This window comes from Mobula hypostoma, chromosome 2 (assembly GCF_963921235.1).
Source record: "Mobula hypostoma chromosome 2, sMobHyp1.1, whole genome shotgun sequence".
Classification (NCBI taxonomy): domain Eukaryota; kingdom Metazoa; phylum Chordata; class Chondrichthyes; order Myliobatiformes; family Myliobatidae; genus Mobula; species Mobula hypostoma.
Genome location: NC_086098.1, coordinates 219,608,438 through 219,680,526, shown reverse-complemented (window position 1 = coordinate 219,680,526; position 72,089 = coordinate 219,608,438). Strand labels below are relative to the sequence as shown.

Genomic DNA, 72,089 nt, shown 5'->3' with positions numbered 1-72,089 from the left:
ATGTGGAAACTTTAGAGAAGGTGCAGAGATTGAACAGGATGCTGCCTGGATTAAGAGCACGTCTTATGAGGGAAGTCTGAGTGAGCTAGGACTTTTCCCTTTGGAGTGAAGGAGGATGAGAGGTGACTTGATAGAGGTGCAAGATGATAATGGGTATAGATAGAGTGGACAGCCAGTGCCTTTTTCCCAGTGTGGCAGTGGCTAATATGAGAGGGCATAAGTTTAAGGTGATTGAAAAACAGTACAGTGGGGGATGACAGAGGTAGATTTTATACTCAGAGTGTGATGGATGCCAGGAGAATGGTAGTTGAGACTGATACAACAGGCAATTTAAGATACTCTTAGATAGGCACATGGATGAAATAAAAATGGAGGGTTATGGGCTGTGTAGGAGAGAAGGATTAGAGAAGTCATGGATAAAGTTTATATAGGTCAGCACCACATAGTCATAGTCATAGTCATACTTTATTGATCCCGAGGGAAATTGGTTTTCGTTACAGTTGCACCATAAATAATTAAGTAATAATAAAACCATAAATAATTAAATAGTAATATGTAAATTATGCCAGGAAATAAGTCCAGGACCAGCCTATTGGCTCAGGGTGTCTGACCCTCCAAGGGAGGAGTTGTAAAGTTTGATGGCCACAGACAGGAATGACTTCCTATGACGCTCTGTGTTGCATCTCGGTGGAATGAGTCTCTGGCTGAATGTACTCCTGTGCCCAACCAGTACATTATGTAGTGGATGGGAGACATTGTCCAAGTTGGCATGCAACTTGGACAGCATCCTCTTTCAGACACCACTGTCAGAGAGTCCATTGACATCATGCATCAAAGAGTCCATTCTGTATGTTCTAAACCTTAATCTTATAACCAATCAAGAACCTGTCAACCTCTGCCTTAAATCCACCCAAAGACCCTCAGTACATCCGCAGCCCTCCATGTAATGAATTCCAAAGATTCACCATCCCCTGGGGAGGGCTCAGAGGAGAGAAAGGTGAACATTCAAGGAATGGACAAGGATCTTGAGAAAAAGTTTGGCAGTAGGCTGTGGCAGCAGTGCCTTACCAAAATAGTCTCGGCCATCGTGACAAAGTAGCCTTTGAGTCCCTTACAGTCAATTGGAAATGAGGTTAGATAGCAGAGTTAATATGGTCTGTGCAGCAACAAAGTGTCTAGCTGGGATTATCCCTGGAAAAGAAATATAGTGAATGGTTGGGACCTTGGAAGTAGGATTAGCAGTGAACCAGGTGCCAGGTGTGAGTGTCCTGAGAAGGGAAGTGGGGCTGAAAGAGGGGAAGTGGACAAGGTGAGAGTAGTGCATGATCATGCTCTGTGAAGACGATAATTTGTGATTTCCAGCATCTTTATATATATTATACACTTCTTTAACCCTCACCATCCAGTCGTGTCCTCTTCTCATTACTGCCGTAGGAGGAAGTACAGAATGCTGGACCCAACACTCAGCATTTTAAAACAGCTTCTTCTCCTCCACCATCAGATTTCGGAACATACCATGTGGTGGCTTTCAGAACAGGGATAATTTACTTTCTTGTGATTCTTAAATGTATTTTATGAGAAGTGACCACACACTTAAGACAGGATGTTTCTCAAATATTCTCGAGGTGCAGGCACTTTACTGGTGATAAGTTATAATTAACAAGAACAAGAATCTACCCCAAATAGCTTACCCTTTCTTTGATTCAGCTTAACTTATTTATCGTAAATGGGGGGTGGGGAGGGAGTGCTAGCAGGCAGGTGATAGGTGTTCATTCCCCCCCTTCCCTCAACCACCCACCCACCTTCCCCCTCACCTGACCTCACCTGTCATCTGCCAGCTTGTAACTCCCTCTCCTCCCTCTCCTCCCTCTCCTCCCCCTCCTCCCTCTCCTCCCTCTCCTCCCTCTCCTCCCTCTCCTCCCCCTCCTCCCCCTCCTCCCTCCACCTTCTAATTCCAGCTCCTTCACCCTTCATTTCCAGTCCTGATGAAGGGTCTCGCCCAGAAATGTCGAGTCTTATTCCTCTCCATTCATCCAGTGGCATTTAAAAGGCATTTAGACAGGTACACGAACCTGCAGGGATTGAATGGATCTGGATCATGTGCACGCAGGTGGGTTTAGTTTTAATCTGGCATCATGTTTAGTATGGACATCGTGAGGCGAAGGGTCTATTCCTGAGCTGAACTGTTCTGTGCGTCACGTTCTTCATCAGACTTACCTCCAAATCTCATTGCATCTCCCTCATGTGCTTGCAAATCTGTCATTAGGTAAATCTACAAACAGCTGGATAACTCAAAAGGACAGGCAGCATCTGTGGAGGGAAATAGACAGTCCTCATTTTGGAACAGGATCCTTCCTCTGGAGTCTGACTATCCATTTCCTTCCACAGATGCTCACTGATGTAATAAGTTCGTCTGGCTGTTTGCTCAATGAGCCTGTGCCACCCAATTAAACCCACGTGACCAATTAATCTACCAACCACTATGTCTTTGGAATGTGGGAGGAAATTGGAGTACCCAAAGGAATTCCGAGAGGTCACAGGAAGGATGTAGAAACTCCTTACAGACGTTGTCAAGAATTGAACCGGGGTCACTGATACTGTAAAAGCTTTACGTGTATCACTACACTACCGTACCTCCCCACTTATGCTTCCAGCAACTGCAGACTCATGTGTCTCCAAGTTATTCTCCCCAACTCCTCCTGTGGTAATATGCTTCACATTCTACCCACTGCCTGGGTAATAGCTCATCCTAAATTGTCTTTTGGCCATATTGGAGGCAAGGTCCCACATGGGAGGTTAGTCAAAAAGGCTCAGTCGTTGGCATTCAGGATGAGGTAGTAAATTGGATTAGACATTGGCTTTGTGGGAGAAGCCAGAGGGTGATAGTAAATGGTTGCCTCTCTGACTGGAGGCCTGTGACTAGTGGAGTGCCACAGGGATCGGTGCTGGGTCTGTTGTTGTTTGTCATCTGTATCAATGATTAGGATGATAATGTGGTCGACTGGATCGGCAAATCTGTGGATGTCACCGAGATTGGTGGTGTAGTGGACAGTGGGGAAGGCTATCAGAGCTTGCAGCACGATCTGGACCGGCTGGAAAAATGATTGATGGAATTTAATGCAGACAAGTGCAAGGTGTTGCACTTCAGTAGGACCAATCAGGGTAAGTCTTCCACAGTGAATGGTAGGGCACTGAGGAATACAGGTCCTTCATTCATTGAAAGAGGACCATTAAAAAAAACTTTTGGCATATTGGCCTTCATAAATCAAAGTACTGAGTACAGGAGATGGGTTGTACTTTGAAGTTGTATAAATTGTATAAGTTGGCGAGACCTTATTTTGGAGTACCTGCAGGAAAGTTGTAAATAAGTTTGAAGGAGTGCAGAGAAAATTTACAAGAAAATTTACAAGATATTCCTAGGACTGGAGAACCTGAGTTATCAGGAAAGATTGAAAGGGTTAGGACTTTATACATTATTGTCGCCAAATAATTGGTACTAGAACGTACAATCATCACAACGATATTTGGTTCTGTGCTTCCCACTCCCTGGACTACAAATATTAAATATTAAAAATATTAAAAATAGTTAAAATTAGTAAATATTAAAAATTTAAATTATAAATCATAAATAGGAAATAGGAAAATGGGAAGTAAGGTAGTGCAAAAAAACCGAGAGGCAGGTCCGGATATTTGGAGGGTACAGCCCAGATACGGGTCAGAATCCGTTCAGCAGTCTTATCACAGTTGGAAAGAAGCTGTTCCCAAATCTGGCCGCACGAGTCTTCAAGCTCCTGAGCCTTCTCCCGGAGGGAAGAGAGACGAAGAGTGTGTTGGCTGGGTGGGTCGTGTCCTTGATTATCCTGGCAGCACTGCTCCAACAGCGTGCGGTGTAAAGTGAGTCCACGGACGGAAGATTGGTTTGTGTGATGTGCTGTGCCGTGTTCACGATCTTCTGCAGCTTCTTTCAGTCTTGGTCAGGACAGCTTCCATACTAGGTTGTGATGCACCCTAGAAGAATGGTTTCTACAGTGCGCCTATAAAAATTAGTGAGGGTTTTAGGGGACAGGCCAAATTTCTTTAGTTTTCTCAGGAATTAAAGGCGCTGGGTGGGCCTTCTTGGCAGTGAACTCTGCTTGGCTGGACCATGTCAGGTCATTTGTGATATTGACCACGAAGAACTTAAAGCTTTTGACCTGTTCCACTTGCGCACCACCGATGTAAATTGGGTCGTGCGGTCCGCTACTCGTTCTGAAGTCACAACCAATTCCTTTGTTTTGCTGACATTGAGGGGTAGGTTATTGTCTTCGCACCATGCCACCAGGTTCTTAATTTCCTCACTGTGCTCAAACTCATCATTACCCGAGATACGGCCTACAATTGTTGTGTCATCAGCAAACTTATATATTGAGTTCGATGGAAACTTGGCTACACAATCATGGGTGTACAGTGAGTACAGCAGGGGGCTGAGTACACAGCCTAGTGGGGCACCAGTGCTCAGAGTGATTGTAGAGGAGAGATTGTCCCCTATTTTTACAGCCTGGATCCTGTCTGTGAGGAAGTTGAAGATCCAGCTGCAGATCTGAGTGCTAAGGCCCAGGTTCCAGAGCCCGGAACTTAGGAATCAGTTTATTTGGAATGATGGTGTTAAAGGCAGAGCTGTAGTGAATGAAAAGGAGCCTTACGTATGCGTCTTTATTCTCCAGGTGTTCTAAGGAGGAATGTAGGGCCAGAGAGATGGCATCTGCTGTTGACCTGTTGCTCCACTAGGCGAATTGCAAAGCGTCGAGGTTGACCGGTAGGCTGTGGTTGATGTGTGCCATAACCAATCTCTTGAAGCACTTCGCAGCAATTGATGTCAGAGCCACAGGTCGATAGTCATTCAGGCATGCCACCTTGCTCTTCTTCGGCACTGGGATTATCGTTGCCTTCTTAAAACATGAGAGGATCTTAGACTGAGGCAAGGAGCAGTTGAAGATGTCAGCAAACACTCCAGCTAGCTCACTTGCACAGGCCCAGAGAACCCGTCCTGGGATGCCATCTGGGCCCGTCGCCTTCCTTGGATTTATCTTCAGGAAGGCCCTTCTAACGTCCTCCTCGGTGATGATGAATCTTGATGCCACCAGGTCCGGTTCATCCAGAGGGAGCGGGATGCTCCCCTTCTGTTTGAATCTTGCGTAGAATATGTTAAGTTCGTCAGGAAGAGAAGCGCCACAGTTATTGATATTTCCAGCCTTTTCTTTGCGCCCAGTAATCTCCTTTAGACCCTTCCATAGTCTACTGGCATCCCTCTGGTTAGCCTGGGCTTCCAACTTGGCTCGATATTGCCTCTTGGCGCCCTTAATGGCTTTCCGGAGTTCACGCCTGGATTCCGTGTAGCGACTGGTATCCCTGGACCTAAAAGCCGCAGCTCTAGCCTTCAAAAGGGACTTGACCTCATAATTCATCCAAGGTTTCTGTTTAGGGAATACCCGGATCGTCTTGCAAGACACACAGTCCTCCGTGCATTTCCAAATTAAGTCCATGACAGCTGAGACATACTCATCGAGGTTAGCTGCCAAGTCCTTGAATACTAACCAGTCCACCGATTCAAAGCAGTCACGGAGGACCTCATCCGTTTCCTCCATCCAACGCGACACTACTTTTGACACCGTGACCTCCCGCTTCAGTTTCTGTTTGTAAGCCGGGAGGAGGAATACGGCCTGATGGTCCAATTTTCCAAAGTGAGGTCGTGGGATGGAACGGTAGGCATCCTTGACTCCTGTGTATCAGTGGTCAAGTATATTTGGGCCTCTAGTGGGGCAGGAGACATGTTGGTATAACTTTGGCAGCGCCTTTCTGAGGTTTGCCTAGTTAAAGTCCCCGGCTGTAATGTTATTTCTTGGAACATAGAAGGTTGAGAGGAGATTTGATAGACGTATACAAAATTATGAGGGGTATAGATAAGGTAAATGCAAGCAGACTTTTTCCACTAAGGTTGGTTAGGACTACAAATGGAGGTCATGGGTTAAGGGTGAAAGATGAAAAGTTTAGGAGAACCATGAGGGGAACCCTCTCCACTCCTTCACTCATATGGTTGTGAGTGTGGAATGAGCTGCCAGCACAAGTGGTGCATGTGAGCTCGATTTCAATATTTAAGAGACATTTGGATAGGTACATGGATGGTAGGGGTATGGAGGGCTATGGTCCAGGTGCAGGTTGGTGCGACTCGCAGTTTAAATGGTTTCGGCTTTGTTACCAGATGGGCCAGAGGGCCTGCTTCTGTGCTGTACTTTTTTATGACGTGTTGATTCATGATTTACGACCCCTAATGCAGCCATGAGAACATGCTGAAGTCAATACATCCTGCAGAATGATTTAGAATTATTTTGTTCTTTGAAAGCCATCCTGTCTGCCACATGCTTTCGTCAATTAGCACATTGGTTGTTTGTGAATACCTGTTGTGTGTAGTTTTTCACTGATTATATTGTATTTCCTTTTTTTCTACTGTGGAGGCCTGCAAGAAAATGAATCTCAAAGTATTATTATGGTGACATATACATTTGTTTTGAACTTTAAACATTCACCCTTATCACCTGTCGCCCTGCAAATCCAACCTACTTTGCTCCTATATTTTTAAATACCAGATTTGTTTAAAACTTCATCTCAAGATATACCCGTGTTATTAGTTGCGGGTAATGTTACACCCTCCTCACGTTAGTCTGTGGGAACTTGAAAGAACCTAGTGCTTGATCTCTCGGCCCTTGGTACGGAGGATCATTCGTTAAATTTAAACGGATTCATTACCTTTCAGCAGAAAGGAACAATAAGCAGGTTTCATCACTACTAATTTCAGAGGATTAGTAATTTATTTGCAGCTATGCAAATCCTTTAATAGACTAATCAGGGAATTAAGACCCAGTACAAAGGAAGTCCCTGAATGATAAAAGAAACATTTTCTCTTCAGATGCCAATGTCTCCAGGACACAGATAATTCCTCTTCAAAGGTAGATTCTTCAGATAAACAAATAAAATTAAAAGCTTCACTCAAAAAGTCAGTGATGAAGGATGGGTTTTACATTAAGCTGTGTAGTACTTTATGAAGCTTTTTGTTCTCTTTTATTAGTTTATTTTCCAGATCCAAGTAAACCACTGTCTTTATCTCTCTGCTTTTATTTACTAGAAGCATATTAAGGTGCTTTATTAAATTCAGGTTACTGGAGAGCTCACAAAGCAAGTGCCTTAAGACCAAGCAACACTTCAGCAATCAAAAGAGGGACAGCAGCTCCCACACAACATAACATGACACAATCTAAACTAAACAACAATTATAACAGCACACTTACATTGTGCTTTACGCAGCAAATTGCCTTAAGGAGTTTTACACGAGTCATAATGTCATCGAGCTCTTCAGCACAGAAGCAAGCCCTTCAGCCCATCTAGTCCACTACAAATTGTTATTCTGCCCAATCCCTTTGACCTGTAGTTGGACCATAGTTCTCTGTGCCCTTCCCATCCATGTACTTATTGAAACTTCTCTTAAACTGTGAAGTTGAACCCTGATCCACTACTTCTACTGACAGCAGGCCTCACCATGAGATATGAGGTTAAATGATTTTTTTTAAAACTGGACAAAAGGTAGATCTTAAAGAACACCTTGAAGATACAGGTCGTCCCCAGTTTACGATGCCTGATTTATGTACATCTCATACATATATATGAGCTTTGGGGAGATATGGTGGGATGGACTTGCAGGGTGCGGGGGGGGGGGGGGAATGCAGGAATTTTGTACCGTGTGCGAACTAAGTTTGCGGCTGCATTTTTCAATTGGCAGACTGTGCGGGTTAGGAAAAGCTCACAGAACAGAACCATGCCATATCCCAGGAGAATCCCGCCACAACTTAGAACATAGGGAATGGGTGGGTAAATTCAATACCTTGCCCCAGCCACCCTCCCTATCTGAACATAGAATATAATAGCAGAGTACAGGCCATTCGGCCCACAATATTATGCTGACCTTTATTGATTTATTTTATTTGTTTAGAGATACAGCATGATAATAGGTTCATCTGGCCTAATGAGCCCTGATCTTCCCAGTTACACCTACTAACCCATCCACTTTTGGAACATGGCAGGAATCCTAAGCAGCCAGAGGAAATGTGGTTATGTGGATAAAGTACAAAACTCCTTACAGACAAAGGCAGGAATCGAACCTGGGTCACTGCCGCTGTAATAGTGTTATGCTAACAACTACGTTACTGTGCCATCCCGTACCCTGTGCCCCGTCTAGCCTTAAAAAGAATATCGAACTCCAAGCATACTGTATTTAATGATTTGGCTCTGCGGGATACAATTCCACAGATTCACCACTCTTCTCTTCTCAGTCTTATTCTTAATCTGTGATCCCCTGGTTTTAGGCACCTTGCCCATCAGAAACCAACTCCATCAAATTTGAGGGTGAGATAGAAAAGTTTAGGCAAAGGAAGAGGATGATACAGAGAAGAGAATTGATTAAAGAAAGGAACTTTGGAAACTTTAATCACAATATTTTTGGGGTATTCTCGCCGTGGAGTAGTTAATGGGAATGTATGGAGAATAAATGGAAGTACAGTTGGATTTGTGGAAATGGGTACTTCATGGTCAACATAGAGTCAATGGGATGAAAAGCCTATTGAAAGCTCACTAGCACCTCTACTTCCTCAGGAGACTAAAAAATAATTGACATGCCTCCGTTGACCATAGCCAATTTTTATCGATGCGCCATAGAAAACATTCTATCCGGATGCATCACAGCTTGGTATGGCAACTGCTCTGCCCGTGACAGCAAGGAACTGCAGAGAGTTGTCGACACAGATCAGCCCATCACAGAAGCCAGCCTTCCCTCCGTGGACTCTGCTTACTATTCTTGCTATCTTGGTAAAGTAATCAACATAATCAATGATCCTATTTATCCCAGGCATTCGCTCTTCACCTGGCTCCCATTGAGCAGGAGATATTAAAGCCTGCGTAACCAAGCTCAAGTACAGCTTCTATCCCACTGTTATCAGGCAATTGAATAGTTCTCTACTATGATAAGATGGAGTCTTGACCTCACACTCTACCTTGTTATGACCTTGCATCATATTGTCTGCTCGCTCTGCACTGTGCCTCTAACTGAAATACTTTATTCAACATCCCATGATTGTTTTTCCTTTGTACTACCTCAATGCACCATTGTAATGAAGTGATCTGTATGGATGGCATGCAGAGCTATTTTTGTCACACCACCTTGGTACATGTGACAACAACAAATCAGTTTACAATTTAGCCATTTGCCATCTCAGTGCCGTACCATTTTATCACTCCCTCCTTCAATTTAAGACCATAAGGCCATAGGACATAGGAGCAGAGACAGGCCATGTGGCCCATCGACTCTGCTTGGCCACTCAATCATATTTCCCCCCCACCCCCCTGCCCAGCCATAATCTCCAGCCTTCTTCCCATAACCTTTGACGCCGTAGCCAATTAGGAACTATCAAACTCTACCTTAAAAACACCCAATGACCTGCCCTCCACAGCTGCCCATGGTAACAAATTCCATAAATTCACCACCCTCTCTGATTTACAGCTCAATTTTTAATGGATGCCCCTCTATCCTGAGGCTGTGCCCTCTTGTCCTAGACTCTCCTACCATGGGAAACATCCTTTCTACATCTACTCCGTCTAAGCCTTTCAACATTTGAGAGGTTTCAATGAGATCCCCCCTCATCCTTCTAAATTACAGCGAGTAAAGGCCCAGACCCATCAATCGTTCCTTGTATGCTAACCCTTTCATTCCTGGGATCATTCTTGTGAACCTCTCCTGGACCCTCTCGAATGCCAGTACATCTTTTCTTAGATAAGGAGCACAAAACTGTTCACAATACTCAAGGTGAGGCCTCACCAGTGCCTTATAAAGTCTCAGCATCACATCCCTGCTCTTATATTCTGGACCACTTGAAATGAATGTTAAAATTGCATTTGCCTTCCTCACCACCAACTCTACCTGCAAGATAACATTTAGAGTGTTCTGCACAAGGACTCCCAAGTCCCTTTGCATCTCAGATTTTTGGATTTTCTCTCCATTTAGAAAGTAGTCTGCGCGTTTATTTCTTCTATCAAAGTTCATGACCTTGCATTCTCCAACACTGTATTTCATTTGTCACTTTCTTGCCAAATCTCCTAAATTCTTCTGCAGCCTTTCTGTTTCCTTAACATTACCTGCCCCTCCACTAGTCTTTGTATCATCTGCAAATTTGGCTACAAAGCCATCTATTTCATCAACTAAATCATTGATATACAGCATAAAAAGAAGCAGTTCCAACACCGACCCCTGCCGGACACCACTAGTCACTGGCAGCCAACCAGAAAAGAATCCTTTTATTCCCACTCACTGCCTGCTACCAATCAGTCAATGCTCTACCATGCTAGTAACTTTCCTGTAATACCATGAGCTCTTAACTTGGGAAGCAGCCTCATGTGTGGCACCTTGTCAAAGGTCTTCTGAAAATCCAAATATACAACAGCCACTACATCCCCTTTATCTATCCTTCTTGTAATCTCCTCAAAGAATTCCAACAGGTTTGTCAAGAAAGATTTTCCCTTGAGGAAACCATGCTGACTTTGTCCTATCTTGTTGTGTTATCAAATACTCCGTAACCTCATCCTAACAACTGACTCCAACATCTTCCCAACCAATGAGTTCAGGATAACTGCTTTATAATTTCCTTTCTGCTAACTCCCTATTTTCTTAAAGAGCGAAGTGACATTTGCAATTTTCCAGTCTTCTAGTACTATGCCAGAGTCCAATGATTCTTGAAAGATCATTACTAATGTCTCTACAATCTCTACCGCTACCTCTTTCAGAACCCTAGGGTGCAGTTCATCTGGTCTGGGTGACTTACGTACTTTTAGATCTTTCAACTTTTTGAGCACCTTCTCCCTTGTAATAGTAACTGCACTCACTTCTCTTCCCTCACACCCTTCAACACCTGGCACACTGCTCGTGTCTTCCCCAGTGAAGACTGATGCAAAATACTCATTTAGTTCATCTGCCATCTCTTTGTCCCTATTATTATTTCTCCACCCTCATTTTCTTGTGGTGCTATATCCACTCTCATCTCTCTTCTTTTTTTTATATACTTGAAAAAGCTTTTCTTATCCACCTTGATATTGTTTGTTAACTTGCTTTCATATTTCATCTTTTCCCTCCTAATGATTCTTCTCACAAACACGAGGAAATCTGCAGATGCTGGAATTTCAAGCAACACACATAAAAGTTGCCGGTGAACGCAGCAGGACAGGCAGCATCTCTAGGAAGAGGTACGGTCGACGTTTTGGGCCGAGACCCTTCGTCAGGACTAACTGAAAGAAGAGCTAGTAAGAGATTTGAAAGTGGGAGGGAGAGGGGGAGATCCGAAATGATAGGAGAAGACAGGAGGGGGAGGGATGGAGCCAAGAGCTGGACAGGTGATTGGCAAAAGGAATATGAGAGGATCAAGGGACAGGAGGCCTAGGGAGAAAGAAAAGTGGAGGGGGGGGTTCTGTCCACCAGAGAAAGCAGGATCTTCCAGTGGCCACACATTTTAATTCCACATCCTATTCCCATTCTGATATGTCTATCCACAGCCTCCTCTACTGTAAAGATGAAGCCACACTCAGGTTGGAGGAACAACACCTTATATTCCATCTGGGTAGCCTCCAACCTGATGGCATGAAGATTTCTCAAACTTCTGCTAATGCCCCACCTCCCCCTCGTACCCCATCCATTATTTATTTAGTATATACACACATTCTTTTTCTCTCTCTCCTTTTACTCCCTCTGTCCCCCTCACTATACCCCTTGTCCATCCTCTGGTTTTTCCCCCCTCCCTCTTTCTCCCTAGGCCTCCTGTCCCATGATCCTCTCATATCCCCTTTGCCAATCACCTGTCCAGCTCTTGTCTCCATCCCTCCTCCTCCTGTGTTCTCTATCATTTCGGATCTCACCCTCCCCCTCCCACTTTCAAATCTCTTACTAGCTCTTCTTTCAGTTAGTCCTGACGAAGAGTCTCGGCCTGAAACGTCGACCATACCTCTTCCTAGAGATGCTGCCTGGCCTGCTGCGTTCACCAGCAACTTTTATGTGTGTTGCTAATGATTCTTCTAGTTGCTTTCTATAGGTTTTTAAAAGCTTCCCAATACTCTATCTTCTCACTAATTTTTGCTTTGTTGTATGCCCTTTCTTCTGCTGTTACATTGGCTTTCACTTCCCTTGTCGACCACAGATGTTTGGAGACCCAGACAGATCCATTATGGGGACAACCCTTCCACCATCAAAGATATCTTCAAGTTCCTGTGCCTTAGGAAGGCAGCATCCTCACCATCCAGGTCATGCCCTCTGTTTGGGGAGGAGGCACAGAAGCCTGAAGAGCAACACTCAGTGATTCAGGAACAGCTTCTTCCCCTCTGCCATCAAGTTTCTGAATGGTCCAGGAACCCTGGAACACGGCCTCGTTATTCCTTCTTTTTGGACTTTTTTTTTGCAATGTTCTGTATAGCAAGCTGCTGTCTTTGCATTGTACTGCTGTTGCAAGATAACCACCTTCACGTCATGCAAGTCAGCAATATACAGTAAATCTAATTCTGATTGTGTATTACTCAGAAAACCAGGATTTAAAATGCTGTTTGTATGGTGTCGCTGCTCTATCAAAGTTTATTATTTTTAATGTCATATCTTTGCTGTGTTGATCCCAGTCCTTCAAAAACTGGCTGCAGTTTGTTTCTATCTAAACTTTTTGAAATTAATTCTCAACACCCTCTTGCATTATGATGCAGATAACCCAATTTTAATCCATTTAGCATCCTGCCAGTTCCGCCTGTATTGTTCCAATTTTTTAAGAGCATGGAGCTCAAAGCAGAACCCTGTTCAGTTGTAATAGAACTTTGAGTTACTGAATACACTAAAATAAAGCCCACAATACCAAGTTTAGTCAACAAAACATCTCATAGTGTATGATTTGAATCTTACTTATTTACTTCTTCCTTTTTACTGCTGGGAAACAAAGTTGAGGTGGTGGATTGAGAAGTATCAGCCACTAGACGTAGAGTTATAGAGTAATACAGCATGGAAAATGTCCTCTTGGACTAAATTGTCCATGTTGACCATGTTGCTTACCAAGCTAGTCCCCTTTGCTGGCATTTGGCCCATATCCATAAGACATTGAAAAAAAATTAGGCCATTTGGCCCATTGAATCTGTTCTGCCATTCCATCATGGCCGATTAATTATCCCTGTCAATACCATTCAAAGTTCAAAGTGAATTTATTATCAAATTAGTACCCTGAGGTATATTTCCTGTGGTTATTCGTAGTAAATACAAAGAAACATGATAGGATCAATGAAAGAACTACACACTAACAAATACGAACAAACAACCAATGTGCAAAATACTACAAATTGTGCAAATACAAAACGAAAAGTAAAATCATAATAAGATTTACATCAATAAGTACTGTAATAAATATTGAGAACATGAGTTGTAGAATTGTTGAAAGTGTGGCTATGAGTTGTGGAATCAGTTTCAGTGTTGGGGTGAGTGAAGTTATCCCATCTGGTTCAGGAGCCCAATGGTTGAAGGGTAAAAACTGTTCCTAACTGAGCTGTGATGGCGCTAGACAGCAGTTTCTTAGAGCTCATCTGTGAAAACAGTTTAATTTCTACCTTTAATGTCTCTTTTTTTTTTCCATATCAAGGTGGATGGCTTGTGTCAGTGCCCTCAACTGCAGCTGTGCTTGAATTGAGGTTCTTTACAGCGATGGGTCCCGGGGCTCACCAACCAGCTGTTTTTCGAACACGATCACACCGTCGGGGTTTCGAGGGTTTGCAGCCCTGTAGACGAGCCGAAACTATACGAGAGCCGCCGACTGGGGTGTCCCGGTAAAAGACGGAATATGGGGAACAGTGGATCAGCTGTGTTGGAGATCTCTGTCCTCAGTGAATATCTCTCTCTCTCTCTCTCTCTCGTTGCTGGGGTAGAGTTTGCTGCCAATTCTCGGGTCAGAGAACTCGATAAAAGCGAGATGCCAGACGGTAACACTGCAATTTAGTGAGCTGTATTTTGTACTTTCTGGTCTCCCCTCTCGATGTGCGACACCTCTCTGCCCCTTTATTAGGGAGACATGCCTGTGGCATGTTGAATTGGTCGGGTGAACGGTTAGGTTTTCTGTGCTGCGGATCATGGTTTCTCTTGGGGACTTTGCTATTGCTTGCTTGGTGGGTGAAGGGTGCTGGTGCTTTTTTGCTGAAGTAATTAGGTGGGGTGGGGTGGGGGAGGGTTGATGCTTTGCTGCTGCTTGTGCCCGGGAGCAGGGAGAAGGGGGCTTTGGGGTTCTGGGGTTTTTACTGTCATTTATTCTTTGGAGCACTCTTTCGTTTTTGTGGATGTCTGGAAAGAGCAAGAATTTCAGGTTGTATATTGTAAAACATTTTCTGATATTAGATGGAACCACTGAACCATTGAACCTGCTGGTGTGGGACCTAAGGCTTCTTTACCTCAGTCCTGATGACAGCACTGAGAAGAGAACATGGCCCGGATGCTGGGGGTCCTTGATGGTGGATTCTGCTTTCCTGTGACAGTACTCCTTGTAGATGTGCTCAGTGGTGGTGAGGACTGGACTGTGTTCATTACCTTCTGTTGGCTTTTCCATTCAAGGGCATTGGTGTTTCCATACCAGGCTGTGATGCAACCAATCAATTTACTCTTCACCACACATCTATAGAAGTTTATTAAAGTTTTAGATGTTATGCCAAATCTTTGCAAACTTCTAAAAAGGTAGATGTGCTGCCATGCCTTCTTGGCAACGGCACTTACTTGCTGGGCTCAGGACAGATCCTTTGAAGTGATAACACTGAGGAATTTAAATTCCATTTACTGACCCTGTCCGTCTTTGATCCACTGACAAAGACTGGCTCATGGACCTCAAGTTTCCTCCTCCTGTAGTCAGTAAGCTTTTGTTTTGCTTGCATCCTACCTTCTCCCTGTAACCAGTGACATCCTTAATAATCAAGAATCTATCAACCTCTGCTTGAAAGATACCCAATGATTTGACCTCCACAGCCATCTGTGACAATGAATTCCACAGATCTACCACCCTCTGAAGCTAAAGCAACTCCTCCTCATCTCTGTTCTAAAGGATTGTCACAATCAGAATCAGGTTTAATATCACTGCCATATGTTGTTATTTTTTTGTATTGCAGCAGCAGTGCATTGCAACAGATCAAAATAAAAATTATAAATTACAATAAGAAATATATATATATAGAGAGAGAGAGAGAGAGAGCAATTAAAAAGTGAAGTTGTGTACATAGGTTCATTCTCCATTCAGAAAGCTGATGGTAGGGTGGAAGAAGTTGTTCCTAAAATGTTGAGTGTACATCTTTAGGCTCCTGTATCAGCTTCTTGATATGAATGAGAAGAGGAAGTCCTGGGTGATGGGGGTCCACAGTGACGGATACTGCCTCTTTGAAGCATTGCCTTTGAAGATAGTCATAGTCATACTTTATTGATCCCGAGGGAAATTGGTTTTCGTTACAGTTGCCCATCATTACAGTAGCAAAGATGTCATCGATGCTGGGGTGGCTAGTGTCCATGATGGAGTTGGCTGAGTTTGCAACTTTCTGTAGCTTTTTCCAATCCTGTGCACCATCCCCCTCCATACCATTCTGGTAATATTATCATTTGTGGTAATATTTCATTTTATGTGCAGAGTGTGATATATATTTTGTGGGTTCACCATGGTCTGGAGGAACGTTGTTCCGTTTGGTTGTATATACTGTATGTACAGTCAGATGACAATAAACTTGAATACCAGACAGTGATGCAACCGGTTATAATGTGCTCCATGCTACATCTGTAGAAATTTGAGAGAGACTTTGGTGACATACCAGTTCTCCTCAAACTCCTAATGAAATATAACTGCTGTCACGCCTTCTTTGTAACTGCATCAATATGTTGGACCCAGGACAGATCTTCAGGGATATTGACACCCAGGAACTTGAAACTACTCGCCCTTTCCACTTTTGATCCCTCAATGAGGACTGGTGCGTGTTCCTTTGACTTCCCCTTCCCGAAGTCCACAATCAATTCCTTGGTCTTACTGATGCTGCGTGCAAGGTTGTTGCGACACCATTCAACCGGCTGATCTAACTGACTCCTGTATGCCTTTTTGTTACCACCTGAAATTCTATCAACAGTCGTTGTGTCACCAGCAGATTTATAGATGACGTTTCAGCTGTGCCCAGCCACACAGTTGTGGGTGCAGAGAGAGTAGAGCAACAGGCTAAGCACGCATCCTTGAGGTGTGCAAGTGTTGATTGTCAGGGAGGAGGAGATACTATTTCTGATCCACATTGACTGTGGTCTTCTGGTGAGGAAATGAAGGATCCAGTTGCAGAGGGAGGTACAGAGGCCCAGGTTTCAGAGCTTGTTGATTAGTACTGAGGGTATGATTGTGTTGAATACTGAGCTGCAATCAATAAACTGCAGCCTGATGTAGGTATTCCTATTGTCCAGGTGATCCAGGATGAGTGGAGAGCCAGTGAGATTGTATCCTTATATTCTGAGGCTGTGCTCGCTGGCCTTAGAGCCCCCACTATAGGAAATTCCTGCTCTACATACACTCTATCTAGGCCTTTCACTAGCAACAGATTTCAAAAAGAGTCCCCCCTCATTCTTCTAAACTCCAGCAAGTACAGGCCCAGAGCCAGCAAACACAGCTCATATGTTAACCCTTTCCTTCCATTCCTCTAAGCCACCCCCATCCACGTAGTTATCCAAATATCTTTAGAAGTTGTTGTGCCTGCCTCAACCACTTCCTCTAGCAGCTCACCCATATTTGCACCACCCACGGCAGAAATTGCCGCTGGGGTCCATTTCAAATCATTCCCCCCCCCCAATTTAAATCTAAAATCTATAGTTTATTTAGTTCTTCTTCCCTAGGATAAAGACTACGTGCAATCACCCTATCTATGACTTCTGTAAGCTCATGCCTTGCTCAGCTTTGTTGCAAGGAATAAAGACTGACCCAGACCTCTCCCTAAGATTCAGACCCTCAGCTTCGAGCAACATCCTCAGAAAAATCTCTGTACTCATTCAAGTTTACTTGTGTCTTCACAACACCAGGGTGACCAAAACTGTACACACGATACTCCAAATGCGGTCTTACCAAACCCTGATACAAAGGATATTGTACGGTAACTTACAGTGATGTCAATACCTGCATCCAGCCACAGTTTGTCGGCTAGAAGAATAATTTTGCCTCAGACGCTGGAAAACAATGGTGGAGAACTGAAGCAGAAAGGAACCTCTCCTAGCCAGGAGTTCTCATACATGGAAACCCTCCAAACTCCACAGGTTGGTTTGTGGCTTTATGATCAGATTCGATGGAGATCAGAATAAAAATCAGAATTGGGTTCATCACTGACATTTGTCATGAAAGTTGTTGTTTTGCTGCAGCAGTACAGTACCACAAGTTACAATAAATCATTCAATCAGTAAGTCGACAGTGAATAAATAAATAGATAAATGAATGAATAAATAAGTAAATAGATAGTACAAAGGAAGAACAATGAGGTAGTGTTCATGGGTTTGTGGATCAATCGGAAATCTAATGGCAAAGGGGAAAAAGCTGTTGTTAAAACACTGAGTGTGGGTCGTCAGGCTCCTGAACCTCTTCCCAATGATAGTAATGAGCAGCGGGCATGTACGGATAGTAAGATCCAGGATTGAATCAGCAGTCACAGATACCTGTTCTTAAAGTTTCCTATCCCCTACATTCCAAACATAAACTAGACAATTGACAAAAGTGCAGGTTGATATACCTAGGTATGCTGAGGTTATTTCACTTGAACCAGTGACACATTAATTACAGGTAAATTGAGGGAGTCGAAATTGGAAGAAATTAAGCCAGAAGAACTAATAAGCTTACATAAGAAACATAAAGGCTGTAACTTTATCTACCTATCCTATTGCATGGCAATATTTGAAGAAATGGGAAATGTATCCCTGATATTGCTGGTAGCAATGTATTTTGTTTTTGTCTGATTTGTATCCCAAAGAGAACTAACAGATCGTGTGTCTCTGATGGTCTACGTAATTAGACAGATTAGAAAGGTGCTGACAGAAACAAGAGGCAACCTGCAATTAACAGTGATTGAAGGGACGTGATCCAGTTACATTGACTTCCACCGACTAGCCTGGGGGCCAGTGCACCACACAGTGTCTTCTTTACTTTTTATCAGAACCAAATGAATTCATTAGGTTTTGAATTTTTTTTTGTTAAACACTCTACTAATCAGAATTGTTACCATGCTTATAACTAATTTAGCCAAGGCTGAATTTTATTAAGATCATCATCAGATGTCTGCTAAAGAGCTTGGAATTAATAGTGCAGTCAGTGGAACACCAAACCTCAAACAGCACTGAAATACTTAAAGTAAATCAGATGTTGACTTCAGATTAAATAAGAAAAGACAGAACTTGAACATTTTGTGCTCCAAATACAAGGGAACAATATTATGGATTCAACAGCAAAGCGGAAGAAGTAACCCTGAAAGACAGGAGATGAATCACTTCAAATCTCCCTCACTTCACACAGGGACCCATCAAAAATAGACTCCTATACATACACTCATGGCCACTCTATTAGGTACACCTCTATACCTGGTCGCTAATGCAAATATCTAGTCAGCCAATTATGTGGCAGCAATTCAGTGCATAAAAGCATGCAGACAGTGGTCAAGAAGTTCATTTGTTGTTCAGACCAAACATTAGAATGAGGAAGAAACGTGATCTGAGTGACTTTGACCATGGAATGATTATTAGTGCCAGACGGGGTGGTCTGAGTATCTCAGAAACTGCTGATCTCCTGGGATTGTCACACACAACAGTCTCTAAAGTTCACAGAGAATGGTGAAAAAAAAACAAAAAAAATCCAGTGAGCCCCAGTTCTGTGGCAAAATTGAGCACACAACACATCTAACGTTGAAGTGGATGGGCTATAGCAGCATACTACCATGGACGCACACTGAATCCTGGTAGTTAAGCAACCCCAAGAAGATCAGAATGGGGAAGAAATGCCATCTAAGTGACTTTGACCATGGAATAATTGTTGGTGTCAGATGGGGTGGTTTGAGTATCTCAGAAACTGCTATTCTTCTGGGAGTTTACAGAGAATGGTGTAAAAAAAAACAAAAGTTACATGCAGTGAGTGGCAGTTCTTTGGGAGAAATCACCTTGATACCTCCTGCCGTGAGAACAGAGCATGGCCTGGATGTTGGGTTCTTTGATGATAGATGCTGCTTTCTTGTGGCAGCACTCCATGTAAATGTACACAATGGTGGGGAGGGTTTTACCTGTGATTGACAGTAATAATAAATCTGATTCTGATTCCTGGATACTTGAGACTGGCCACCAGGAAATGACCCATGTGTAGAGGGGGTAGAATGTTGTCCAGTTTATGGGATGGTCCCAGTTACTTAACAGAACCTTTGCATACCTATGCGGCAGATCAATGGCTCTGTGAACTGATGAGAATCGGGTAAATCTCAGAGTCTGAGATATTACTTTTCAACCAGTGAGAGAAAGTGTGGGTGCTGTTACGACCTGAACTGTTGTCGATAAGAGTAGCTGGCACAAATTCAACAATAATCTTTGAAAGAAAAGTTAATTAACGTCATAAGTAGGTACAAACTGCAAGTAAGCACAGCAGTGAAGCTATTAGAATCACATTGGCAGAAATTTTGGTTCAGTCCTGAATTCTGGTACTGCCTGTGTGGAGTTTGCATGTTCTCCCTGTGATCATTAAGTTTTTTTCCAGGTTGTTTTGTTCTGCTCTCCTCCTACATAAAGTCATGGAGTCATATGGTAGAGATACAGGCCCTTTGACCCAAGTGGTTTGTGCTATATATGTTGCCCAGTGAGCCAGTCTCATCTGCTCACATTTGACCCATAGACCATTCCGTGGCATGCAGGTTGGGCAGTTAATAGTGCACTGGATATCACCACGGTGTGTGAATTGGGGGTAGAATCTGTGTGAATGTGCAAATGGGAGGATAGAATCTGTGTGAATGGGGGATAGAATCTGTGAGAATGAGGGGTAGAATCTGTCTGAATGGGGGTAGTATCTGTGTGAATAAGGGGTAGAATCTGTGAGAATGGGGGGTAGTATCTGTGAATGAGGGGTAGAATCTGCATATGAGGGAGTGGAGTTGATGGGAATGTGAGAAACATAGAACATAGAACACTACATCACAGTACAGACCCTTGGACCCACAATATTGCTCTGACCCTATACCCTACTTCATGATCAATCTAGCCCTTTTCTCCTACATAGCCCAGATTTTTCTATCAACCAAGTGCTATCTAAGTTCTTCTTAAATACCCCTAATGCATTTGCTTTTACCACCACCCCTGGTGTTCCATGCACCTATCACTCGCTGCAAAAAAAAGTACCTGTTTTCCTTCAACAAATAAAAATGACCCATATGGATTTGAGTGACTGAGTTTATAAACAATGCACACTGCCTCTAATTCCATAGATAGGCCAGGTCCACATTACACTTTCAACAGGATCTGGTTAGCTGTGCTTTACAGACTCCAGATTCCTGGGTAAAATCATTTCAGTAGCACCCTGGTATGCAGGTACGCAGAATACTTGGGAGGGAAAAGTTTCTGTTTTATCACCCTTCCAGCCTTGCACCCATGAATGCATTAAGTATCAACTATATAAAAAAAAACTTCCACTCTTAAAGTAAAATAAAACTGTGCATGTGTCCACAAGGAAAATTAGAACAAGTTGGGTTGTGGTATCCAGTTCAAACCATAGAAAGTTTACAAGCTGCCAAACACTGCCTAAGCAAATCAGGGTTAGGAGTTCCTACCCTGTGACTGTGGTGGATGCTGAACTGCTGATTGGTCTTAGTAAGAACCACCAGCACATTACATGCAATTCTGTGGTAACCTGAGGTTCACACAACCAAGGGATAGTCAGAAAAGTAGTTAAATCTATCAAGGAGCTAAAGGCAACTGGCTGAGTGAAAGGTGCATTGAAATGTCATGATAAGGCAGGTACTTAAATTGGCAAAAAAATCTTGTCTCCATCCAGGAGAGTTAGGAAAATTTCTCTTGGCTTAAGTCTTCCCAAGCTCATCTGCCAAGTTGTTTTACACAGTGACTGGTGGGTGCTTGGAATATGTTGCCTGGGGGATGGTGGAAGCGGATACAATAAAGGCATTCAAGAGGCTCTTAGACTGGCAGATGAATGTGCAGAGAATGGAGGTAGAAGGGTGTAGTTTAAGCTGTTTAATTAGTTTGACACAACATTGTGAGCTGAATTATATTTTCCTGTACAAGGTTCTGTCCCATGTTCATAGAATTTAGGACTGCTACAAGACTGGATGCCAACCAAGCAGTCTGACAGTGCTGAGTCAGTGCAATGTCTGAAATGGAAAGGAACATGTGGATAGCCTAGCTGACCCCATGACTTTAATACAATGTGTAGATAGATGAGAAGGGAAATTATCGTTTGTGGAAATGGAAGTTAACAAAAAGAAAATGGGGTAAGATTCCATTCCTGAAGATCTCTGACTACAAGCTCAGTCACATGAAATTGGCCACACATGATAGATATTGGGAGAAGATAGTGTTGTCATATTAGATGGTGCATAGAGATTAGAGATGTAAGGTAACCTGTGTACCATAGTCACAGTTAGAATCTGTGATCTTGAATTGTTCCAGTTTAGTTATGCAAATAAAATAATTTTTGACAATGCATGTGAAGCTTTTGACCTGTATACCAATATACATGAATGAGTGAACGTGCTTTGATAGGAAGAGATCCTGGTGGTTATCTCTGTTCTAGCTTGGGAATGTGTCTGTTCATCATTGGGAATAGCTCTTGCGGTCAATACCATTATAGCAATGGTGGAATGGGCATGAATAAGACCTCATGACGTAGGAGCAGAATTAGGCTAATTGGACCATCAAGTCTCCTCTGTCATCCCATCATGGTGGATTTATTACCCATCTCCACCCCATTCTCCTACCTTCTCCCCCCTTCTCCCCATAATATTTGACACTCTTACAATACTACTCTTCCAACAGGACACTTACATTGGTATACATTTCCTCATGGTATATTAATTAAGGAATCAGTCTGGTTAAGCAAAATGTCTCTAAACATTGAAGAAATGGATCAAACATTACTAACTCACTTAACATTTTTCTTTCCACTGGAAATGCCTGTGTAGTTCCAACATTTTTTGTGTTTACTTCTGTTTGATTACTTTTTTAATGGGTTACTTGTTGCTTCATTAGGAAGATGTACACTCAGTGGCCAGTTTATTAGGTACACATGTACACCTGCTTGTTAATTCGAATATCTAAATAGCCAGTCATGTGGCAACAATTCAATGCATAAAAACATGTAGACATGGATAAGCTTGTTGTTGAGACCAAACATCAGAATGGAGAAGAAACGTGATCTTAAGAGACTTTGACCGTGGAATGATTGTTGGTGCCTGACGGGCTGGGGGTTTGAGTGCGTCAGGAACTGCTGATCTCCTGGGATTTACATGCAAGCAACAGTCTCTGGAGTTTACAAAGAATGGTGCAAAAAAAACACAAAATAAAAAATCAGTGAGCGGCAATTCTGTGGACAAAAAAATATGCCTTTTTAATGAGAGAGGTCAGAAGAGAATGGCCGGACTGCTTCCAGCTGTCAGGGAGGTAACAATAGTGTGCAGAAGAGTATTTCTGAATGCTCAGCCGGTTGAACTTTGAAGTGGATGGTTTCAGTAGCAGACCACAAACTAATAAAGCGGCCACTGAGTTTATACGCCACCGACAGCCCTACTTGTGCGAACTCTGCCTGGCCACTTCTTGACCTGCGCAGTCTGGGATGCTCCTTCAGCAATATCAATAATCACTGGCAAACCCGATTGGTTAATGACGACAGGATTCCTTCGATAAAGGAAATTATTGAATCATTTTGACCCAAGATCTTTTAACTTTTGCATGTGCTAGCCTTCTTATTTGCAGATGTCTGAAACACAGCTAACCTTCTGAAGTGTTCGGCACCGCCAGGGGCTGCTTTTCCGCCTGGTGCAAGACAAAACGATACAACTTTGAGAAGAAACCTCTGCTTAGTTTATTAGGCAAAATATAAATTATTTATATCCCAATGTTTATTTACAGTTTTATTTTGTACAAACACCTTTTTAATATAAAACATATAAACCTTGACAGAAAACGCCCTCTGATTTATTTTGCAAACTCCGCTTTTGGTTATAAAATCACTATTACCACAGTCAACTGGAAAAGGCGAGTGATGGGCCGGTAATAGGATTTGCTCCAGTCATTACTTAAGATGGTTAAAATGAGAAGAGGCTGTTGTAATTTTGTAAGGGTGCTCTAATAACCAAGAGTAAAGTATCTGAAGTGAGGCAAACCTATTTGCACCCACATTCACTGAACACAGGGTACCCATCACAACTTTTTTTTTATCGGCTCTTTTAAGAAATGGGATTCCTGTCCTATACACAACGGAAATACATTTCTATATCACCGAAATAATTTGTTTCAATCATCTCAACCACGGATTTAATATGCAAGTTTAATGGATAATTGAATTCGAGGATGAATTCATATGCACGTGCACACTTCTAATAACTCAATTTTTGGCTCATTGGTTCTTACTCCTTAAAAGCTTCCGTGTCGGTAAATTAGAATCGCTCTTTTTATGTTTGGGGTGAGGGGAAGCCCAAGAAATCTAAGCACCTGGAGATAATTTTCAAGCAGGCAGGTTTTATAATCGTTTCAGTGCCCTCTCTTACATTTTCATAAAGACCAAGCTGGCGTAATTTAACGCTGATCAAAGGCTATCGAGATGAGTTTACATTTTTAAAATCCCTTCGCTCATCCTGGACAACGAAAACCTAAGTACAAACAGCCTCTGTAGTGGAGTAAAACGATATCGAGCATGTTAGCCTCCTTTGATTTGAATGTGATTGAACAGATTTCATTAGAGCTGGGAATTAGCTGGAACGTATCAAGATAAATTTGGAACGTTACATACATCGCCTGATAGTTAAACCTTCAAGTGAATGTAGGCAATCTACTGCCCTCTTGCATCGGGTTACTAGTTTAACCAGATCACTGCGTGCGTTTGCACCATGCAATAATATCCAGCCGTTTGTGTTTGATGTGTAGACCAAGAGAAGGATCAGTTTGGGAACTAGCTATACACATATGGACTATTTATAATATTGATACATCTTTAGCTAAAATGCCCTCTATGTCCAGCTGTGTGGCTTTGTGCGTTTAGCAGTGTGAAGGGAATGGTCAAAGGTTGACCTTTACTAAAGAAAAATCAGCTGTGTTAATTGTCGAGGGTTGTAGTAAAAACGCGATAATTGCTATAAATTAATCCCCTGGGCCACCGCCCACTTCCTTTAACCCACGGCTACTGAGGAACTGTGTGGGTTCACGCTCATTCGCACAACTGACAGGCGTAATTGTCCTGGTGAGAGGTCCCCAGGCCGGGTGGAAGTGCAGAGTTTCGGGAATTCATTACACCGACAAAGCTTCCCCTGGTTCGGATTTCGAGTTGCATTCGCCCCTTGCTCATTGGTCAGGACCTACAAGTTCTCTCTCAGACTCCCTCCTGCAATGGTTGTTTAGCAAGAGCTGCCCCTCAGCAAAGCAGGCGCCAGCCCAGATCCTATAGTGACCGACGGCGGCCGGAGGTACCGGCTGGTCGCTGCTTACAGCGAGCCGATGGCCTTTCCCATGGTCTGAAGTAGCAGTTTCCGCAAGAGACCATATCTTGGGTTTGAGAGTTGCAGTGTCCTCTCTGGGTCTAGTGCTGACCGATACCTTTGCACCGACTTCCTCCTCAGTTGCGCTCAATTCCGATTTCCTCATCTCAGTTGGCTCCAAGTTTGTTGGTCTCAACCCGTTATCTCCGTCCTTGTTGCAGTCTGTGGCACCCTTGCCCAGCGCCCTGTTTTCACAACCAGTGGAAGATGGCTCCAGTCCACCTTTACATGGTTTCCCATCCTTTCCCTTGTTCAAATCCTCTTTCTTATCATCTTCGTCGTCGCTCTCGCTATCCTCCTCGTCCGATTTGGTTTTGGGCACCCACGTCATTTTATTCTCCTTCTTTAGTCGCCTCCTGGCGTTGGCGAACCAGGTGGAGACCTGGGTCAGGGTCATCTTGGTGACGATGGCCAGCATGATTTTTTCCCCTTTGGTTGGGTACGGATTCTTCAGGTGCTCGTTGAGCCACGCCTTCAGGGTACTGGTGCTCTCTCGGGTGGCGTTCTTGACTCGCCCCGCGTCCCCGTGCGCCAGCGGCCGGTAGGGAGAGTACAGAGCGCCGGCCGGAGCAAAACTGGCCTGGGAATAGACGCCGCCTGCCTTCAAATCGTAGTGTGAAGCCTGAAGTCAGAAAGAAACGAATGTCACACACAATGCTCATCTATGCAAACTTACAGAATTTTAACACATCTGCAATATCAGAAAAAACAATCTAATGTATCATGAAGTTATTTTGTTTACTACCACACTTTTCTATTAATTGTCATTTCTGTAATTATTCGTAACTTAAGATACAGTGTTCATGATATCATAGTACAATACCGTCTAATGAAGCGGATAAATACTGAACATTATTTATATATCAAATATTATTTCAACACTTCTAAGAATTTATACGCGCACTACCAGTATGAGCGCGACGTAAAGAAAATATTAAAGGCACTTATACCTAATCATGTTGAGATTGTTTTGTTTGTAACTCCATATTTTAATTATTTTATCCCTCTCTAATGGAAAGTGTTGCGTGAATTCGTGTTTTGCACCGCGAGGAGCAAGTTTGCGAACTTTCCATCTGACGGGTTGAAGTAAATCAAACGCATTTAAAACCTGAAGCCAGAAGTCTAGCGCTGTATCTGGCAGCGGGCATGGAGTGGGAGCGCTCGGGAAAAGAGCGCTCCCCGTCCAACTGAAGCAAGTCGACCTGCACTCTCAGCGCGCCAGCGTCCGAGTGACGGGTTGCACACAGTCGCTTCTTACATCAGTGCACGTCTGGGGAAAAGGGGCAGATGCATGCGTTATGGGAATTAGAACGAATCGATGGAACGCGTCGGAATATTTCACTTACATTTTGGCAGTTAACACACTGAATTTTGAAAACTATTTTTCAAACGTGTGAAACCAAAATATTCAATTTAATATTTCTGTAGGCAACCCCTGTTGCAAATCAACCGTATCATTCTGTCTTATATCAAATATTTATATTAACAGTAAGGTGTTATTAAACCAGGTTGGCTATTGCATCAAATCGTTTGTAATCCATCTAGTTTCGCGGTATTTAATTATGAGAAAACCATCTCATCCAGCGCTTATCTCGATGTGAGGTTATTAACGTAATCGCCGTAGCGAGTGATGCCAAAACTCTAAGTATTGTGAAGATTAAGTTCAACACACAGCCTTCGGGTGTTAACACCCGCGGGTGGACAGATGTGACCCCGGTGTGGTCAGTAACTTTCACCGAGGAAGGTGTCCGGCCAGGTGAAGAGGAGATTCGCTATGCATCTCCAAATCTCGCTAGGTAACGCCTTTTACAAATTCCAGAACTTCAAACGAAAGGCAAATGAGAAAAAAAAATCAAAAGCACCATCCTTACCAGATGAGGGAGATGCCTGAGATCGGGATACGGCTGCAGGCTGTATCCGTGTGGAATGGGATAGGTGCCGGGGTGGCGAGCTAGGAGAGCGTGGAGAGGCGGGGGGACCCCCAGACTGAGCGCGGCTCCGGGCGAGCCCAGCATCGCCGCCCGCCTCTCCACAAACACCGCCTGCAGACCGGTCATCGCCGACCCCTTGCCGGCCGTGACCACGTCTCCGTATCCCAGCTGAGGCACTGCCATGATGCGGTTCAGCCTAAAAAACACTGCCAAACTAATCCACCTTCTGTCTCTATATAACCCTCTCTGTCCACTGCGCTGGAGAGGGCTGGCGTGATTGACGGGAGCCCTGTAAATGATATTTACATACGATTAGCGAGATTTAACCATTGGCCGGCCAAAGTCTCAATAAGAGAATATTGGATTCATTCTAGCTTTCGTGTTTTTAAAGATGGGGTGACGAAAATAAAGCAGAGACGAACGCTGTATGTTAGTTTAGAATAACAGTTTATCTGTAAATGTAACACGATATTCTGCATTCTGTTTCTTTAAACTACCTCGATGTGTGGCATGACTTGTAAGGATGACACTCGAAATAAAAGCTTTTCACTGTGTCTCACTACGTGTAACAATAACAAACAGATATAAAATTAATCTTTCTGATTCGAAGGATTTAAGCTGTCTTAAGGGCATCAATGAAGAACATTCCATGCGAAGTTTCGGAACGCCTCGAAATTATGAAAAGCATATTCCCCTCCATAGATGCTGCCCGACCTGCTGAGTTCCTCCAGCATTTTGTGTGTTGTTAGAAAATAGTTAAATCATTTAGATGCAAAGGAACGTCCCAGACACGAGAGCGACTTCAAACTTTTCCGATTCAAACATTCAGAATTATTTTATCACCTTAATTCACCCCATTCGTTTTGACGTTACTTGACTATTATTTTCACGAACAGTCAATTCCCCACCGCCATTCACCGACTTGAGTAATAGCAAAGGGAGCGAAATTAGTAGGATACTGAATGTGAACTGAGAATGCGGCAGTTTGTAGGCCGCGTATGAGCCGTTCATGGGTGCTGTCTACCTGTGGGACTTGGGGCAGGAGGAGAGTGAAGATTGGAGGCGGTCGGTCAAATACTACCGCCCTGAAACTAATGTCAATATAGCATCAAAGACATCATGGCCAATCGTTCGAAAGTAAATCGATGATATAGTATCGAAATAAAACTTCTTCAGTAAGGTTCTGGATTCACTTTATTAATGAGGTCGCGTTGAGTTGATAATCGATCGTCGCACCGTCGTAAGAGACTAATTTGTGCAGCCTTCGGAAATTTATTAGATATAATACCAGCTGAGAGTATGCATTTATTTTGTGGGCGAATGTGTTCTCCGAAGCGCATTATAATCCTAACAGGATCCAATATTGTTCGGTATGAATAATTAAGCCGACAGATTTCATACAAACTTCATTACAAATTCCTTTTCGGTCTGATCCCAATCCACATTGAGGGGGGTTTCTGTCTCACAACACAAGCTCCGGTTTTCCTTCAAGGCATCGGTTATTATTTTTTCAGGGCGGACAGCTAAAAAAAAAATCAATGCTACAATTGCCCTGTGCTTGAGTTGGACTTCCCTCTGCCGCCGTTTGAAAGAAGTCCATATGTAGGAATATCGCTGAGTCGTCCCTCAGAGCCCGTAAATTACATCAGTCATTCTGCCGAGCGTCACTCCGAACGGCCGGCGAGTTTTCCTGAAATGCACTTTTCAGCGTAACCAATCTACAGGGGAGTGATCTGCCTACAACCACAATTCTATGGCATTGACATGCAAAAGCATTAGTTGTACAGCGGTCCCCTCGCTGAGAATTGAGGAAAAGTGTTTTGCGCCGTTCTGTATCTCCCGGGCTATTCAACTACCTCAAAAAAAGAACTCTATTTGTGTAGTATCTTTTTTACTCCTTTCAAAAACTTGCAAAATATTGTCTTCTTGTAACATGGGAATGTGTCAAATAGAACGAATGGAACCCTCCCCCCCCCCCCGAAATAGCACAAAGATTTTTTTTCTCTGTAGAAGACTGGGGGAGTAACAACATTGTTTGGCGTATTAGGGATTTATCTCCTTCTTTCCCTCCAAGTAGTACTTGGAATCTTTCTCATCTACTTGAGAAAGTCTTGATTCAATATCTGGACCAAAAGAGCCTTCAACAGGCATTCCCCCAGTCCTGGACTGATCCAAAGAATTTTGCTTTCCCCCATTCTAGTGGCCCTGGTCTGCCCAATATCTTCCTCTAGTTCCCCTCCTCCTTCCACTTATTCCACAGTCCACTCTCCTCTCCTATCAGATTCCTTCCTCGTCAGCGCTTTACCTCTTCCGTCTACGTCCCACCAGCTTCTCACATCATCCTCCCTCACTCACCCACCTAGCACCTGTCAGCTTGTACTCCTTCCCCTTCCCCACCTTCTTATTCTGGCTTCTGCCTCCTTCCTGTCCAGTCCCAATGAACAGCCTCAGCCACTGTTTTGTTGTCCTCTGTGTTGTTCTGCAAACATGGAGGGTATACTATGTTGGCACAGGAATGTGTGGTGACGCTAGTGGGCTGCTCCCAGCTCATCCTTGGGTGTGTTGGTTGTAACACAGACATTGTATTTCACATCAAAGTTGCTGGTGAATGCAGCAGGCCAGGCAGCATCTATAGGAAGCGGCGCAGTCGATGTTTCAGGCCGAGACCCTTCGTCAGGACTAACTGATGCTGCCTGGCCTGCTGCGTTCACCAGCAACTTTGATGTGTGTTGCTTGAATTTCCAGCATCTGCAGAATTCCTGTTGTTTGCATTGTATTTCACTCTCTGTTTTGATGTACTGTACATGTGATAAATAAGTCTGAATCCGAAACATCGACTATCCATTTCCCTCCATAGATGCTGAGCTCCTCTTGCATGTTGTCTGCGTTGTTCCAGATTTCCAGTACCTGCAGAATATCTTGTGCCTCCCGTGGTTCTCAAAGCCTCCTTGAATAAGCATACAAGCCTCTGAATTCCTGGCCCATGACCACTCAGAGTAGAAGGGCATCCTGTGTGGGACTGAGAACCCGGACGTTAATGCAACAGAACATGTGGTAAGCAGAGTGAATGAAGAGAGGATGTGCACCCACTTCTCAAGCAAGATTCCACCCCCATACCCCACCCTGGCTAAGGCTATGTATCAATAGTCTCCCACAGAGCTGGAACAGAGGGAATACCTGCAATGAAGAGCTATTCCAAACGAGAAGCTTTCTTGATACTTTGGACTGTGACTTGCTCAGATAACCTGATTTAAGGGATGAGAAGCATCAACTGACTGGTACAACAAACTGAACTTATTCAAGTTTGCTGATGACACCACTGTCATGGGCCAAACAAAGGTGGCGATGAATCAGAATAGAGGAGGGAGACTGAAAATCTGGCCGAGTGGTGCCACAACAACCTCTCACTCAATGTCAGCAAGTCCAAGGAGCTAATTATTGACTTCAGGAGGAGGAAACCAAAGATCCATGAGCCATTCTTCATCAAGGGATCAGAGGTGGAGAGAGTCAGCAACTTTAAATTCCTCAGTGTTATTATTTTGGAGGATCTGTCCCAGGTCCGGCATGTAAGTGCAATTATGAAGAAAACACAGCAGCACCTCTTCTTCCATAGGAGTTTGCAGAGATTCGTCATGACGTCTAAAACTTTGACAAACTTCTATAGGTGTGTAGTGGAGAATGTATTGACTGGCTGCATCACAGCCTGGTAAAGGAAACGCCAATGCCCTTGAACAGAAAATCCTAGAAAAAGTAGTGGATATGGCCTAGTCCATCAAGGGTAAAGCCCTCCCAACCATTGAGTGCATCTACATGAAATCCTGAGGCAGGAAAGTAGCATCCATCATCAGGGACCCCCACCACCCAGGACACGCCCTCTACTCGCTTCTGCTATCAGGAAGAAGGTGCAGGAGCCTCAGGACTCACATCTCCAGTTGCAGGAACAGTTACTACCCCTCAACCATCAGGCCCTTGAACCAAGGGGATAACTTCACTCGCTCTATCACTGAACTGTGTCTACAACCTATGGACCTACTTCCAAGGATGCTTCATCTTATGTTCTCAATGTTTATTGCATATTATTATTATTATTATTTATTTTTGTATTTGCCCAGTTTGCTTTCTTCTGCATGATGGTTGAACACCCTAGTTGGACAGTCTTTCATTGATTCTGAAATAGTTATTATTCTATAGATTTATTTAGTATGCCCACAAGAAAATGAATCTCAGGGTTGTATATGGTGACATATATGTACTTTGGTAATAAATTTACTTTGAACTTTGAAATTTAAATGATTAAACGGAATTAAGATATTTTTAAAAAGATTAGTTAATCTCACTGATGTCAATTATTGGTTAAATGTGCTTCGCAATATAAAATGAAATGGATCTTATGTGTAAAAGCAGATCAGTGAGAGTTGTGCTGGGCTGTCCACAAGTGTCGCCACGCTTCTGGTGACAAAATAGTATGCCCACAACCAACTAACCCTATTATTTCAACACACACTTTCTGGATTTCCAGTATCCGCAGAATACCAAGTCATACATCTTTTCGGAATGTGGGAGGAAACCGCAGCACGCAGAGGAAATGCACAAAGTCACAGAGAGAACGGACACACTCACTACGGATCGCATTTCACTGTATGTTTTGATGTACATGTGACAGACAAAGCTGATCTTTATCTTTTGTTCTTATTTTTTGACATAGTCATTTTTTCAGTTACTGCATGTGCAGTAGATCATGAGTTAAAAATACACGTGGACTAAGATGTTAACTGTCCTGTGCTATCACCAGTGGGATCATCAGTTGATCTGCCACCTGTCTTCAGGAGTTTCGGCCCGCTTATGATCAAGACTCCCTCGAGGTGGTGGGCCAGCTGTGCTAAAGCACCACCTCCCACTGGTGAGCTTAAAAACCTGGCATCTGCCTCTATCAGTCACTTCCATCCAACAGATAGTCTGATCTTCAGGTGTCTATGCAACTACTGAAGGGTTTGCAAGATATGTATACACTGTCTGACTATCTGCCCCTCTGGACATACTTGGTCCACACCCATGCTGATCCTTTCTCTGCTGCCTCAGCTACAGCCCTGCTGGTTGACTTGATCTCTCTTCTAGTGAAGCCAAGGTCACGCAGCCACTTCTGGAAAGTGAACACAATAAACCCAGGGCAGCCTACTTCGAATGGATAGCACGAGACCTTCCACCCTCTGTCTCTGTAACTAAATCAACGTGAACAAGCTGATATAGGAAAGATGTACAGTAAATAAGCTGGAAAGAGTGCAGACAATATTTACCAGGACATGGGGACCAGAGTTACAGGGATAGGTTGCGTAGCCTGGGACCTTACTCCCTGTGTTGTAGGAGATTGAGTGGTGGCTTGATAGAGGTATATAAGTTCATGAGGGGTTTAGACAGGGTGAAAACACAGGGCCTTTTTCCCAGGGAGGGGATGCTAAAAACAAGAAAGCATGGATTTGAGATTAGAGGCAAGAGATTTAAAAGGCACATTGAGCAGTAGCTTCCATGCACATTTGGAATGAGCTACCTGCAATAATAATGAGGCAAACAATTTGGCAAAATGTAAAAGACATCTAAATAAGAAAATGGATCAGAAAGGTTGAGAGGGCTTTGGGCCAAGCCCAGGTGACGGAACTGTGCTGCAGAGATGAGTTGGATCAAAAGGTCTGTGTTCATGTTCCATGACTCTATGATTCGATGATATACTGTGTGTCCCACAAAGAACGTGTACGGCAATTCATGGCATTATTTATAACAATAAATGGCATATACCTCAGAGACAACTCACTGATGATTTTACATTGATCTGCATAACTCTGGCTGCCTCAGGTAGCATTCAACAGAACACCTGTCGAACTACAAAACACAGAATGCTGGAGGAACATGGCAACACACACAAAATACTGGAGGAACTCAGCAGCTCTAAAAGAGGAACAAATTCAGAGATCAGAGATGTGAAGGACTTAGTAGTCCTAGGGCAGGATCCTCTAAAGGTTAACTTGCAGATTGAGTTATTGGTGAGGAAGGCAAATGCAATATTAGCATTTATTTTGAGAAGAATAGAACATAAAAACAGTGATATATTGCTGAGGCTTTATAAGGCATTGTTCAGACTGTACTTGGAGTATTGTGAGCAGTATAAGGCCCCTTATCTAAGAAAGGATATGCCTGAATTGATTGCAGAGGATCCAAAACAGGTTCACAAGAATGATCCCAGGAATGAAAGGGTTAATGTATGAGTAGTGTTTGATGACCCTGGGTCTGTACTCTTGGGAGTTTCGAAGAATGAGGGAGAATTTCATTGAAAACTATCAAATACTGAAAAGCCTAGATAGCAAAGATGTTTTCAATAGTGGGGGAGTTTAGGACTAGACGGCAGACTCAGAATAGAAGGATATCCCTTTAGAACAGAGATAACGAGGAATTTATTTAGCCAGAGGATGGTGAATCTGTGGAATTCATTGCCACAGATGGCTGTAGAGACCAAATTATTGGGTATATTTAAAGTGGAGGCAGATAGTTTTGTAATTAAAGATGAAAGATTACTGGGAGAAAACAGGGGAATGAAATTGAGAATGTTAATAAATCAGCCATGATTGAATAGCAGAGCAGACAATGGAGCGAACAGCCAAACTCTGCTCCAATGTCTTATGGTCTTATGCTTCTTGACCTATTGAATTCATTCTGATGTTCTGTTTCTTCATTTTTCAATTTCTAGCAGCTGCAGTCTCTTTTGTCCTCACACATTGGACCAATGGAGACGGAGTGCTTTGGTGGCTTTATACCTTGAAGCGTTTGTGTCTGCTCTGGCCAAATGGCAGATCAGATCAACAGTGAGATCTAATAGCCAAGAGGGCAGTTCAGCAAAGCTTCATGAAGAGTGAAGGGCATGACAAAGGACAGAAGAAGTCATGCCATCCACTGCACCCAAGGAAGACCCCAGGTGTGATGACTACTCGTACCACTGGACCCAGACGTCTGAGGTCAAGAAAGTGGAACTGTCCCAGTGCAATGGTTTTCCACTTTAAAAACTCTCCTGCACTGGTTTCTTCATTCAGTTCACATCATCTAATGAAGAAATATACAATTCTAACTGACATCGTCAGATATGACAGACAACTAATTTCTTATGTATGGAATCATCTGCCTGCGTGAAACACAAACAAAGCTTTTTAAGCTATTGTGGTTGATGAGACAATCATAAACCAATTCCTAAACCCTCAACCATTGGGCTCTTGAACCTGAGGGGATAACTTTACTCACCCCATCACTGAACTGTTTCCACAACCTATGAAATCACTTTCAAGGAGTCTTCATCTCATGTTCTCGAATATTCATTGCTTATTTAATTATTGCTTTTTTCTTTCTTTTTGCATTTGCACAGCTTGTTGTCTTTTGCACATTTGCTGTTTGTCTATCCTGTCTTTCATTGATTCTACGGTGTTTTGTATATTTACTGAGACTACCTTCAAGAAAATGAATCTCATGGTTGTAATATAGTGACATATATGTACTTTGATAATAAATTTACTTTGAACTTTGAATTACCAATTCATATCTAGATATCAATCTCTTTACAATCAAGAAAATTGTTATAAGAATTGCATCCCCATTTAATACATCTCTGTGTATATGCAGTGATGCTGTTTTGCTAGTTTGCATCGGTGAAAGTATCTAAATTTCTTCTCAACAAATGACAGTGTTATTATGAAGTTGTTGGCATCAGTCACAATCCTAAGAGATATTACTTTGCTGTCGTCATTGCCCAAAAGTGCATGGGTTGGTCCATTTCAAGTTTTGACTCCATTTTCATTATTCTCTTCAGATGATGGGAGTCACCAGTCAGTACAAAGAGCAGATGTGGAAGGAGGTGTATAACAGGGGATTTGGTTACAAGCCAAAACATTATCAGATGTTCCCAAAGGAACTTAAAAAACTCTTTAAAGCAGGACTTCCCTCAGGCACATGCAACATTATTTGTCTTAGAGCAGAACATGGAAAAGGTTAACCAGATTAAATGGTCTTCAGAGAAGCAAGTGAAAAAAAAAGATTCTACTCCAGTTTATAAATAGGTAGCTTCATTAGCATTCTGGGGTAAAGCAAACCCATGTGCAATGAAAATGACGTTTACTTTGTTCCTTTCAAAAAGTATCCCATTGTAATTATGTGTGTTGCTCAAGAGTTCCAGCATCTGCAGAATCTTTCATGTCGACAAATATCAGTTCGGAACTGCCTGAAGAAGCTTAGGTTAAATGTCTGCTTCACTTGTGTAATTCAGTTCGTAGAGGTGTCTTTACAGTATTAGGAAGGACTTCCCTTGGCAGAGAGAGCCATATCTTGGAAGGTAAGGCAGAGGTGTATAAGATGATACGGGGCATGGATCAATTGGACAGCTGGCGACTTTTTCCCAGGGTAGAAATTACTAATGCAAAAGGGCAACATTTTAAGGTGTTTTGAGGGAAGGTTGGATGTTGTGGGTGATGTCAGAGACAGTGAGTGGTGATGCGTGGAACTCACTATCAACAGGTGGTGGTGGAGAAAGATACATTAAGGACATATAAAGGACACATAGATTGGCACACAGATTTTAGATTATGAGAACACTCAGTCCTCCTTTATTGCCATTTAGAAATGCATACATGCATTAAGAAATGATACAATGTTCCTCCAGAGTGATATCACAGAAAACAGGACAAACCAAAGACTAACACTGACAGAACCACATAATTATAACATATAGTTACAGCAGTGCAAAACAATACCATAATTTGATAAAGAACAGACCATGGGCACGGTAAAAAAAAGTCTCAAATCCTGATCGACTCCCGAGTCCCCGATAGCAGGCAGCAAAAGGGAGAAACTCCCTGCCATAAACCTCCAGGCACCGACAACTGCTGATGCATTGGAAGCACCGACCACAGCCGACACTGAGTCCGTCTATCTGAAAACTTCGAGCCTCCGACCAGCCCCTCCGATACAGCCTCCCGAGCGCCTTCGACCTCGCCACGGCTGCCGAATCAAGCAAAGCCGAGGATTCGGGGCCTTCAGCTCCAGGGATTCTGGTTACCACACAGTAGCAGCAGCAGCAAAGCGGGTATTTCAGAAGTTTCTCCAGATGTTCCTCCGTACTCTCACGTCTATCTCCATCAAATCAGAATTGTGCACCGCACCCTACTTGAGAGGTTACAGATATCATTCACTGGAGAGGCTGCACGCGCTGCGCCGCGCCGCCATCTTCTCCTTCTCCTGCTTCTGATAGATGATAGAAAAATGGAGGGCTATGTGGGAGGGAAGGGTAAGATCATTATTGGAGTTGATTAAAAGGTCAGCACAACACCATGAGACGAAGAGCCTGTATTGGGCTGTGCTGTTCTATGTTCTATTCCACAAGAGCAGAAAAGGGATGGTATCCAAAATCTTCATAAAAGTGTGTCTCAAATGGGGTCTTAAGAAAGGGAGCAGAAGTGAACCAGCTAAGAAGTTCAAGAGATTCTAGTGTGAAGCATGAATTGCACAAGGTAAATTTGCAACACTCACAATGGCTGAATTCGGTTACAGTTCTGCAGCCAGAGTGTGTGGAAATGACTGAGTAACTGTCCTCTCAAAAGTTAGAGGTGAGATGAACTGTGAGAAGGATGGTAGTAGATTTCAAGTAGACGGAAACAGGCAGGTTGATGAGATTTACTGCTGAGAATGCAAAGTGTTACATTTTGCAAGGAAGAATGTGGAGAGACAGCACGAACTACAGGATACTGTTCTAAACTGAGTGTAAGACCAAAGAGATCTGGAGATTGGAAAAAGTGGTTAAAAACCATGAGGAACGCTGGGTGCATGTGCAAAGACACATTGTGCAAGTGAAAAGAGGTTACATTGAACCTTTAAATTCAAGATTCAAGATTCATGTCCTGGGTGTTGAGGCTCCCTGATGATGGATTCTGTTTTCCTGTGACATAGTTCCATGCATATGTGCTCAAAGAAGGCCTGACAGCAGCTACATTTCATGCAGAGTTTGAGGAAAAGTGCCACATCAGCAAAGACACTCACAAATTTCTACAGTTGTACAGTACTATGGAGAGCATTCTAACTGGCTGATATGTATATATAACGTCAGGCTGCAACCAGTCAATATGCTCTCCACTACACATCTATAGAACTTAAACAAAGTTTTAGATGTCATGCCAAATCTTTGCAAACTCCTAAGGAAGTAGAAGTGCTGACGTGTTTTCTTTGTAATTGCATTTATGTGCTGAGCCCGAGACAGGTCCGCCGAAATAATAACATTGAGGAATTTAAAATTGCTAACCCACTCCACCTCTAATCCTCGAATGAGGACTGGCTCATGGACCTCTGATTTCCTTCTTCTGGAGTCAATAATCAACTGCTTTTTCTTGCTGACATTGATTGCTGTTACAGAACCACTCAGCCAGATTTTCAATCTCTCTCCTGTTTGCTGATGCATCACTACCTTTGATACGGCCCACATCAGCGGTGTCATCACCAAACTTCAATATGGTATTGGAGCTGTGCTTAGCCACACAGTCAAAAGTGTAACGCGAGTAAAGCAGGCGGCTAAGCACGCAGCCTTGTGGTGTACCTGTGTTGCTGGAGATTGTGGAGGAAGTGTTTTTGCCAATCTGAACTAACTGGGGTCTGCAAATGAGGAAATCCAGGATCCAATTGCACAAGGAGGTATTGAGATCAAGATCTTGGAACATATTGATTAGTTTTGATGGGGATGATGGTATTGGATGCTGAGCTGTAGTCAATAAAGGGAATCCTGACGTATGGATCTTTGCTGTCTAGATGTTCCACGGTTGAGTGAAGAGCTAATGAGGTGGCACCTGCTGTGGACCTGTTGCTCAGAAGGCAAACTGGAATGGATTCAAGTCACTTCTCATGCAGAAGTTGATATGTTTTATCAGCAAAACACTTCATCACTGTGGATGTAAGTGCTACTGGATGATAGTCAGTGAACGTGCCTGCCAGTTGAATCACCACAGGTTTTTCGTACTTGGCCTGCTACGCTGTTTGGACCGTATTCCTTTCAGGGGTTCACCCTCCTGAAGGCTGCTCTCACGGCGGCCTCAGGGACTGAAATGACAGGACCATCGGGGGCTGTGGGAATTCTTGATGGTTCCTCCATGTTTTGATGGTCAAAGCAAGAACTGAAGGCACTGAGCTCATCTGGAAGTAAAGCCCTGTTGTCGCCTATGTCACTTGATTTAACTTTATAAAAGGTGATAGTATTCAAACCCTGCCACAACTCTTGAGAATCCTTCATCGATTCTGAAGTGCCATTTAGCTCCTGAGTTGGCTTTCTGGAGATCATACCTGGACCTCTTGTAACTTTCTTGGTCACCAGACTTGAATGCCTCTTACCTGGCCCTCAGCAGGTTGCAAATCTCATGGTTCATCCAGGGTTTCTGGTTGGAGAAGACTCTGAATGTGTTTGTGGGGACCTCATCTACAATAAAGTGATGCTAGATGCAGGAGTACTGTATCTGTACGTAAGGTGGCTCTGCCAGGAAATGATAGAGTGACATAGTGACTCTTGGCAAGAGGAATTCTACTAGATAGCAGCAGGGCAGATGAAGACACAATCAGACAGTGACTGTATCAGTGAGGTGCGAGGTGTGGAGTACAAGCACAAGGTGACAGTTCGTAGGGGGATGAAGGGTGGTGAGGGGCTGTGGAGAGGAGTGGCAGATGTGAATGTAGTGGTGGTAGGGTGGGTTATTGGGTGCAGGTATCGATCAGCGTGGTGGCTTGGGGGAAGTAACTGTTTTTGAATCTGGTGGTCCTGGCGTGGATGCTGCGTATTCTCTTCCACGATGGGAGGGGGACAAGCAGTCTATGAGCAGGGTGACTGGGATCCCTTATGATACTGCTGGCCTTCCTCTGGCACCGTTCTGTACACAGTGGATTCTGGTTAATCAGACCATCAGTTAATCAGGGCAGATGCTTATTTAGGATAACTCTTAAAGAACAAAAGTAATTGAGAAAATAGCCGGAATGTCCTTTGTTTATTTGGGACACTATGCTGCTTAATTGGGACAGGAACCTATTGTGAAACAGTTTCCAACTAGTGTCAGTCACATGAACTTGTGTGGCCTTTAGACACTATACTGTGCTTAGAGCAAACAGTTTAAAATAGCATCATTTGCGTATGTTTCTGTTCAAAAAGCAGTGATTCTTGTGACTGATAGTTGGTGAGAAATAAGCAATTAGGCAATTTCGTATTGCTTTGCTCACTGCCAGTTCAAGCATTCAGGCTTGGAGATGCCAGAAATGGCCAAGAGTGAAAATGAAATGATTTCACTCCTGCAACAAGTTAGGAACTCGGAGATCTCATTCTCTGCAGTGGTCCAGGATGCCACTGACAGCACTGCGGTTACCTTCAGACATGCAATGCATTCCGAGGAGGGGAATATGAGGTAGGTATGGGCGGTACAGTAGCTTGGCAGTGAGTGCATCATTTTACAATGCCAGTGATCGGCAATTGGGGTTCAATTCCCGTCTCTGCCTGTGAGGAGTTTGTACGTTCTCTCCGTGACCGCGTGGGTTTCCTCCAGGTGCTCCAGTTTCCTCCCACACCCCAAAGATGTACAAGTTAGGTTACGTGAGCAGTGGGCAATCTATGTTGATGCCGGAGGCCTGGTAGCATTTGCGGGATGTCCAGTCCAATCTTCACTGATGTATTTTGATGCAGATGACACATTTCACTGTATTCTTCAATGTACATGTGATATATAAAGCTAATCTTTCTTTCTTTCTTTCTAAATGGGAGGATATTGAACATAATTTTGGAACATACCTTCACAAATCTTTAAAGAGAGCAACTTTAGCCTATAAAGTGCATAAAACTGCTTTTGGAATGATTAACGATTTGGAATGACTTCCTTTACTAAACAAGACATGGAACATAGAAGCAGGGAGATTAAACAGCACCAGATGGACAACAGCTGAATAACCTCTTTCATCACTCCAATCAACTGTAGTTCTGTGTGCAACGCACAGAAAATTCTGGAGGAACTTCGCAGGTTAAGCTGCATCTCTGGAGATGAACAGTTAACGAGAAGTGTATCGGCCTGAAATGTCAACTGTTTATTTCCCTCCATAGACGTTGCTTGATTTGTGTGTGTTGCTCCAGTTTTCCAGCATCTGCAGAATCTCATCAAGGCCCAATGGTCAGAACCTTGGGTCGACTATAAGTCCACTGGGGAAGTCGAAGCCCAATGGCTGCAAATCCACGAGTCCTCTGGAGGCTGGGGTCTGGTTTCTGGGCATGGCCTTGCCAGGGCTAGATGACTGTGTATGCACGTGGATGCATGGGTAGGAGGGAGGAATGGGGCATGTTTTGCTGTTGTTGTTTTGTTCCTTGTTGTGTTGTGTTCTGTGTTGTTCTGCTGAACGTTGGCATGGTATGTTGGTGCCAGAAGGTGTGACGACACTTGCAGGCTGCTCCCAGCACAGTCCTGGGTGGGTTAGTTGTTAACACAAGTGACACATTTCACTGTATGTATCAATAGTTTAATCGTCCCATTTAATATCACGCTTAGAATCAGCCCATCCACAGGGCTGCAAAACCTTGGAACCCCGAATATGCACTCATCTTCTAGACTACATCCTTGGAATATTGAAAAGTGGCCGGATGTGAGCCCCCAGGAGTAGGTCCCATCACTGTAAAGATCCAAAGTCAGAGTGTACCTGCTGGTCAGGGTCTTCAACAGAACCCTATTCACACTGAAAGGGAAAAGAAGACACATCAAGGGTAGAAATTAAACTGCTTTTGCAGATGAACACGAAGGAGTCGCAATTTAAACCCATCATGACCCTGCCTCTGCTTACAATATACATGTGATAAAATAAATCTGGATCAGAATCTGTGTCTGTGATTCTGTGCATCACCATTAATGACCACACTGCTCTTACAGTGAGTGACAATCACCGATTTCTGGGCTTAATTTAAATAGAACCCTTCTCGGGCATTCTCCTGAACAAATGATTCTTCATTCATTTGGATTTCCTGCGTTTTTTTTCCCCTCTGCCCATCAGGAAGAAAGTACAGGAGTCTTAGGTCCCAAACCACCAGGTTTAGGTGCATTTATTACCCTTTTACCATCAGGCTCCTGAACCAGAGTGGATAACTTCACTCACCCTAACATTGAACTGATTCTCACTTTCAAGGACTCTGCAACTCAACAACTCACGTGGTCAATATTTATTTATTTGGTTGTTTGTTATTTGTTTATCTATCTATCTATCTATTTATTTATTTGTTTCTTTTGTATTTGCAGTTTGTCTTCCTCTTCACATTGGTTGCTTCCCAATCTGTGTTTAGTTTTTCACTAATTGTACTTGTTCTATTGTGAATGCCCGCAAGAAAATGAGTCGTTGGGTGACATATATGGAATTTGATAATACATTTACTTCGAGCTTTGAACTTTATTATTATTTTAATGAGAAAATTGTCATTGTTGAAGTACAAACTATTTCCTGTGAATCACAATCTCTGCCCCACTTTCTCTGCAACGTGCCATTGGCAGAAGCAGTGATGTCAATAAATTACTGTTTTACACAACACTCTTTTCACTAAGAGCTGCTTCCACTGCCAATGGCACATTCATTCACAAAGTGCTTTGTGCAGAAAAATATTTCTCTGGGGCACTTAGCTCACCTGACAACTGCCACTTTAGTGATCAATAACACAAGAGATTCTGCAGATGCTGGACATCCAAAGCAACACACACAAATTGCAGGAGGAAATCAGCACGTCAGGCAACATCTATGGAGGGTAATAAAACAGTTGACGTTTTGGGCTGAGATCCTTCATCAGGACTGCAAAGGAAGGGGAGAAAAGGCTCCCCTTATTCCCACTGTTTGTCTCCTGTCAATCAGCCACTGCTTTCTCCATGCTAGAATCTTTCATGTAATACCATGGGCTCTTAACTTGTTAAGCAGCCTCATGTGTGGCACCTTGTCAAAGGCCTTCTAAAAATCTAAGTACACAACATCTACCGATTTTTGTCAATCCTGGCTGTTATTTCTTCAAGAATTCCAACAGATATGTCAAGTAAGGTTTTCTCTTCAGGAATTTAACATGTGCTTCCAAGTACCCCAAAACCACATCCTTAACAATTGACTCCAACATCTTCTCAACCACTGAGGGCAGGCTAACTGGCATAAAATTTCCTTTTTTTTCTGCCTCTCTCCCTTGTTGAAGAGTGGAGGGATATTTGCAATTTTCCAGTCCTCCAGAACTATGCCAGGATCTATCGATTCTTCAAAGATCATTACAAATGCTTCCATAATCTCTTCAGCCACCTCCTTCAGAATCCTGGGGTGCAGACCATTTGGTCTAGATGACTTATCTACTTTCAGACCTTTCAGCTTCCCAAGCACCTTCTCCCTCGTAATGGTAACTTCATTCACTTCTGCCTCCTGACACGCTGGTATACTGCTAGTGTCTTCCACAGTGAAGACTGATGCAAAATACTTATTCAGTTTGTCCACCATTTCCTTGTTCCCCATTACTACCACTCCATTATCATTTTCCAGCAGTCCAATATCTACTCTCGCCTCTCTTTTACACTTCATAAATCTGACGAAACTTTTGGTATCCTCTTTAATACTATTGGCTAGCTTGCCTTTGTAATTCATCTTTTCCTTCTTAATGACTTTTTTAGTTGCCTTCTGGTGGTTTTCAAAAGCTTCCAAAACCTCTAACTTCCTACTAATTTTTGCTCTATTTTATACCCTCTCTTTAGCCTTTATGTTGGCTTTGACTTTCCTTGTTAGCCATGGTTGTGTCGTCCTGATCTTACAATACTTTTTCTTCTTTGGGATGTATATGTCCTACAAATTCCGAATTGCTCCCAGAAACTCCAGCCACTGCTGCTCTGCCATCATCCCTACTTGTGTTCCCTTCAAATCAGCTTTGCTCCTCTTTCATGCCTCTGTAAATTCCTTTTCTCCACTGTAATACAGATACAGTGGCAGAGAGGTCAGACTAAGTATGGTCCACTGGAAAAGGAAATTAAACCCACTCTAGTAAATTGCCAAGAAAATCTTATGGATAAAAGTAACCAGAGATATATGAGAAATACACCAGAAGGTGAGCCCTGCAGGTCTGAAGGTGCCAACCTGCTAATGCGGAAGAACGGAGGACAAGTATGAGTAGTACCAGAGCTAATTACGTGGTTGGATTAAAGCCAAAAGGACATCCAACTGCCGATGTGTCTGGAAATGAAAAGGAGGTCCGATCTTGTAAAGATCGGTACACCATTGGAACCTGGAATATAAGATCCATGTATCAAGGTAAATTAGATGTGGTCAAAAACAAAATGGCAAGACTAAACATTGACATGTTGGGAATTAGAGAACTGAAGTGGACTGAAGTGAACCATTTTACATCAGAAAATGACCAGATCTTCTACTGTGGGCAGGAAACCTGCAGAAAGAATGGAGTGGCTTTAATTGTCAGAAAAAGAGTATCAAAATCAGTGATTGGATACAACTCCAAGAATGATAGAATGGTCGCAATACGACTTCAAGGCAAGCCTTTCAATATCAAGTGATCCAAGTTTATGCCCCAACCACAGATGCCAAAGAGGATGAAATTATCCAGTGAAGAACTGCAGCACCTCCTGGATATGACACCAAAGAAAGGATGTTACATTTACCATTGGAGACTGTAATGCCAAAGTTGGAAATCACTAAATACCTGGAGTAACAGGTAACTTTGGCCTTGAATTACAGAATGGAGCAGGGCATCATCTGGTATAATTTTGCCAAGTTAACTCCCTGCTTATTGCAAATACCGTCTTCCAACAGCCTAGGAGGCAGTTCTATACATGGACATCACCATACTGTCAACACCGCAACCAGATCGACTATATACTTTGCAATCAGAGATTGAAGAGCTCTATACAGTCAGCTGAAACAAGACCAGGAGCAGATTGTGGCTCAGACCATGACCTGCTTCTTGCAATATTCAGAATGAAACTGAAGAACATCAGGAAAACCAAAGTACCATCAAAGTTTGATGTTGATAGCATCCCTCAAGAATATGCCATGGAGGTGAAGAACAGATTCAATGGATTAAACCTGATCGAGAGAAAGCCAGAACTATGGATAGAAGTAAGGAGCATTATACAAGAGGGGTTAACAAAAAATATTGCAAACAAAAAGAAGACCAGCAAAGCAAAATGGCTTTCTGTAGAGGCTCGACAAGTGGCTGAACAGTGAAGAGAAGTGAAGGCCTGTGGAGATTGGAACAGATACCTCCAACTGACCATGAAGTCGAATGGGCAATAGAAAATGTTGCCAATAATAGGACTGCAGGATGTGACAGGATTCCAGTTGGATAGTTTAAAACTTTAAAAGGTGGTGCTGTAAAAGTGTTTCATGCAATTTGCCGGCCGGCAAATCTGGAAAACCTAACAAGGGCCTTCAGAATGGAAAAAAATCAGTTTATATCCCAATTCCCAAGTAGGAAAATGCAAAGGAAAGTTCAAATTACTGAACAATTTCACAAATTTCACATGCTAGCAAGGTAATGTTAAACATCATGCCACAAGACTCCAGCAATATTTGGAACGAAAACTGCCAGATGTACACGTTGGTTTTAGAAGAGGCAGGGGCACCAGGCACCAAATTGCTAACCTAGGCTGGATAATGGAGGAATGAGGGAATTCCAGAAAAGTATTTATCTATGTTTTATTGACTACTCTGAAGCCTTCAACAGTGTAGACCACAATAAACTATGGCAAATCCTTAAAGAAATGGGGATACGTGGACATCTGCCTTATGAGGAACTTGTACGAAGATCAAAAAGCAACAGTTAGAACTGAACGCCGAACCACAAACTGGATTCAAGATTGGGAAAGGAGTACGACAAGGCTGCATACTGTCACCCAACTTATTTAATCTATATGCTGAACACATCATGGGGAATGCTGTTCTAGATGTCTCAAATATTGAAACCAAAATTGCTGGATGAAATACTAACGACCTCAGATATGCAGATGATACTACTCTAATGGCTGAAAGTGAGGAGGGTCTGAGGAAGCTTCTAATCAGAGTGAAAGAAGAAAGTGCAAAAACTGGTTTGTTGCTCAATATTAAGAAAACTAAGATTATGTCGACCAGCCCTGTTAAGTCCGTGGTTATAATTGGAAAGGAAGTGGAAGCTGTGACGGATCTTGCCTTCCTTGGTTCAAAGATTTCTATAGATGGTAACTGCAGCCACGAAATTAAACGGCACTTACTACTGGGGAGTGCAGCAATAGCAAATTTAGATAAAATACTGAAGAGTTGAGACATAACATCGTCTATGAAGACCCGTATAGTCAAGTCTATAGTATTTCCAGTTGTGATGTATGGCTGTGAGAGCTGGACTATTAGTAAGGCTGAATACAAGAGAATCGACATCTTTGAATTTGGATGCTGGAGGAAAGTGTTAAGAGTTCGAAGAACACGAAAAAGATCCAACAAGTCAACACTTGAAGAAATACAGCCAGACTGCTCACTAGGAGGCTTGATTATGAGACAAAAGCTCAAATATTTTGGCCACATCATGAAAAGACAAGATTCCTTGGAGAAGACAAAACAATAAAAAAGTAAAACAGAAGGTAAAAGACGGAGAGGATGACAGAGGCTGCGATGGATAGATATCACTCAGGCAATGCATATGACCTTGGGGGATCTTAGAGAGGCAGTTTCCAACAAGAAGGCTTGGTGTGCAGGAGTCCAGGAGGTCATGAAGTGTCAGACTTGACTTAATGACTGAACAGCAATACTGATACTTCTGACTTTAGCTTCTCCCACTCAAGTTGCAGGGTGAATTCTATCATATTATGATCATTGTTCCTTAAGGGTTCCTTTACCTTAAACTCTCTAATAATTTCTGGTGCGTAATATAACACCCAATCCAGAATGGCTAATGCCCAAGTGGGTTCAACCATGAGCTGCTCTAAAAAGCTATCTTGTAGGCATCTACAAATTCCTCCTCTTGGGATCCAGCACCAACCTGATTTTCCCAATCTACCTGCGTATTGAAATTCCCCCATGAGTATCATAACACACATTTTCTATCTCCCATTGTAATTTGTATCTCCCATCTTTGATGCTATTTGGAGGTCTGTATATAACTCCTATCAGGGTCTTTTTACCCTTGCAGTTTCTTAGCTCTACCCACAAGGATTCTACGCCTCCTAATCCTGTATCACTCTTTTCTAAGGATGAGTTTATTTTTTTTACCAACATAGCCACATCACCCCCTCTGCCTACCTGCCTGTCTTTTTGATACAAGGTGAATCCTTGGATGTTAAATTCCCATCTATAATCTTCTTACAGCCACATTTCAGTGATGTCTACAATGTCACAAGTACATACCAATCTCTAACTGTGCTACAAGTTCATCTACCTTATTCCGCATATTCTGTGTACCCAAATATAATAGCTCCAGTCCTGCATTCATCACCCTTTTCAATTTTATCCCCCTTTTACAGTGCAACTCATCCCTTTGACTGCAATTTTGCCCTAACATCAGGCTCTTCTTGCTTGCTGTCTCACTACACACTGCCTCTGTATGTAAACCTATTACCCCATCCTCAGCACTATCACTCCATAAGACCATAAGACCATAAGACAAAGGAGCAGAAGTAGGCCATTCAGCCCATCGAGTCTGCTCTGCCATCTTATCATGAGCTGATCCATTTTATCCTATTTAGCCCCACTGCCCCGCCTTCTCACCATAACCTTTGATGCCCTGGCTACTCAGATACCTATCAATCTCTGCCTTAAATACACCCAATGACCTGGCCTCCACTGCTGCCTGTGGCAACAAATTCCATAGATTCACCACCCTCTGACTAAAAATTTTTTTTCGCATTTCTGTTCTGAAAGGGCGCCCTTCAATTCTGAAGTCATGCCCTCTCGTACTAGACTCCCCCATCACGGGAAACAACTTTGCCATATCCACTCTGTCCATGCCTTTTAACATTCAAAATGTTTCTATGAGGTCTCCCCTCATTCTTCTAAACTCCAAGGAATACAGTCCAAGAGCGGACAAACGTTCCTCATATATTAACCCCCTCATTCCCGGAATCATTCTAGTGAATTTTCTCTGTACCCTCTCCAACGTCAGCATATCCTTTCTTAAATAAGGAGACCAAAACTGCCCACAGTACTCCAAGTGAGGTCTCACCAGCGCCTTATAGAGCCTCAACATCACATCCCTGCTCCTATACTCTATTCCTCTAGAAATGAATGCCAACATTGCATTTGCCTTCTTCACTACTGACTCAACCTGGAGGTTAACTTTAAGAGAATCCTGTACGAGGACTCCCAAGTCCCATTGCATCTCAGAACTTTGAATTCTCTCCCCATTTAAATAATAGTCTGCCCGTTTATTTTTTCTGCCAAAGTGCATAACCATACACTTTCCAACATTGTACTTCATTTGCCACTTCTCTGCCCATTCTTCCAATCTATCCAAGTCTCTCTGCAGACTCTCCGTTTCCTCAGCACTACCGGCCCCTCCACCTATCTTCGTATCGTCAGCAAACTTAGTCACAAAGCCATCTATTCCATAATCCAAGCCGTTGATGTACAATGTAAAAAGAAGCGGCCCCAACACTGATCCCTGTGGAAGACCATGGTAACTGGCAGCCAACCAGAATAGGATCCCTTTATTCCCACTCTCTGTTTCCTGCCAATCAGCCAATGCTCTATCCACGTATGTAACTTTCCTGTAATTCCATGGGCTCTTATCTTGTTAAGTAGCCTCATGTGTGGTACCTTGTCAAAGGCCTTCTGAAAATCCAAATATACAACATCCACTGCATCTCCCTTGTCTAGCCTACTGGTAATTTCCTCAAAAAATTGTAATAGGTTTGTCAGGTAGGATTTTCCTTTAAGGAATCCATGCTGAGTTCTGCCTATCTTCTCATATGCCTCCAGGTACTCTGTAACCTCATCCTTGACAATTGACTGCAACAACTTCCCAACCACCGACGTCAAGCTAACAGGTCTATAATTTCCTTTTTGCTTCCTTGCCCCCTTCTTAAATAGCGGAGTGACATTTGCAATCTTCCAGTCTTCCGGAACCATGCCAGAATCTATCGACTTTTGAAAGATCATCGCTAATGCCTCCGCAATCTCCACAGCTACTTCCTTCGGAACACGAGGGTGCATTCCATCTGGTCCGGGAAATTTATCTCCCTTCAGACTATTCAGCTTCCTGAGTACTTTCTCTGTCGTAATTGTGACTGCGCACACTTCTCTTTCCTGCCACCCTTCAGTGTCCGGTATACTGCTGATGTCTTCCTCAGTGAAGACTGATGCAAAATACTCGTTCAGTTCCTCTGCCATCTCCTCATCTCCCATTACAATTTCTCCAGTATCATTTTCTATCAGTCCTATGTCTACTCTCACCTGTCTTTTACTATTTATATACTTGAAAAAGCTTTTAGTATCCTCTTTGATATTATTTGCTAGTTTCCTTTCATAGTTAATCTTTTCTCTCTTAATGACCTTCTTGGTTTCCTTTTGTAAGGTTTTAAAAACTTCCCAATCCTCTGTCTTCCCACTAATTTTTGCTTCCTTGTATGCCCTCTCCTTTGCTTTAACTTTGGCTTTGACTTCTCTTGTCAACCACGGTTGCATCCTTTTTCCACTCGAAAATTTCTTCTTTTTTGGAATATACCTGTCTTGCACATTTCTCATTTCTCGCATAAACTCCAGCCACTGCTGCTCTGCCGTCTTTCCCGCCAGTGTCTCTTTCCAGTCAACTTTGGCCAGTTCCTCTCTCATGCCACTGTAATTTCCTTTACTCCACTGAAACACCGACATGTCAGATTTCGGCTTCTCTTTTTCTAATTTCACAGTGAACTCAATCATGTTATGATCACTGCCTCCTAAGGGTTCCTTCACCTCAATCTCTCCAATCACCTCCGGTTCATTACACAATACCCAATCCAGTACAGCTGATCCCCTAGTGGGCTCAACAACAAGCTGTTCTAAAAAGCCATCTCGCAGACATTCTACAAATTCTCTCTCTTGAGATCCAGTGCCGACCTGATTTTTCCAATCTACTCGCATGTTAAAATCCCCCACAATTATCATAACACTGCCTTTCTGACAAACCTTTTCTATTTCCAGTTGTAATTTGTAGTCCACATCCCTGCAGCTGTTTGGAGGCCTATAAATAACTGCCATCAGTTCCCATCCAGTTCCAGTTCCCATCCCCCTGCAAAATTAGTTTAAACCTCCCGAACAGCTCTATGAAACCTGCCCGCAAGGATACTGGTCCTCCTTGGGTTCAGGGATCCATCCCTTTTGTACAAATCATATCTTCCCCGGAAGAGATCCAGAAATCTGAACCTCCGACTCCTGCACTAGATCCTCAGCCACACATTTATCTGCCAAATGCTCCCATTCTTACCCTCGCTGGTGCAAGGCACAGACAGCAATCCCGAGATTACTACCCTGGAGGTCCTGCTTTTCAGCTTTCTACCTAGCTCCTTAAAATCTCTCTTCAGGATCTCCTCGCCTTTCATGCCATTCATGTACTTCTTATGTAATGCATTATGTAAACAAAGAATGCTTAATCAAACATTATATTTACAAAATTACTCAAATACTCAAAATTACTCAAATAACGCTGAAATATTAAATACAATACAAATAAGGAGAAAACGTTTCAGGAAAGTATCGCCTCTATCTCATTGAATAGTAAAAACCTGTCTAAGGGCAGATACATTCTCTTTGAACACAGAACAATCTGTTTGAAAGAAGTCAGCACATCGAGCAGCATCCCTGATGGAGAGTTGGGGGAAGGAATTGTCAATGTTCCAGGTAGAGACTCTGTGTTATTATGTTCTCTATAATGTGCTTGACCCAAAAGGGTACAGAGAATGACCTTTTTGTCTTTTTTATTGGATGTTGTTTGAAGACCAGGTTGAATGGTGGGGCTTCACTTGTTCATTTAGAGAATCATGTCAAAACAATGTCAAGTGTTTGGTTGTGGGGGGGGAAGGTGGATAAATTACTTTAATAATTTAACTTTAATTTCCATAAGACCGTAAGATATAGGAGCAGAGTTGGGTCATATGGTCCATCGAGTCTTCTTTGACATTCCATCATGGCTGATTTATTATCCCTCTCACCCTGTTATCCTGCTTTCTCCCTGTAACCTTTGATGCCTGGACTAATCAAGAACCTATCAACTTCTACTTTAAATACACCTGTTGACTTGGCCCCCACAGCTGTCAGTGACAGTGAATTCCACAGATTCACCACTCTACCTAAAAAAGTTCCTTCTCATTTCTATTCTAAAGGGACATCATTGTGTTCTGAGGCTGTGCCCTCTGGTACTAGATTCTCCCACCATTGGAAACATCTTCTCACGTCCTCTCTATCTAGGCCGTTCAATATTCAGTAGATTTTAATGAGATCCACCCCCCCCCCCAATTCTTCTAAATTCCAGTGAATACAGGCTCAGAGCCTTCAAACACTCCTCATGTGGTACACTTCCACTACTAGCATCATTCTTATAAACTCTTCTGGATGCTCTCCAATGACAGCAAATTGTTTCTGAGATATGAGGCCTAAAACTGCTCATAATACTCCAAATGTGGTCTAACCAATGACTTAAAAAGCCTCAGCTTTTATATTCTAGTCCTCTCAAAATGAATGCTAATATTACATTTGCCTTCTTTGCAAGTGACTCAGCCTGCAAGTTTGCCTTTAGGGCATTCTGCACAGGGACTCCAAAGCCCCTTCGCACTTCCGATTTCTGAATTCACTTCTTGTTTAGATTTGTAAAGCAATCAGCATTTGAAATTGAAAGGCATGATGTTAGATTCAGATATAGGGTCCAGAAATGATAAGGGCAAAAAATTATTTCAAGCAAATTATGCAGTCAAGCATTGAAAACCACATGTCCCAACTCCCTGCATTCCAGGCAAGGAAACTATTATTGGCTTGTACCTGCTTGGTAGCAATCGGAACAGAAAACAGGCTGTTAATAAACCCTTACATATGTCTTTTCCCATATCTGTCTAAAAATATTAGTATTTGGTTATGTCTGGTTGAAGTGTAAGATGATTCACGAGTTGGTTTGGAATGTCCCTAAAAATAGGATTTTTGGAGAAATGATCTACAAAATGGTGGACAATATACATCCAGTGACCAATTTATGAGATGCCTCCTGTGCATAATAAAGTGGGCACTGAACGTATGTTTGTTGTCTTCTGCTGCTGTAGCCCATCCCCTTCAAGGTTCAACGTGTTGTGCATTCAGAGATGCTCTTCTGCACGCCACTCTTATAACATGTAGCTATCTGAGTTACTGTTGCCTTCCTGTCAGCATGAACCAGTCTGACTATTCTCTTTTGACCTCTCTCATTAAAAAGCTGTTTTCACCAGCAGAACTGCCGCTCCCTGGATGTTTTTTTCTGTTTTTGAACCCATTCTCTGTAAACTCTGTCGACTGTTCTGTGAAAATGCCAGGAGATCAGCAGTTTATGCAATACAGTACTCAAACCACCCCATCTGGCACCAACAATCATTCCATGTTCAAAGTCACTTAGATCATATTTCTTCCCCGTTCTGATATTTGGTCTGCACAACAACTGAACCTCCTGACCATGTCTGCATGCTTTTATGCACTGAGTTGCTGCCACATAATTGGCTGATTAGATATTTGCTTTAATGAGCAGATGTACGGGTGCACCTAATAAAGTAGCTACTGAGTGTACAATTCTGCCCATCCACCTCTGCGAGCACATTTCTACCATTAACTGAGTTCATTCTCCATTGTAATCTTGACACAGTAGAAGTATGAATTTACAAATCTGCCCAAAATCAAATCACAATTAGAACAGTACAGCACTGTACAGATTCTATTGCCCACGATGTTGTAACCTATTCCATGATCAATCTAACTCTTCTGTGCTACACAGCCAATAACCCTCCATTTTTCTTTCATCCATGAGCCCATCTAAGGGACTCTTAAATGTTCGTATTCTATCAGCCTCCACAACCATTCCCGGAAGTGCGTTCCAGGCACTCACCTCTCTCACTCTAAATTAACAGAGGCAATGGCTGAGAAATTCTTTTTCATAGTACAACACTTTTATGCACTCTGCAGTAAAACATTACTTAACATTTGGTGTATATATCAAACAGCCACATCAACTTTTCTGCTAATGTCTCACAATTCTAAACATAGAACGTAGTATGTTGAATGGTGTAGGATGAATTGCAAATACATGTTTTTTGCACAGAACATAGAACATGGAATACAAAAGATAGAACACTACAGCCCAGTACTTGCCCTTCGGCCCATGTTGTGCCAACCTTTCAACCTACTCTTAGATCAAACTAGCCCTTCCCTCCTACATAGTGCTCCTTTTTTTTCTATTATCTATGTGTCTATCTAAGAGTTTATTTGAGTAGCACACACAAAATGTTGGAGGAACTCAGTAAGGCAGGCAGCAACTATGGAGAGGAGAAAAGAGTCGACTTTTTGGGCCGAGACCAGAATTTCGTAAATATATTAAAGAATTTTGTTCATATAAATGAATTTAAGAAAGTAAGAAATTAGTTTTTTATTTATATAAATGAATATAAGGGGTTCTTGTATTCCTAGCAGGGCGTTCCATGCACTCCACCACTCTATGTAAATCTGACAACTCCCCCTATATTTTCCTCTAGTCATCTTAACATTATTAGCCATTTCTGATTGGGAAAAAGCCTCATCCTAAGTGAGACTGTGTGAGAGAGGCTGGCTCTAGGATAAACAATATATGGTGCTGTGTACAGTAGAAATTGGCCTTCCAGCATCTGCTCTGCATTCCTTGAACACCACCTCCTTTCATGCAGGAAATCACAGAATGAAGAATTCCTGTGGAATGAGTCACTTTCCTCCCATGCTGCTCGCTCTGATTGAAGAAAATGGCACAGGCTTTTAAACAGCAAATACTAGATTTCACCAAGATCATTTGCTCCAAAGTAACACACCCAAAATGCTGGAGGAGCTCAGCAAGTCAGGTAGCATCAATGGAGAGGAATATGCAGTCGACATTTTGGGCCAGAGCCCTTCGTCAACATTGGACCTGATCTGCTGAATTCCTCCCATATTTCGTTTGTGTTACTCTGAATTTCCGGCATCTGCAGAATCTCTTGTGTATACCATTTACTCCAAAGTAGCTAGTTCATTACTCAACCCCTTTATTGCTGAAGTTATTTTTATCACCTCTTGTTTACTTACTGTCCTCCTACTGTCCCAGACATCAGCTGGAAAGAACGAAGATGTCTTGGTTCAACATTTCGTCCAAAGGTTACTACATCTGACAGCACAGCACGACCTCGGTTTTGAACCTCGGTTACGCTAGGTTTTTGCACTCAGCATTCTCAGGTGGTAATTGAATCTTCTGAATCAGAGACAAGGTCAACATTTTACTCAAGTAATGAAAAAGGATCAATAAAACTTCAAACATTTGTTCCTCTGTTGTTCAGAATTCCCAGTGGCTAGCTCCCAGTTCCCAGGCTTCTTTTAAATTCACAAGGGCCTTAGTTACTGTGGTCTCTTTAAACACACAGTGGTCTTGTTTCCCGCACTTGCTTTAAACTCACCAGGGCTGTTTCTCACATTCCATTAAAAACCACCACATTCACTGGAAACATTATTATATTACTGTATAATGATTTATTTTTTAATGATATCTAGAGAAGGGAATTTTGAAAGTAGGTTAGGTTTTAATAGGAATTATGCCCAACAATTTAGGCAATTTGTCGTCCAGCATCATTAAATTCCCAAGGGTGCAGGATAATCAGAGTGACACAAGAGATTCTGCATACATCCTGAAGAAGAATCTCAGCCCAAAATATTGACTCTTTATTCCTCTCCATAGACACTGCCTGACCTGCCGAGTTCCTCCAGCCTATTTTGTGTGTTACTTGAGATAATCATAGTTCCACTGTAGTCACTGAACACAGTTCAGGTTGGCAACTCAGCAAGAATGTTTGGAAGTGATTAGCTAAAGAAGTGACATTTTTTAGGAAAAGAAGTGTTAGGAACTACCGAGAGAATTGGAAATGGAATTGGAATTGGAATTGGAACTGGTTTATTATAGTCAATGTATCAACATACAGTGAAAAGCTTGTCCTGCATAATGTTCATGCAGATCAATTCATTACATTACATTGAGGTGGAACAAGGTAAAACAATAACAATGCAGAATAAAGTATACCAGCTGCAGAGAGAGTGCAGTGCAGGTAAACAATAAAGTGGAAGATCATAACAAAGTAGATTGTGAGGTCAAGAGTCCATCTTATCATTCAAGATTTTGATAGTTGCCCATCAAGTGCTGTTTCATTCCCCTCACCTTATCAGACAGGTTACCGCTCCTCACTGACACTTAATCGGTTTTCCAACGCACAGGCCACTGCTCTGGCTTGAGCGCCTATTACTGTTGTCATAGAGTTATAGAGCACTACGGCGCTCAAACTTCTACCCAACTATTATTCTGTCTAGTCCTATCGATCCACACCTTATCAAACTTCTCTTCAATGTTGAAATCAACCTGCATCCATCACCACTACTGGCAGCTCGTCCTACATTGTTACAGCCTCTCACAGTGAAGAAACCGCGCTCCCCCCCCCCACCCCCCCCCCCCGTTCCCTCTTAAATATTTCACCTTTCATTTTTGGAATCATCTGTAAAAATCAGTTTGTTCTCCTTTTCCCTTGTGTACAGAAGAATGACAATATCGATCATCTTGAATCTTAACCGATGACTAGTTTCACCAAACTGCGACAGAAAAAGCCTGCTTATGTTAACCCTTTCTATATCCTTTATAATTTTGAATGATTCACACAAGTAGGATATGTTCTAAGTCAGTTAAAAACAAATCTAAAATCTGTTTTCTTGCATCCACTGGAATTTTGTAGTAAGTTGTAGTCTCCTTAAACCAATATTTGAAGTTAGATTTTGCTTAATATGATTAATGCTTACACTAACTTTATACTTTCTGTTTATTACAAGGCATCTGTGACATGTGTCCCTGTGAGGTAGGGCACAGTGGTATAACATTGCTCCCTGTACCAACAGGCAAGCAGCTGTGCAGTCCTCAAATAAGATAAAATACAGGCCCGGAAATATTTTTATCCAAATTGAGATGAAGCTTAGCTCTTCTTCTCTCGTATAAAATATTCCATCTGTGTGACCTTCATTAAGGACCCCCACCATCCAGGCCATGTTCTCTTTTTCGTGCTGCCATCCTAAAGTCCAACACCAGCAGGTTCGGGAACAGTTATTACCCTTCAACAATCAGCCTCCTGAATCAGCAAGGATAACTTCACTCACCTCAACTCTGAATTGATACCACAACTTACCGATTCACTTTCAAGAATTCTATAAGTCGGGTTCTCGTTGGTATTTATTTATTCATTTTGTATTTGCACAGTTTGACTTCCTTTGCACATTGGTTATTTGTCAGTTTTTGTGTGTAGTTTTTCACTGATTCTTTTGTATTTCTCTTTTCCAGTGTGATTACCTGCAAGAAAATTAATCTCAAGGTAGTATATGGTGATATATTTATACTTTAATAAAAACTTACTTTGAACTTTGACCTTGTGCATGTCATGTGAAACTGAACAAACCAAATGCAAAGGCGAATTACTCACCCCAGCCACCATTAACAAAATAACATTAGTTGTAGTCTTACAGGTGGCGCATCTGAATGTTAACCCTGTTGTGGGGCATAGCTTTCCTCAGGTTAAACCTAAGTTCTGCAGATGCCGGTCATCCTGAGAAACACACACAAACTGCTGGTGGATCTCAGCAGGTCAGGTGGCATCTATGGAGGGGAATGAACCGTCAACATTTTGGGCAGAGACCAGATGAAGGGTCTCAACCTGAAACATTGACTGTATAATTATTCCATACAGGTGCCTGACTTACTGAGTTCCTCAAGCATTTTATGGAACATAGATCATAGAAGGTTATAGCACAATAAAGGCTCTTCAGTCCACAATGTTGTGCTGACATTTTAACCTGTTGTAAGACCAATCTAACCATTCCCTCCTATATAACTCCTCAGTTTTCCGTCATCTATGTCCTAGCGTCCAAGAGTTTTTCAGCTGCTCCTTATGTATCTTTAATGTGTCTTGTCTAAGTTCCATTCTGTACCTTTCTAACATTCTTTAAGAACAGGCTCTTGGCATGGTATGTTCCACTGTCTCCTGTGTGACCCAGTGTTAGATATCCTTTCTTGCCACTCCTGGGAAGTAAATCAAGACTTCTTACCATATAACAACAAGGCATTGCAGAGGCAACAAAGATTAGACCATAAGATCATAACACATAAAAGCAGAATTAGGCCATTCAGCCCATTGAGTCAGTTCTGCCATTCGATCATGGCTGATTTATATTCCCTCTCAACTCTATTCTCCTACCTTTTCCCATAAATTTTGATGCCCTTACTAATCAAGAACCTATCAACCTCCGCTTTATATATAACCGATGACTTGGCCTCCACAGCTGCCTGTGGCAATGAATTCCATAGATTCACCTCCCTCTGGCTGAAAAAATTCTTCCTCATCACTGATCCAAAAGAACAGATTCTGAGGCTGTGCCCTCTCGTCCTAGACTCCTCCACTTACAGGAAACATCCTTTCCCCATCCTCTCTATCAATGTTTTTCAATAGTCAGTTAGTTTCAATGAGATCCTTCCTCATTCTTCCAAACTCCAGTGAGAACAGACTCCAAGCCATCAAATGCTCCTTGAACATTAGCCCTTTCAGCCCCTGGGTTCATTCTCAAGAACCACTTCTGGACCATCTTCAATGTCAGTGCATCCTGGGTGGAGTGGGGGTGAGAGATGAAAGGCTTGTTCTACGAACCAAAGAGGCTAAGTATTTCTCCCAGCTGAACGGACGTGCGCAATGCAACAGTCAGGTTATTAGACGAACGGTGAAAATTTTGTCTTGCATACTCATTACATAGAGCTTTGAGGTAGAACAAGATAAAGCAATAACCATGCAGAATAAAGATTAATAGTTACAGGGAGAGTACAGTGTTGACAAACAATAAAGTGGAAATTCATTATGGAGTAGATTGTGAGGTCAAGAACCCATCTTATCATACAAGAGCAACACACACAAAATGCTGGAGCAGGTCACGCAGCATCTCTGGAAGTGAGTCAACATTTCAGACCAAGACTCCTCATCAAGAAGAGACCTGTTCTTTATAACTGCCTTTCAAGTGTGTAACAATAGCTATCCCTTCCAAAAGATTAACTCGCATTAAGGCTTATTTGAAGCAACCATTAACCTTGAAAGTTTCACGAAAACATTAACTGATGGTGCCTTTAATTTCACAAAGAAATGCAAATGGTTTAATAGTAACATACATCAAAGTTGCTGGTGAACGCAGCAGGCCAAGCAGCATCTATAGGAAGAGGCGCAGTTGACGTTTCAGGCCCAGACCCTTCGTTAGGACTAACTGAAGGAAGAGTGAGTAAGGGATTTGAAAGCTGGAGGGGGAGGGGGAGATGCAAAATGATAGGAGAAGACAGGAGGGGGAGGGATAGAGCCGAGAGCTGGACAGGTGATAGGCAAAAGGGGATACGAGAGGATCATGGGACAGGAGGTCCGGGAAGAAAGACAAGGCGGGGGGGGTGACCCAGAGGATGGGCAAGAGGTATATTCAGAGGGACAGAGGGAGAAAAAGGAGAGTGAGAGAAAGAATGTGTGCATAAAAATGAGTAACAGATGGGGTACGAGGGGGAGGTGGGGCCTTAGGGGAAGTTAGAGAAGTCAATGTTTATGCCATCAGGTTGGAGGCTACCCAGACGGAATATAAGGTGTTGTTCCTCCAACCTGAGTGTGGCTTCATCTTTACAGTAGAGGAATGGTTTAATAGTGTTTGTTTTGTCACCTGATCATCTCATCAGACAGGTTGCCACTCCTCACTGACATTGACTCTGCTGTCTGCTCCACAGGCTTGTGTACATTCTGCTGTTGCCACAGAGTCACAGATCACCACAGCAAGGATACAGGCCCTTCAGCCCATCTAGTCAATGCTGAACTATTATTTCATCTAGTCTCATTCCTCTGCACTTGGACCATCTCCCTCAATACCCCTCTCATCTATGTACTTATTCAAACCTCATAAATATTGCAGTTGAACCCAAATCCACCACTTCCGCTGACAGCTTATTCCACACTCTGAGTGAAGAAGATTCCCCTTAAATACCTCACTTTTCTCCCTCAACCTATGACTTCTAGTTCAAGTCTCTCCCAATTTCAGTGGAAAAAGCCCACTTGCATTTATCCTGCAGTATCTAAACCTCTCATAATATTGTCTAGTTCACACAATACTGTAGAAACTGTCCTAAAACATTTTAAAAGAAAAAAAAGTTGTAGTGTCTTTAAACCATTGCTGGAAGTTAGACTTTGTTTAGTATGATTAGTACTTGGACTTTATTCTACTGTTCACTGTGACATGAATCCCTGTGAAGTAGGGCACAGTGGTACAGCATTGTTCATTGTACCAACAGGCAAGCAGCTGTGCAGTCCCCAAATAAGATAAAATACAGGCCCGGAGATATTTTTATTTGAACAAAATATTCCATCTGTGCAACCTTTTGTGCCTGTGACATTGTGTGTTTTGCGATACTGAACAAGTCAAGCGAAAAGACAGGTCTGTGTCTAATTACCCATCTCAGCCAAAGTTAGCAAAATACCATTAGCCTTACAGATGGCATACAGTATTTTAATGTTAACTCCATTTCCTACACCCTGCTGTTGGGGCAGAGGTTTCATTAGGTTAAGCTCCAAGTTCTGAATTCAATAGAAACAAGAGTTTCTGCAGATGCTGGAAATCTTGAGCAAGGCACACAATATACTGGAGGAATTCAGCAGGTCAGGCAGCTTCCATGGGGGGGAATAAACAGTCAATGTTTTGGGAAGAGACCCTTGATGTCTTGACGAAGGGTCTCGGCTGAAACATCAATTGTTTATTCCCCTCCATAAATGCTGAGTTCTTCGAACTTAGAACATAGAAGATTATAGTCCAATACAGGCCCTTCTGCCCATAATGTTGTGCTGACCCTTAAACCTGTTCTAAGATCAATCTAACCATTCCCTTCTATATAACTCTCCATTTTTCCATCATCCATGTCCCATCATCTAAGAGTTTTTTAAATGGTCCTTATGTATCTTTGATGTGTCTTGTCTAAATTCCATTCTGTACCTTTCCAACATTTTTTAAGAACAGGCTCTTAGTATGGTATGTTCAACTGTTATCTGTGAATCCCAGTGTTAGATTTCCTTTCCTGCCGCTCCTGGGACTTCTTACCACATAACAGCAATGAAGACATAGACATTAGAAGCAATGAAGATTAGGCCATAAGAATGTAACACATAACAGCAGAATTAGGCCATTCAGCCCTTTGAATCTATTCTGCCATTCTATCACGGCTGATTATTATTCCCTCTCAACTCTATTCTCTTGCCCTCTCCCCATAACTTTGATGCCCCTACTAATCAAGAACCTATCCACCTCCGCTAATCAAGAACCTATCCACCTCCGCTAATCAAGAACCTATCAACATCCCAACGACTTGGCCTCCGTATCCATGTGTGGCAATGAATTCACCTCCCTCTGGCTGAAGAAAGTCCTCCTCATCACTGTTATATAAAAGGACAGACTCTGAGGCTGTGCCCTCTGGTCCTAGACTCACACACTACAGGAACCATCCTCGGCATGTCCTGTCTATCTGACATTTCAACATTCAATAGGTTTCAATGAGATCCCCATCATTCTTTGAACTCCAGGGAGTACAGACCATGAGCCATCAAGCACTCCTCAAACGTTAATTCTTTCACTCCTGGGATCATTCTCACGAACCTCCCCTGATCCCCTGCAAGGCCAGCATGTCTTTTCTTAGATATGGAACCCAAAACTGCTCACAATACTCCAAATGTTGTCTGACCAATGCCCTATAAAGCCTCAGTATCACACATTGGCACCACTTTCTCCACTACAAATAGACCGACTCCATTAATCATTGCTCTATAAGCATCCATAATATAAGCTTGATCTATTGGCATCATATGCCAGAGTTTTTATTGTTGCTCGTCAAGAGAATGGGACCTTCAAAAGTAGTTCAGGTTGCGCTGAACTTGATCAGAATCCCATATAATGGGGCTTTATAGGTATTAGCAACATCCCAATAAACAAAGGTAACGACGGCACAGATTAGAAGCTGATTGACGCAGTGCTCGCACTGGTTACTCAGCTGTGAAGCAACCACGGCTTTTATTATCAGTGATAAAGGGAGATGTCGAAACAGCCCCTCCCCTCCCTGCCTCAATCATTCACCACTTAGTTGATGTGTTGCAGGGACAGGCTGGGGGGAGTGGGGGGTGATAAAAGGCCTGTTCTGTGAACCAAAGCTGCTAAGTACTTCTCCCAGCTGAATAGACATGGACAATGCAACAGTCAGGTTATTAGAGAGCTTCAAACACTTCACCACAGTGGGATGCCCTGAGAGAGGGGCAAAGGACAATGGGTTTGGTTCATGATGAAGGTGTGGAGCCTTGCTTTGAAGCTATTTGAAGCCAGAGTAGCTGGGTGTGCCCTATAATGGACACCTACACTGATCTTTACACAGTACGAATTACTTAACCAGCTTTGGGAATAAGAGGGTTAAAAAAAATCAAACAAAAAACTGCAGATGCTGAACATATAAAAAAATGGAAATATCAGTAAGTCAGGACACAGTTGTGAGAATAGACACAGTTAATGTTTCAAGACAAAGAAACTCCGTCGAGAGAGGATTTTCTGAATCAACAGCTTTTATATCAAAAGGGTTTGGTACCAGCAAATGGACAAAGTATGATGGATGCCACTGGTCTAATAAAAATAAAAAGTGATAGGTCTTCTTCTGTGGTGTGAGATTCTGCAGATGCTGGAAACCGTGAGAACACACACAGAATGCTGGAGGAACTCAGCAGGTCAGGCAGCATCTATGGAAAGGAATAAACAGTTGATGTTTTGGGCCGAAACCCTTCATCAGGTCTTGGTGAAGTGTCTTGGCATGAAACGTCAACTGTTCATTTCTCTGCATAGATACTGCTAAGTTCCTCCAGCATTTTGACCATATAGTCCTCCTTGCAGATGCGAGAGGGCTCGTGTGATTGACATATGAGACATTAAGCAGCTCTGAGTGACTGCTGCAGCAGATGAAATTAACTGCAGCAAAACCTGGTGCTCAGCTATAAACTTTTGGGGGGCATGGTAGAATAGCAGTTAGTGCAATCTCTTTACAGCGCCAATGATCACTGTAGGGAGTTTGACTCACACCACTGTCTGTAAGGAGTTTGTACATTCTCCCCGTAACCATGTGGGGTTTCTCCCACTTTCCAAAGACATATGGTTTAAAGTTAGTGAGTTGTGGGCACGCTATATCAGCACCAGAGGTGTAGTGTCACAATCCTTGCTGATATGATTTAACTCAAATGTTTTGACATGTGACAAATAAGTCCATCCTCCTTCCTTCCTCCCACCCTTCCTCCCTTCTTCCCTTCCACCTTTCCTCCCTCCCTCCCATCCTCTCCCTCCCTCCCATCCTTCCTTCGTACCTCCCTCTTTCTCTCCCTTCATTTCTTCCTTCCTTCCTTTCCCAAAGTGCAGCCAAAATGATTCCAAACATCTAACTTACTCAAAACCGTAGAGTTAATTCTGTCGTGAGATACATACTTAAGACACTGTTAGCCACTGTTGTAATGTAGACAGTGCTTACTCTGGCATCTCTTGCATTCAATTCAATCTGAAATCTGCTAACATGTTCCTGCTGTAGTTCTCTCCATTGAGGGCAGCACATTCCTGCAGTTGCTGGAGCTCCTCTTTCATTCTTCTAGATATATAAAAATAACAATAATAAAAAAATAAGTTAATCAATTACAGTATACATATATTGAATAGATTTTAAAACATGCAAAAAATAGAAATACTGTATATTAAAAATGTGAGGTAGTGTCCATTTAGGAAGCGGATGGCAGGGGGAAGAAGCTGTTCCTGAATCGCTGGGTGTGTGCCTTCAGGCTTCTGTACCACCTACTTGATGGTAACAGCGAGAAAAGGGCATGCCATGGGTGCTGGCGGTCTTTAATAATGGACGCTGCCTTTCTGAGACACCGCTCACTGAAGATGTCCTAGGTACTTAGTAGGCTAGTACCCAAGATGGAGCTGACGAGAGTTACAACCTTCTGCAGCTTCTTTCAGTCCTGTGCAATAGCAGTAGCCCTCCACCACCCACCGCGCCCCCAAACCAGACAGTGATGCAGCCTGTCAGAATGCTCTCCATGGTACAAATATAGAAGTCTTTGAGTGTATTTTTTGACATGACAAATCTCTTCAAACTCCTAATAAAGTATAACTGATGCCTTGCCTTCTTTATAACTACATCGATATGTTTGGACCAGGTTAGATCCTCAGTGATCTTGACACCGAGGAACTTGAAACTGTTCATTCTCTCCACTTCTGATCCCCTTATGAGGATTGGTATGTGTTCCTTTATCTTACCCTTCCTGAAGTCCACAATCAGCTCTTTCATCTTACTGATGTTGAGTGCCAGTTTGTGGCTGAGACACAACTCCACTTGTTGGCATATCTCACTCCTGTACGCCGTCTCATCACGACCTAAGATTCTACCAACAATGGTTATATCGTCAGCAAATTTATAGTTGGTATTTGAGCTACACCTAGCCACACACTCGTGGGTATATAGAGAGTAGAGCAGTGGGCTAAGCACACACCCCTGAGGTGCACCAGTGTTGATCGTCAGCGAGGAGGATAGGTTATCACTAGTCTGCACAGAATGTAGTCTGTGGTTAGGAAGTCGAGGATCCAATTGCAGATGGAGGTACAGAGGCCCAGGTTCTGTAACTTCTCAATCAGGATTGTGGGAATGATGGTGTTAAATGCTGAGCTATAGTCGATCATACCATGTTGTTGGTTACAACATGAAATACAATAAATGGATCCTCCTCTCCTTTTCCCCTCTGATTTCAGCTGATTTGTGGTCTCTCACCTTGGCAATAAATGTGGGTTTGCAGAAGATAAAGATGAAATGATAAATATTAGTTTTATTTGTCACCTGTACAGCCATATTTCATCTGCCCACCTGGTATGCTCATAACTCACCAACGCTAACCGTACATCTTTGGAATGCCACTCGGTCATGGGGAGAATGTACAAACTCCTTAGAGGCAGTGGCAGGATTTGAACCCTGATCGGTGCTCGTTGGCGCTAACATGCAGCTCCAGACCAGATGTCAGTGTAATTTCTTTGGATTGCGAAACAAGCTCGAGAGACTTTGTGCTTCTTTGTGTCCACGTGTCCATGTTCATTTTTCACCACTCTGGTAATGCAAAATAGATAGTCCAGCACAACTTACTCAGCAGTGATCTTTGTACACCTTCAGCAAATTTATCCTGACATGGAGTTTGGCACTTAATCACACAGGGACAGGGAAAATATCTTCACCTGCACATTATGAAAAATAATTTGTCCTCAGTGTCCCAGAACATTTTGCAACCAATAGAATCCACTTGAAGTTTGCTAATTTCTATTCAATTACAGAGCCATTTTTCCACGATACACTGCAGTTACCCACTGATGGAATCACCATCCAGTTTAGACTCAGAGTCAGAGAAGTATAGTACAGAAAAAGGCCTTCAGCCCATCTAGTCCATGCCAAACCATTTAAATTGCCTACTCACATTCACCTGCACCGGAACCTTAGCTCTCCATACCCCTATGATCCACGTACCTATCCAAACTTCTCTTAAATGTTGAAGTTGAGCTCATTCCACACTCTCATGACCTTCCAAGTGAAGAAGTTTCCCCTCGTGTTCCCCTCAAACTTCTCACCTTTCTCCCTTAACTCGTGACCTCTAGTTGTAGTCTCACCCAACCTCAGTGAAAAAAGCCTGCTTGCATTTACCCTATCTATAGCCTTCATAACTTTATATACCTGTTTCAAATCTCCTCTCATTTTTTTTTACGTTCTAAAGAATACAATACTAACCTATTCAATTTTTCCTGGTAATTTAGGTCCTGCAGACCTGGCAACATCCTTGAAATTTTCTCTGCACCCTTTCAACCTTATTTACATCTTTCCTGTAGGTAGGTGACCAAAACTGCACACAATACTCCAAATTAGACCTCACTAATGTTCTTATATAACATCCCATCTCCTGTTCTCAATACATTGATATGTGAAGACCACTGTGGCTAAAGCTTGCTTCATTATTCTGTCTACCTGTGACACCACTTTCAATGTATTATGGACTAGTATTCACAGATTCCTTTGTTCTACCACACTCCTTGGTGCTCTACCATTCACTGTGTAAGAGTTACCCTGGTTGGTCCTACCAAAGTGTAACACCTCACACTTGTCTGCGTTAACTCCATCTGCCATTTCAGCCCATTTTTTCAGCTGATGCAGATCCCTCTACAAGCCATGATAGCCTTCCCCAATGTCCACCACACCCCCAGTTTTGCTGACATCCATAGATTTGCTGATCCAGTTAACCACATTATCATCCAGACCATTGATAGAGATGACAAGCAACAAAGGACCCAGCACCAATCCCTGAAGCACACCACTAGTTACAGGCCTCCAATCAGAGAGGCAACACTCTACTACCGCTCTCTGGCTTCTTTCACAAAACCAATGTCTAATCCAATTTACCACCTCATCCTACAAACGTAAATGCAGAGCGACTGAACCTTCTTGACCTGCCTACCATGCAGCACCTTATCAAATGCTTTACCAAAGTCCATGTTGATAACATCCACATCCACTTTTCTGGTAATTTCCTCAAAATATTCTGTATGATTGGTTGGACATGACCTGCCATGCACAAAGCCATGCTGACGATCCTTAAACAGCCCATGTCTATCCAAATACTCATGTATCCAGTTCCTTAGAATACCTTCCAATAACATCCCCACAACTGAAGTCAGACTCACTGCCTGGTTTATGCTTAGAGTCCTTTTTAAACAGTAGAACAACGTTGACTATCCTCCAATCCTCTGGTACCTCCACTCTTTCTAAGGATGATTTTCAATATCTCTGCTAGGGCCCTGGCTATTTCTGCACTGGCCTCCCATAGGGTCCAAGAGAACACCTTGTAAGGCCCTGGGGACTTATCCACCCTGACTTGTCTCAGGATAGCAAACTACTTCTTCTCTGTAATCTGTACATGGTCCATGAAGTTGATGTCACTTTGCCTCACCTCTATAGACTCTGTGCCCATATTCTGAGTAAATGCAGATGCAAAAAAATCATTTAAGATCCCCCACCTGTTTTGACTCCATATGTCGTTACCATTCTGGCCTTCCAGAGGACCAATTTTGCCCCTTGCAATCCTTTTGCTCTTAACATATCTGTAGAATCTCTTCAGATTCTCCTCACCTTCACTGCTAGAGCAATTTCATGCCTTCTTTTAGCCCTCCCGATTTCTTTCTTAAGTGTTCTTTTGCATTTCTTATACTCCATAAGCACCTCATTTGTTCCTACCTGCATATACCTGCTATGCACCTCCTTTTTCCTCTTAACCAGGGCCTCAATATCTCTTGAAAACCAAGGTTCCTTCCACTTGTTATCTTTACCTTTTATTCTGACAAGCACATATAAGCTTTTTTCACTCAAAATTCAATAAGTAAAAAACTCCAGAAATATGCTGAATTATAAGAGGAAATTGAAAGACTTTGGAACATGATTTACGAAGACCAATGTGCCAAAAACTTTCTTTATGACCTTCTCTACCTGTGAAACCACTTTCATTTTTGAAGCCTCCCACTTACCAAGTGCCAGAAACTTGCGTGATCACTTCTGATACCATCAAAATTGGCCTTTCTCCAATCTAGAATCTCAACCCTTTTTTTTGCATATTTATTTTGAAAATAATGGCTTTGTGGTCAATGGATGCAAGTACTTCCCTATGCAAACTTCTGTCACTTGCCGTGTCTCATCCCCTAATAGCAGTCTCTTTCTGATGAAGGAAACTTCCCTGAACACATCTGACAAACTCTATCCCATCTAGTCCTTTTACAGTATAGGACTCCCAGTCAGTATGTTTATAGTAAAGTAAAAAGCAAATTTATTATCAATGTATGTACAAGTCACCATTTACTACTCTGAGATTCATTTTTTGCAGGCATTTACAGTAGAACAAAGAAATACGATAGAAACTACATACAAAGATTGACAAACAACCAGTGTGCAACACTACAGTCAGATAAAACTTCTAAGGATATACTTTCATCAAAAAAAACAGTAATCAGCACTCCACACAAGCTTATGCAATTCTGATAAGAGGTACACACCACTAAACTTAGATGAGAGCACAGCCCAGAAAAATGAAGACGTTACCACTATTGAAGAGAGAATTAACCAATTGAAGAGCATGACCCTCCATGGAGGACTTCTGCATGATCTGAACAGACTAGATGTCAACAAGGAAGCGTCGAACGCCTGGCTCAGAGTTGGAGACTTCTTCCCAGAAACAGAAGGGATCCTTGTGGCAAAACAGGGCCAGGTGGGTAACATAAAAAATGTCAAAAATACATAATAAAAGACCAACGAATTCAAAGATGATAAATGTAGAAAATGCCAAGGAAAACCAAAAATAATCCAATACATTACAAGAACCTGTAGAAGTCTAACACAACCGATTACCTACACAGGCACAATCAGTAGCAAACATCACTCATCAAAATCTTGTTTTAAAATAGAAACTCATAAAGTAAATCACATCTTACTATGAATACAAGCTTGATCAAGTTTTAGAGTCCGAATACCACAAATTATATTATGACTGATCCATTATTACAGATAGGACAATCCGTAATAACCATCCGGATATAATAATACTGGATAAACAAGCAGGAACAACTTACTTAATAGATATAGCCATTCTAAACACACATAACTTACTAAAATCAGTTTAGCGTCGAGTTGAATGAAGTTATCCACGCTGGTTCAAAGCCTGATAGTTGAAGGTTAGTAACTGTAGTATGGAATCTAAGGCTCTTGTATCTCCTTCCTGATGGCAGCAGGGAGAGGAGAACATGGCCTGGATGGTGGTGGTCCATGATAGAAGCTGCTTTCCTCTACAGTAGGATAAAAACAAATCGAGCTTCACTCTGTGCCTGGCTCTGGGAATTGTGGTGGAATGTTTGAAGGGATCTTCATTGTGTTTAATCCCGGGAGTGTGTGATGCGACGGCGTGGAGGAATCTTCATTCTGTGCATGATGCTGAGAGTGTCTTTTACTTTTTGATCATATCTACTCTCATTCCAACAGCACAACCTCATGAGAGAGGATGATGTGTCTGACGTCTGGTTCCAGTGGGAGGAAAAGATGGTGTCATCACTCTCCACCCTGCTGAGCCTCGCCCTTCCATCCCTCTGACACCATCTGTCCCAGACTGCCCCACAAACCCCCCAACAGCCTCTTCATTCCGTCTGTCCCACCTTCGCTTTGTAACGTGGCAGGCAGATGACGGTCTAACCAGAGATGTGTTTCCCTAGATACCGTAATTTCCGACGTTAGCAGGTCTACCACATTGTGTTGGGATGTTGTGGACAGAGAGAGGCTTCATGATGATCCTGGCTTTCTGGGCACACCTCGGAAATATCTGTCTTGAACTTCACCTCCCTGCCTGATGTCAGAGATGTCCTGAGACTGCAACCCTTGGTGAGCTCACAGTTGGGGGGAGGTGGCGGATGCTGTGGAGGGAGGGAGGGAGGGAGAACTACAACATCTCTCCTCCTTTAATATATAGGCTAGGCCTGCTCCTTGCTCTCCAGCCACATCCCTCACCCACTTCCTATCATATCTACACTTCGCACTTTAATCTCTCTTCTCCTCCCTCCCATTGGACAGGAATAACAAAAGTATAAAAAGATGTATCACCATGTTCAAGGACCACTCCCATCTGCTGTTAAAAGACTATTCAAACATTCCTGGTCTGAGAGATCAAATCTTGAACCCACAGTCTACCTCATTATGATCTTGTACCTTATTAGCTGTGTGCAATGAACTTTCTCTGTAACAGTATTCTTTCTGTACTACCTCCATGTATTAATGTGATGAAATAATCTGTATGAATGGCACACAAAACATACTTCACTCTCCCCCCAACAGTTCAAGGTTCAAATTCAATTATCAAAGTACATATTATGTGCCTCACCATATATCACCCTGAGATTCATTTTTTGCAGGCATTCCCAGTAGAACAGAGAAATACAATAGAATCAAAGAGAAACTACATGACGGACCAACAGCCAATGGGTATTAAAAGACAAACTGTGCAGATAGAAAAGTAATGACAATAATAAATAAATAGTTTGGGAACATGAGCTGTAGTTCTTGAAAGTGAGACAATAGGTTGTGGAATCAGTGCTAAGGTGAAGTTATCCACACTGGTTCCAGAACCCAGTGGGTAATGACTGTTCCTGGTGGTGTGGGACCTAAGCCTCCTGTACCTCTTTCTCTTGATGATGATGGGGATGATGCCTCTCTCTTGTGGAAGTGTTCCTTGTAGATGTGCTCAGCGCTGAGGAGGGCTTTCTCTCTAATGGACTGGGCTGGATCCACTACTTCTTTTCTTGGAAATTATTGTTTCTGTGGCAAGCTGTGATGCAACCAGTTAGGCCTTCAGTCTGACTGCATTTCAAACTATCTCTCTGCCGTTTTTCAGCCTTCTCCTGCACCAAGGGACTCAAAAGCCTAATGACACCAGCCCTTACCACACCTCTGCTTGTTGTACACCCTTGTGATGATTAACTTCCTCAGTCGCATCCCCTATAACCCACAAGTCAGACTCTGACCAGTGGCTGCTCACTTCTGCCGAACGTTCAGTGCTTCAGAAGCGCAGGTTGCTGTTGCTGTGTGAAGGTTCTCAGGCCTTTATGAATTCCTGTGTCTACTTCATAACAAAGCAACTCAAAATTAAAGTAATGTTAAAGTACAGTAAATTTATTATCAATGTACACGTCACCATGTACTGTAGTACCCTGAGTTTCATTTTCTTGCAGACATTCACAGTAGAACAAAGAATTACAATAGAATCAATGAAAAACTACGAGCAAAGACTGACAACCAATGTGCAAAAGAAGCCAAACTCTGCAAATACAAAAAAAAGTAAACAAGTAATACTGAAATTGAGCTGTAGAATCTTTGAAAGAGAGTCTGTAAGTTGTAGAATTGGTTCAGAGATGAAGTTATTCACACTGGTTCAGGAGGCTGATGGATGAATGGTATTAAGTGTTCCTGAACTTGGTGGTGTGAGACCCAAGGCTCCTGTACAGTACCTCCTTCCCAATGGTAGCAGGGAGAAGAGAGCATGGCCTGGATGGAGAAGGTCCTTCATGATGAATGCTGTTTTCTCGTGATAGTGCTCCTTGTAGATGTGCTCAGTGGTGGGGAGAGCTTTGCCTGTGATGCACTGGGCTGTGTCCACCAGGTTTTTGTTGGCTTTTCCATCCTTGGGCATTGGTATTTTCTTACCAGACTGTCATGCAACCACTCAGGATACTCTCCACTGTACATCTATAGAAGTTTGTCATCGTTTCCAAATCTGCGCAAACATCTAAGAAAACAGAGGATCTGTGGTGCCTTTTATGCGATTGCACTTACGTGCTAATCCCAGGAAAAAACATCTGATATGATAATGCCAAGGAATACAAGTCATATTGTTTTAAGTGTTCATGGACCACTTAGAAACTAAGAGTTTCCTTTGGTCTGATTCTAAGCCTTGGCACTTAGTTAATCTGAGCCAAAGCAATAGAGCTTCTGAACTCAGCAGGCTGTTGGGGGGGAGGGGGCAGGGTGGTGAAAGGGTTACCAGGAATAGATGGAAAAGAGGAAATGAGGTTCCAATCAAGGTTTGCTAAAAGGCATTTTGATAGGTACTAGGACAGGAAAAGCACAGAGGGAAGCAGATCTAATGCAGTCAAACAGAATTAGTATAGACAGGTACAAGAGATTCTGCAGATGCTGGAAATCTTGAGCAACACACACAAAACTCAGCAAGTCAGGCCACCTCTGAGTGATCTGACTAGCAACAATTGTAGTTCTGGGTTTCTATTGCTGTCCAGTTATACAACAGATCCTGGGATTGGAGTTATTTGTGAAGCACTCCATGTCTGAATTGTTTATCAGTGTCCAACTATCCAACTTCACTCCTGAGGAAATGTAGTGGAGGGCAGTCGACGTCTCCAGAACTCACCCCTTTAATGAGTCGCTGCTTTTGAAGAAATGAGAAAAAGAAATAATACAGAGCAGGAAAAAAACTTCTCATTCAGTTAGTGAACAGTGGCAAAATTATAAACACTAAGGATTCCGCAGACACACAGAAAAATGCTGGAGGATCTCAGCAGGCCAGGCAGCATCAATGGATAAGAGTAAACAGTTAACGTTTCGGGTCAAAACCCTTCAGCAGGACTGGAAAAAAATGCTGAGGAGTAGATTTAAAAGGTGCGGGGAGGGGAGAGAGAAACACAAGATGGCGGGTGAAATCCGGAGGGGGAAGGGTGAGGTAAGGAAGTGGGAAGTTGATTGGTGAAAGAGACAGAAGGATATAGAAGAAAGAAAAGTTGGGGAGGAGCACCAAAGGGAGGCGGGCAAGGAGATAAGGTGAGGGAGGGAAAAGGGGATGGGAAATAGTGAAGGGGGACGGGGGCATTACCGGAAGTTTGAGAAATCGATGTTCATGCCATCAGGTTGGAGGCTACCCAAATGGAATATAAGGTGTTGTTCCTCCAACCTAAGTGTGGCCTCATCACAACAGTGGAGGAGGCCATGGATGGACATGTCGGAATGGGAATGGGAAGTGGAATTAAAACGGGTGGCCACTGGGAGATCCCGCTTCTTCTGGCGGACGGAGTGTAGGTGCTCGGTGAAGCGGTCTCCCAATCTACATCGGCTCTCATTGATATACAGGAGGCCACATCAGGAGCACTGAACACAGTATATGACCCCATCAGACTCACAGGTAAAGTGTTGCCTCTCCTGGAAGGACTGTTTGGGGCCCTGAATGGTAGTGAGGGAGGAGGTGTAGGGAGTGATCCCCATGGAAAGCAGAAAGTTGGGGGGAGGGAAAGATGTGCTTGGTGGTGGGATCCCTTGGGAGGTGGTGGAAATTTCGGAGAATTATGTGCTGGATGCGGAGGTTGGTGGGGTGGTAGGTGAGGACCAGACGAACCCTATCCGTGGTAGGGTAGAGTATTCCGTAGATGTTGGAAATCCAAAGTAATACACACAAAATGCTGGAGGAACTCAGCAGATCAGGCAGCATCTATGGAGAGGAATAAACAGTTGACCTTTCAGGCTGAGACCCTTCAAATTCAAATTCAAATGGATTCTATTTATTGTACAATGTTCCTGGACACCCTGAGTTTACACTGAAGTGCAAAATTAATGAGTGCCTTTTATTTTGGTAAGTGTTCCCCAAGTTCAGTTAATGTCCATATTCTGCTCTAGGAGAGGTGATTCCCTCCTCACTCTGAATTATCCTTTTAAAGGATTTGGGCAGTGGAAGGCTACATTCGCAAACAGACTCTGGGTACTGTAACAATTAGGAAAATTTGCATAAACGCTAGAAGCAAGTTTTTTGCAATTGTCACATTTTGAATTCATTATTTTCCATTTTTTAAATTTTAGAATCCAAAACTTCATGGAAACTTCCCTGCTACAATTTCACATCAAGAGCGAGCTGCTGACATTCATGAAGAGTTTTGGGGAAAACACAGTACGAGAGATAGACTGAGTGTTCAGAACAACAAAGGGAGCTGTAATCTCAGTCTGAGCTGCACTCTACACAATACTCAGTTGTTCAATAGAATGTGCAGCCACTGTAAAACAATGAGGCTCTAATCTTCTGAGCTAAAGGATCAGGCATTTACACAGCAGTTTGTGCTCTTCCAGCCTCACACAGCGAGCTTGCTTTCTTCTTGCCACAGCGTGACACCTTGGGCTCCCCAGCCGTGAGCCCCAGCTCCCCATTTGTTCTGTGGTCAACAGCAGTGGGGTCTGAATGCATTGAAGGGACGGCACAGAAGTTTTGGATTAGGGCTAACGTGCCATCCTGGGCCTATAATCTCTTCAGAGAACTGGGTCAAAATAAATATCTGTTACAGAAACTGCCTTCATCTTACCCCCTTCTGGGCTGCTCGGCTCTGATACCTGACACTGAAGCA

The 72,089-nt window shown here is 42.8% G+C and overlaps 1 protein-coding gene and 1 pseudogene across 1 annotated transcript; one reads left to right on the top strand and one right to left on the bottom strand.

Annotated features, from left to right (window-relative positions):
- Positions 1–23,187: 23,187 nt before the first annotated feature.
- LOC134357891 (iroquois-class homeodomain protein irx-1-A-like) lies at positions 23,188–26,968 on the bottom strand. The gene is made up of 2 exons (XM_063069641.1): positions 26,721–26,968; positions 23,188–25,471 (listed from the first exon to the last, which is right to left on the bottom strand). Exons 1-2 carry the CDS (start codon positions 26,961–26,963, stop codon positions 24,656–24,658), a joined length of 1,059 nt encoding a protein of 352 aa, XP_062925711.1. The 5' UTR covers positions 26,964–26,968; the 3' UTR covers positions 23,188–24,655.
- Positions 26,969–42,970: 16,002 nt separating this feature from the next.
- On the top strand, positions 42,971–44,045 carry LOC134357882 (craniofacial development protein 2-like; annotated as a pseudogene).
- Positions 44,046–72,089: the final 28,044 nt, after the last annotated feature.

Coding starts and splice junctions, on each gene's coding strand:
- LOC134357891 (XM_063069641.1), bottom strand. CDS start 26,963: ATGGCAGTGCCTCAGCTGGGATACGGAGACGTGGTCACGGCCGGCAAG. Junction 25,472..26,720: donor TCAGGCATCTCCCTCATCTG/GTAAGGATGGTG, acceptor TTCTGACTTCAG/GCTTCACACTACGATTTGAA.